General features: G+C 30.3%; 6 protein-coding genes, 1 non-coding gene and 1 pseudogene across 7 annotated transcripts; 5 read left to right on the top strand and 3 right to left on the bottom strand.

The window, feature by feature from the left end:
- Window positions 1-1593: 1593 nt before the first annotated feature.
- On the bottom strand, window positions 1594-6751 carry LOC147806219 (uncharacterized). Its single transcript, XM_087149600.1, has 2 exons — window positions 6513-6751; window positions 1594-4969 (listed from the first exon to the last, which is right to left on the bottom strand). The coding sequence occupies exons 1-2, from the start codon at window positions 6749-6751 to the stop codon at window positions 1594-1596; spliced, it is 3615 nt and encodes a 1204-aa protein (XP_087005726.1).
- A 33572-nt stretch (window positions 6752-40323) lies between these two features.
- LOC147806218 (protein CFDP2-like) lies at window positions 40324-40791 on the bottom strand. Its single transcript, XM_087149599.1, has one exon. It carries the CDS (start codon window positions 40789-40791, stop codon window positions 40324-40326), a length of 468 nt encoding a protein of 155 aa, XP_087005725.1.
- A 964-nt stretch (window positions 40792-41755) lies between these two features.
- LOC147806217 (uncharacterized) lies at window positions 41756-44628 on the top strand. The gene is made up of 3 exons (XM_087149598.1): window positions 41756-41876; window positions 42315-44130; window positions 44232-44628. Exons 1-3 carry the CDS (start codon window positions 41756-41758, stop codon window positions 44626-44628), a joined length of 2334 nt encoding a protein of 777 aa, XP_087005724.1.
- Window positions 44629-45578: 950 nt separating this feature from the next.
- Window positions 45579-49101, top strand: LOC147806216 (uncharacterized). Its single transcript, XM_087149438.1, has 2 exons — window positions 45579-45875; window positions 48360-49101. Exons 1-2 carry the CDS (start codon window positions 45837-45839, stop codon window positions 48834-48836), a joined length of 516 nt encoding a protein of 171 aa, XP_087005564.1. The 5' UTR covers window positions 45579-45836; the 3' UTR covers window positions 48837-49101.
- Window positions 49102-55019: 5918 nt separating this feature from the next.
- LOC147806215 (uncharacterized) lies at window positions 55020-57031 on the top strand. The gene is made up of 3 exons (XM_087149597.1): window positions 55020-55611; window positions 56356-56644; window positions 56710-57031. Exons 1-3 carry the CDS (start codon window positions 55020-55022, stop codon window positions 57029-57031), a joined length of 1203 nt encoding a protein of 400 aa, XP_087005723.1.
- Window positions 57032-60483: 3452 nt separating this feature from the next.
- On the bottom strand, window positions 60484-61896 carry LOC107450415 (rhomboid-related protein 4-like; annotated as a pseudogene).
- Window positions 61897-62017: 121 nt separating this feature from the next.
- LOC107447581 (Fanconi anemia group J protein homolog) lies at window positions 62018-65752 on the top strand. Its single transcript, XM_021146434.4, is given in 2 exon segments — window positions 62018-63664; window positions 63666-65752. Coding segments are annotated over 2 exon segments (2709 nt in total). The 5' UTR covers window positions 62018-62495; the 3' UTR covers window positions 65206-65752.
- A 4555-nt stretch (window positions 65753-70307) lies between these two features.
- On the top strand, window positions 70308-70469 carry LOC122270128 (U1 spliceosomal RNA). The gene has a single exon (XR_006225618.1). It is a non-coding gene; the product is annotated as a U1 spliceosomal RNA (small nuclear RNA).
- The last annotated feature ends 1399 nt before the right edge of the window (window positions 70470-71868 follow it).

The following is a 71868-nucleotide window of genomic DNA, read 5'->3' as shown; positions in this document are numbered from 1 at the left end:
CAGTTTGTTAATGAAATTTCATCGTAATTTAATTTCTCTAAAATTGTATTTTCAATCGAGGCTGCATCTTTAGCATGTATTTCAATGAAACTCAAAAAAGATTCTTTGATGGAAACTTTTTTATCGATAAAATCAGCATCTACATACCTAGCGACTTGGGACATTTGTTCTCGATGAGAGATATCAGGAGTTGAATCAAACAAAAGTCCATAATATTTATTTCTTTTGATATCGTTTATTAGTTGATTTCGAACTGTAAATGCCAGAAGATGAATGAATTGATTTTGAATCTGTGGTGACAAATATGAGAACAACAAATTTTTCTGTTAACAAATTTTTTCATACTTTATTCACTTAATAATAGAAGCGTCGAGTAGATGTAGTTAGTAATCTTATTTGATTTATTACTTACCAAGAATGCCTTGAACTTGAAAGGTAGTAACATAGTGAAATGTACAATATAATTTATGCTGACATTAAACTTATATATAATATTTAATAACATTTCATTTTTATTCTAAGCAGAGCGCGATGACAAGGACGTGAATTAAATATTGTATGAATATATTTAATATGAATATGAATTTAATATGAATATGAATTTAATATGAATATGAATTTAATATGAATATGAATTTAATATGAATATGAATTTAATATAATATTTAATATGAATTAGATATTAAATATTATGAATAATATTTATGAATTAACATTTATTATATTTCCCTGGCACTAATTTAAAATATATTTTCCAGAAATCAATTATAATAAAAAAAAATTATCCAGCAATTTTTTGTTTTGCGGACCATTTGGCGCCCCTTTGTGAGTAGCGCCCGGGGCATGATGCCCCCCCTTGCCCACCCCTCGCTACGCCACTGCCTTTACTTTCTACTTTAGCATTAGGAGCAGCTAGTGGTGCAGCTGGTTGGGGTACTAAAAAAGTGTTGGACAAAATTTCTGGATCAGGTAAAAAAAAAACCTTGTGGAAAGGGAGTCTATCAGCCATGGGAATATCCAACAAAATGATTGAAAACAATATGAAAAATGAAAAAGGATTTAGAGGTATATTTACTATAGATATGTTACCTAAAAAGATAAGAAAATTTGAAAACGGAATTATAAATTTAGATGTATCTACAGGTCCTGGAACTCATTGGGTTTGTTATTATAATTTTCAATTTTTAAGCAAAAACTGAAGAAAACTATTTCTATATTAATTAAGGTAAGTGCTACTTACCCCGTTCTCCAGGACTGCCACATTTTGGAGGGTAATAAATATCAATTTGCTCAGTCATAAAAGACTAACATGTTTTAGAGACAATCACTTTAATAACGAAATATAACAAACAAAAAAGGATTAACAATTAAACATCTAATTATCGTACGGAGCTAAACATGCTTGTTCACAGATTGAGATCAAAACATCAACTGGTGGCGCTGTGGGCGCACCAAAACAACATGCGCAGAAGTGGGAATTCTCGACAATCTCCCACCTTTGGATTCGAAGAAATATTTTCGAATCCAAACAGAATTCTTAGTCTATATGGTCCATCTGAAAAAACTAAACAAATAAAATTATTAGCAAAATGGTTACACTTCCAGCGGAAAAAGTCTTTGTATAGGTCTTAATAGTTTCCCAGATTGGGTCTTAAGTTCCACTAAACGGATTCTCCCATCCTTTCCTGGATAAGTCCTTTCAACTTTGGCCAATGGCCAGAGTATTCTTTTATGGTTGGAATCTCCGATTAGCACAAGATCTCCTTCTTTGATAGACGACTCCCTTTTAATTTTAGAATTATCTTTAAGCAAACCTAGATATTCAATTCTGAATCGGTTTCGCAGGTCTTGTCGCAATTTTAACCGATAAGAATATCTTTTGTTCAATTTTTTTGAATCAATTAGGTCAAGTTCAGGAACACCAATTTCTTTAATTTCCTGTAGAAACATGGATGGCGTGAGCGCTGACAGATCTTCGGGATCTTCTGAAAGATACGTTATAGGACGGGAATTAATTAAACTTTCCGCGTCGCATAATACTGTAGCTAACTCTTCTTCATTCAAACAAGCTCGTCCTAGAACCTTTCTCAGGATGCCTTTCAAAACTCCTATTAATCTTTCGAAGAAGCCTCCCCACCAAGGGGCAGAGGGAGGATTAAATTTCCATGAAATTCGTTTCCTTGAAGCAAAGTCTTCAATTTCGTTCCAATTAATGTTCTTCAAAAGATTTGCCGTTCCCACAAGATTTGTTCCATTGTCAGAGTATACAGTGGACGGGTGTCCTCTGCGAGCAATAAATCGGCGAAGGGCCAAGATGAAACAATCTGTTGACAGGGACGATACTACTTCGAGGTGCACCGCTCGGTAGATGGCACAAGTGAAGAGTACCACCCAGCATTTTCTATCTCCTTTTAAAAGCAGAGGTCCGCACAGGTCGACACCTATAATTTCAAAAATAGCTGCGTCTCTGACTCGATCTTCTGGGAGTGGAATGCTTACGGCTTCCAATGGCTTAACCGAGAATCTTTTGCACTTGACGCAATTTCTTACGACGCTTCGAATTGTCTTTCTGGTTTTAATGATCCAAAACGACTCTCTGAGGTGAGACATCAAAGTTTGAACACCGGCATGTTTCAGTTCAATATGTTTGTCCATTATTAATTTTTCCACCAAATCATGCTTGCTAGGCAATAATATAGGGAATCTAAAAGTTTCTAAGTCTTTTCTCGATGTTATTCTTGTCTCAACTCGTAAGAGACCATCGCTGTCTTTCACAGTTCGAAAATTTATCTTTCCATTAAAAGATTCTCTTTGAATTTCTTTCAAAACGAACTTCTCAGATGCTTCGATCTCTTCTACCTTCAATTTTCCCTTCTTTCTGTCACTATGATTTCTTAGAGTATTTTTATAAAATCGGATGACGTAAGCCATGATTCTCACAATTTTATTGAAGGAAGACACATTTTGGAAGATTTCAAAGGTATTAGTTGTTAAATTTGTGGCTGAGGATATAGTTCGTTTTCTTTCTGAAAGAACTACTTCAATATCCGGAGAAAGTTCACTAGCTGGCCAATTCTCGAATGGCAGTTTTAACCATTGGGGGCCCTCCCACCAATGGGATTTCAATAAATCTTTAGAATTACATCCCCGCGAGGGCAAATCTGCGGGATTATACTTTCCTTGAATATGTCGCCAAGCCTCCGGATCCGTAAGTTTTCGAATTTCATTGACTCTGTTAGCAACAAAAGTGGCCCAGTTATCTTGCTTTTTAATCCAGTATAAAGCGTTCATTGAGTCAGTGTAGAAAAAGGTTTGCACATTCTTCATATTCAAATCATCTCTTACAGTGTAAGCGAGCCTGGCTCCAATGGTACACGCGAGAATTTCTAATCTAGGAATTGTTATCGATTTTAGGGGTGCTACCTTGGATTTAGCCTGTAAGAGTTGACAGTTAACTATTCCCCCTTTAACATTTCTAATAAAAATTGAAGCCGCGTAAGCCGATTTGCTCGCGTCTACGAAGACATGCAGAGTAGAATTTTCATCTAGATCAGGTGTTTTTCTAGGGATTTCTATTTCTTTCAGATATTTTAATTCATTAGCCCACTTTAGAAATTTATTCCTCAGATTATCCGGAAGTCCTGTATCCCAATTAATTTTCTCCTTCCAACATTCCTGCAAGATTAATTTAGGAACTAGTGTGACAGGACTTGTAAACCCAATAGGGTCAAAAATTCGGCTTAACATAGATAATACATTTCGTTTACTCGGAATGGGTTGATTTTCCTCATTTATCTCACAAGATAAAGTATCCCTGTATAAATTCCATTTAAGGCCCAATACTGAAACGATTTCTTTATAGTTATCTCCAGACAAGTTCAAAATTGAGGTTTCCTCATCACTATCTGGCCGATTATGTTTCCAATCCCTTAGGTCAAATTGTGCTGAAGCCATTAATTCTTTAGACACCGTAATGAAAGAATTTAACTCGTCAATAGTGTTCACACTTGCAACACAATTGTCCACATACATGGAATCTTTAAGTTTTAAAGCTATGTCTCTCTTGGTTTCATCTACATTCTCTAAATGATAATTTATAGTCGCGGCGAGTAAAAATGGACTTGCATTTACGCCGAAAACTACACGACAATGTGAATAAACAATTAGTTTCCCTGGATCACCTCCCTCCCACCATAAGAACCGCAGATATTTCTTATCTGAGGGAGCAACGTTTATTTGTTGGAAAGCTCGACGAATGTCCGATATTACCCCAAATTTCCCCTGACGAAATCTGTTAATGAGTTTTGGGATCAGTTCTAAATTATTCGGCCCTTTCTCAACGCAATCGTTCAGCGATACAGAATTTCTTTCCTTAGCAGACGCATCAAAAACCGGTCGGATTTTAGTTGTGGAGTACTCTTTAAATACTGGTCTATGCGGTAAATAATGACCTTTATCTTTTGTCAGTTCCTCTGAATCAACGGGTTCAATAATTTTTTCGGCTACCCAATCTCTGAAGACGTTTTCATATTCATGTAAACAGTTTCGTTTTTGTAACGCCTTTACGCAAGACTTTAACCGTTTTTCGGCAAGGTTTCGATTGTCCGGTAATTCAGGATGAACCTCTAACCAGGGGAGAGACACTTCATATCTACCTTCTTCATCCCTTCTTAACGACCGAACAAAATGATCTTTCGCGGCTTCCTCAATTTCTGATCTCGTTTGAGAAATATTCGGTTCCGTAATTCCCAGAGAATCAAGTGACCATAAGTCACAAATATTTAAGTCAGTAACATGAAGTGATAAAAGCACTTCATTCGTTATAGGACTTTCTCCAGTTCTTCCCATTAAGGTCCAACCGAAATGCGTATTCATCGCGACAAGGCCATTCGTTATATTTTTAATTTCTCCAGTAAATAAATCTCCAGCATAATCCGCACCTATTAATCCGTGAATTTCATTAGCATTCCTATCAAATAAACATAAAGTTTCATTCACGGTTACGTCACTAGGATAAATTCCGTGCCCTTTTAATTCCTTCATAATTTCCCTATTGTCCAATTTTGGAATCGGGGTACAAATTGTCTTTTGTTCCAGTACATTTAATGTATAAGTAAAACTATTGTCCACATTACTTAAATTAATCGTGTAATTTTTATGTGATTCTTTTTTCTTTAACCCCCCGAACAATCCATGCACAACTGTTTCCTGCCCAAGACTCTTTAATTTTAACTTACGCGCTGCAAATTCCGATATATAACTACAAGAAGATCCAGTATCAATAATCACCCTAATCAAATGTTTTTGTTTACCTCCCGAAACACTTACAATGAGAGTTTGCAACATTATTTTTTCTCTACTAGAAGAGTTACTTAAAGCACAGGCAGTATCAGGTTTCATTTGGGAAAGATCAGAATTATTCCCCTTCCCCCCTGTTTCTATCGAATTTATTTTTCTTTTCCCCATACACATTATACTGACGTGTCTGCCGGAACATATCTCACATTTAACGATAGCCTTACAAGTAGAGGAAAGGTGTCTTTTTTTTATTTTATCATTTAAGCATCGGAAACAAGAGCCAGACCGCTTACAAATGTCTATTTTTTCTTCCAAACTCAAATTATTATTCGTGCAAGAAGCCGAGTAATGTTTATGAGATTTACAAAACAGACAAGTCTCTTTCTCATTCTTCCGATCTTCAAAACACTCATTAATTAATGCAGAAGCCGATGGCTGGCGCCTACACTCCTTCTCAGTAATGTGAGGATTCATTCTAACATGTGTTTTGATTTCCGAAACAGAAGTATTCATATTTAAGAAAGTCATTTCTCTGGCTTTTAATTGAGATGATAAAAAAATCGATTAGCTCATCAATTTCAGAAACAAGAGGATTTTTTGTTCTTTTGTTGAATTCTAGTAGTAGATCACGGGGCAACAATTTGGTTAAAATGGGAACTAGAATGTTCGAATAGCTATCTTTTTTAACAGATAAACTTTCTAAACTTCTAATGTTCTTTTGTATGTGATTAAAAATGTTCCTGAAGTTTTTTACGTCATTAGAGTTTTTTAATGGGCATGTATGGAGTAGGTTTTCAATGTGTACATTAATCAAAATATTTGTATCGCCAAATTGTTGCTTTAATAAATCAATAGCGTGATCATAATGTTCCGCGGTTAATTCTAAACCATCAATCACATTAAACGCAGGACCTCCTAAAAATGATCTCAAATAAATGAATTTATCAAGTTTACTGAGGTTCTTATTCTCATTAATTGAAGAATTGAAACAATTCCAAAAATTTAACCATTCAGAAATTTCTCCGTAGTACTTAGGAATAGTTAATTTAGGTAACTTTATGCGTTCCCTTTCAATGGTTTGAATGTCACTCTGATTGGGACTATTTAGAGAAATATTAGCTTCTTGAAAGGAATTATTTAAATCAAGTTCTTTGTTTAAATTCTTAATAAATCTTAATGTTCTAAATTTTGTTTTAGTTATTTTTTCTTTGTACTCTTCTATACAGTTAAATTCCTCTTCCATATCCTCGATTTTGATTAAGCCCTCAATCTGAGAATCAATAGTTTTTAATTCCTCGCTTTTTTCACCAAAAAGTTCGAGTGATTCTTCGAGATCATCCACACTTATGTCCGGTTTTAGAATGTCAGTTTCGATTTTAGTAATCATCTTTGTCACCGAAGCTCTTACAAAGCCGCGTTTCCGTTTCAATTTATTCAATTCTTCTTCAGACATTCTGTAAGTGTGAGTCAATTTATAGTTATTCTTAATTGCTAATCTTAATTTCTTTTAATTGGTGTTTAATGTCTTATTTCAAACATGCAACATTTCGTTATCAGGTAAAAGTCAATGAATGTCAATAATAGTTTATTACCGTTTAATGGCAGTCCCTGTTCGGGCGCCAAATTTCAATTTTTAAGCAAAAACTGAAGAAAACTATTTCTATATTAATTAAGGTAAGTGCTACTTACCCCGTTCTCCAGGACTGCCACATTTTGGAGGGTAATAAATATCAATTTGCTCAGTCATAAAAGACTAACATGTTTTAGAGACAATCACTTTAATAACGAAATATAACAAACAAAAAAGGATTAACAATTAAACATCTAATTATCGTACGGAGCTAAACATGCTTGTTCACAGATTGAGATCAAAACATCAACTGGTGGCGCTGTGGGCGCACCAAAACAACATGCGCAGAAGTGGGAATTCTCGACAATAATGATCCAAAATATAATTTTGTTGACTATTTTGATCCTTTTGGAGAATATGAATATAACAATAGAAAAATAAAAAATGATTTTCTTCCTCAAAACATACTAGATATAACGATAGTTTTTTACAAAGTCCGAGTTCTGTAAGATGTGGTTTCTATTGTATGAAATATATAACTGAAAGAAATAAAAATAAATCTCCTATTGAAGTTTTATATTCATTTACTCAAGAACCTAGAAATTTAAATGAAAAAATTGTTCTTTATAAATGAAGTATATTATATTAGATTCGAAAAACGTAGATAAATCTGAAGATTTCACCATTGAGTATTCGAGACCTTTTCATTTTACAGAGATAGCTCTTCAGTCTTTTTCAATGTATATTTCATGGAATAATATTACGGAGAAAAACAATAAATTTTCATACTTTGACGGAGCCAAATGGGAAGATTTTATTATTCCAAATGGTCATTATAGTATAAGAGGTTTGAATCGTTATATGGTAAAATATTTTGGAAATGATTCACCCATATTATTTGGAATAATTGAAGAAAGACAAAGGTTTAGTATTAAACTCGAGAAGAATTATAAAATTGATTTATCTAAAAGTGAATTGTACAAAATTTTAGGATTCGAACCCAAAATATATGAAGAGGAAGAGCAAGAAGGTAAATTTATTGCTGATATAGCTAATGGTAATGATAATATTTATATTCACTGTGATATAGTGGATGGTGCTTATATAAATCAGTTTCAATCTCAAGTTATTTATTCTTTTACATCATCAAATCCTCCTGGAAGTTTATATGCTAAAGAATTTGATAAACTAATATTTTTTCCGGTTAAATCTGATTCTATTAATCGAATTAGAATGAGAATTACAAATCATAGAGGTGAAATAATTGATTTAAATAAACAAGAAGTACAGTACAAATTTATTACTAAATAAATGAACAAACATAGATTATATAGAAAGAGTAAAAAAATACAAGGAAGAGGCTTCTTTTCAGACTTTATAAGTCCAGTTGTAGAAGATAAATCTAAAGAATTTGTAAGAGAAAAATTGAATGAAATATTTTCCAAAAATAAAAAACATGGTGCTGGATTGAAATTTTTTATTCCTAAATAAATGGATAAAATTTACGATTTGAAAGACACTAGTTATTATTATAATAACGACGTTGAAAGTTTTGAATATAGAGAATTAAAAAGTGAAAATAGAAATAATATTCATGAAAATGCTACATATAATTTCTTTATCAATGATACAAATGCTAATATTTTATATTCTGCAGGATATCTGCAACAAGAATTAAAAATTGTAAAAGGAGATGGGGGTGCAATAAGTAATGAAAATGTTACCCTAGTGAATGGAGGAGGTCTCATAAATTCAAACAGGTTGATCATTGGAAATACTGAAGTTGAATCCATTATAAATTATAAAGCCATTATGAATCAAGTATTAGGGATGATACACTTCACCCCTGATTATTCAACATCGGAAGCTACTAACATGTTCTTTTATGTAGATACAACTGATTCTGCAGATAGAAGCAATTTCAAATATAATGGAAATCTGATAGAAACTACCAAAATAACTGATTTTTTAAAAAACCTTAAACTAAATGAAAGTTTTAATGAAGGATTTTCAAAAAGATGTAAATTTACTAAAAATAGTCAAACAGTAAAAATATGGATTCCTTTAAAGTATATATTTGATTTCTTTAACGAATATAAAAAAGTAATGACAGGTTTCCAAGTTAAAATAGAAATTCAAAGAAATGATAGTAAAAATATGCTGTATACAGATATTCAAAATCCAGATTTTAAGGTTCTTGATGAAGATTTATCACTTTGGTTACCTTATGTTAGATTTAAAAATTCAGCATCTGTAAAATTCAATGAATTAAAATTATCAAATACTTCTATAGAAATAAATTGGGATCATTATAACATTATCAAATCAAATGTATTTTATAAAAATTCCAGTGGGTCTTATTCTATTCCCGCTACATCTGATGAAGTTTTGAGTTTATATGTCATTCCACAATATGAAGAAAGAAATGAAAATATGAATCAAAATAACATGATGTTTGATCACTTGGATATGATAGAATGTTGGTTAATGATTAATAACATTAAAGTTCCCACTGTAAGTTATATGACGGACTTTAATAAAAATGATTATAATCGATTATATTATGCTCTTTTAGAATCAGGAATGAATAATATAAATTCTGAAACAGGTTGTATGATAAACTATTCAAATTTCAGTAAGTATCCTATAAGTTGTTTCAACTTGGCAAACCATGAAAATTATACGAACTTAAGTAATTTAATGATTGAATTCAATTGGAGATTGAGAAATAATACTACTACAAATTATGTTTTTTACTTTATTTTGAAAGAAAGAAACAAATGCTCCTTGAATGTATGTCAACTCAAGATATAAAAATGATTAAATCTCTGAAAACATAAAGGATTTTTTTATTTTAATAAATGGCCACTTATTATCCACTTTACGACGATGAAATAAAAGAAGGACCTTTAGGACCACCAGGTATAGGATTTAAATTAACGAATGATGGTAATTATGATATGGAAAGTAAACTTTTAAAAAATGTTTTACATCCTCAGGAAGATAATGATTCTTCAACTAAAAAATATGTAGATGATTTAAAAAATAAGTGTTTGATTCGTAATAACGGTCATTATAATGCTAAAAATAAATGTATTAGAAATATAGTTACTCCTCTAGAGGAAAATGATGCTTCAACTAAAAAATATGTCGATGAATTAAAAGACAAAAGTTTAATACATGATGAAAATAATTTTGATGCTAAAAATAAAATCATATCAAATGTAAAAGAACCTGAAAAAGAAGGCGATGCTGTTACCAAAAAACATCTTGATTATTATTGTATACTGTGGGATAAAATTAATAGAAGTTATTATGCTCACAATCAAAGAATATCGAGTGTAAAATGGCCCATAAATGATACTGACGTTGCTAATAAATATTACATTGATAATAAAACTTTTTGTGCTACCACAGATAGACTTGTTCAGTTTACAGGTGTGGGTTACAAGAAGTTTGAATTCAACGAAACTACTTCAAAACTTTTAGATTCAAGCTTAAAATTATCACAAAACATGTATATGAAAATTACCATCTTTTTAGCCTGTGACAAAATGAATGAAAAGCCTAAAATACGTTTAGAAAAAGTGAAAGAAGTACTTCTTGATAAAGAGATAAATGTTAATGAAGATGCAATAACTATGTTTACGTATGGAAAGTTAAATGAAGTTTTAACATTATCAGGGCTAACAGGAGGAGGCTGTAAATTAAAGCCTTATTTACATATTGAAAAGATAAATTTTTCTTCTTAATAAATGGCCAATGAAATTAATTGGAACGACTTTTCTAGAAAGAAACTTTCAGAAGATGTAATTATAAGTTTAGCAGATTATTTAAAATGGGAATATGTGTTTCAATTTTCTGAATTATCTGAAGTTTTAATCGAACGATATGTACAGCCAGATGATTGGTTTATAATTTCTCAATATCAAAAACTCAATGAACCTTTTATTGAAAAACATGCCTCTGATGTAGATTGGGAAAAAATATGTAGATACCAAACCTTATCTATCCGTTTTATTGAGAGACATTTAGATAAAGTGACTTGGTATGAAATATTAAGATTCCAAAGATTGGATTTAAGATTTATAGAAAATTATTATGACCGTTTAAATATGAATGTTGTATCTAGATATCAAAAATTATCAATGGACCTTATAAGAAAATTTCAAGATTATGTAAATTGGGATTATATTATACAATATCAAGATATTGATAAAGACTTTGTAATAGAATTTGTTTCTAAAATAGATTTCTGTCTTTTAATAAAAAATAAAAGTAATATATTACCAGAAGAATTTTATAATTCAAACAAAGAAAATATAGTTTGTATACTTCTTGCGGAAATTTGTCATAATACACGAGTACCGCTATATGAACCATTAAAAGAATAAATTATTTAAAAAAAAATATTTTTATTTTAATAATAGTTTTTACTCGCAGTAGATTATTTTTTACTCGCAGTAGATTATTTTTTAATTAATAAATGTATTCTAAAATTGTAATTAAAGACTATAATGAACCGGATGAATTTAAAGATCCAAATCAACATCCTCTATTTCCTATACATCCCTTTAGATTAATTTTTCCCAGTCGTAAGATTGTAAGAGAGATAGGATGGGTTCATTTAAAATTACCAATCGGTGAATATATTGGCGTATTTACACCTAATTGTGAATTGAATAATCAAGAATTGAAGATTGTACGTAAATGCACTTCAGAAGTACACGGATTAAGATTTAATAGAAATAAGAATAGTTTATGGATAAATCATCAAGACGTAAAAAATTATATAAATAACCTATATCAACTATATGGTGATACATTTGCTTATAAAGGAGGTATTTTAGAAAAAGAGATATTAGATGAATTGAATATACCATCTATTGACATTGATGTACCTAAATGTACTAAAATTTTAGGACCTGGATGTTCGTTATACAAGTGTATGTATTACAGAAATTATATTACAAAAAATGTTCTTAAATAAATGGAAGAATTTAATGACCTCAAACGATTTCTTGAAACATACAAATTAAATGAACTCGAGATAGGTAAATATAATTTAATATCGTTGAGAAAAATAAATACAAAATACGGTGACTCTATTGTAGCTAGATTAGAAGTAGACAATGATGAGAAAGATTTTTATCTCTCGAAATGTCATGGTGAATTATCTGATAAAGCTATAAGAAAAATTAATAGTGGAAAATATATTTTTGATTTTAAAGGTAAAAATAAATATTACGATTATGAATTACATGTAAAATAAAAAACGATATTTTAAATAAGGTATAAAAATAAGAATTTTGATTACTAAAGTCATATAAAATACAGGATTATTAATAAAATAGAAATTATTAATATAAAATATAAGAATTTTTAAATATGCTGATTTTGTTTAATATTTCATATAAAAATGTAAAATAGAGGTCTATTTTAAATTTTTTTAATATAAAAATAAGAAATTAATAGTAGTATATAAGGAAAGGACAAAGTGTCCTGTAGCCCCCCCCCCCCATATACTACTTCGGTCGCTGTTCCAGCAATTCTGTACATGTTGGAGGAGCGTGAGGAGGGGGGGAGATCGTGAAAAGAATTCCGTGTATAAACCGGGCAGTAGCACTTGACCTTAAAAAAACATCAGTGCAGGGTATACCGGGCAAATGTATACCGGGCAGTGGCACTTAACTAGACCTTGTATATATTTCAGACATTTACCAAAAGTCTAGTCAACTAAGTGCCACTACCCGGTATACCCTGCACTGATGTTTTTTTTAAGGTCAAGTGCCATTGCCCGGTATATATTTGCCCGGCATACCCTACACTGATGTTTTTTTAAGGTCAAGTGCCATTGCCCGGTATACGCTACACTAATGTTTTTTTAAGGTCAAGTGCCATTGCCCGGTATATATTTGCCCGGTATACGCTACACTGATGTTTTTTTTAAGGTCAAGTGCCACTGCCTGGTATATATTTGCCCGGTATACCCTACACTGATGTTTTTTTAAGGTTCAGTGCCATTGCCCGGTATGCGAATTGACAAAACATACCGTAGATTATAAACTTGGCGATTGCACGTGGAATTGGCGATGGATTACGCGTAAATGTGGTGGGAGAACGAAATTACATTAACCTAAACAGTGAAATTTGATTTTTTTTCTCCTCCTCGACTAGCCATGATGAATAAAAATAACTCATTAATTCATTTTAGTAGAGAATTAAAAAAGAAAATAACCTTTTTATTCTTAGACACACGTTACAAATAAACTGTATTTATATTTTATTAAGCGCAATAATTTATATTTTATAAAACGATCTAGTTTTTTAATACAACAGATTTAATTTTTTTTTTACAAGAATTGTGTTTGTGAAGAAATAAAAATAATTTATTAATGAACCAATCACAAAAAATAACGTAACATTTAATACCATGTTTTATTGGAACGCTATTTTGAAGAATTAATTCTATTTAACTTTTATTGTGAGAAAACATAACCTGTTTTAATTTAGTGATTTTCTCTGTTAAATCAATCTTGATAAAAGAATAATGTAAACTTTTTTATGAACATTTTTTTTAGAAATTAACAAAGACATATTATTTATTAGAAAAAAAATTGGAGTATTCAAAAATGTTATCACGCTTTAAAGTAAAAATTTCTTGCAAATGAAAAAATCGATATTTTTAAAATTTTGAAGTAATCGGAAATTCGCGTGAAAAAAGAAATTTGTGAAATAATTTCAAGAAGGGAAAAATGTACAAATGAAGGGATTTTTCTTCAATGACCTATATCGCGTTTGTTTTATTACTAGAAGCATTTATTATAAAAAAATATTTATTAAATAACTTTTTTTCAATGGGATGAGATCTTAAACTTCGTGAAAAATTGATTCAATTCCTTAATATATATAAAAGTCCGTAAATACTTCATTTATTATGGAGGTCATAGATACCTTGATACTCTTTCAGTATAAGAATAATGAATGCACAATTAAACAATAGAAAATGCACAATTTTAAAAATATATTTTATTTACATATATTGTGTACAGGTTATTCTGCAACGATCATACGTAGCATAAATTTATAGATTCCTAAATACTGTTATATGAATTAGGCAATTAAAAACATAATTAAAAAAATAACAGAATTAAAAAATAACATAATTAAAAAAATTTTCAATCTTTATTAAAAACTTTCTGTTGTCAAGTATTAATAATAATTATAATTTTTAACAACTTTTTTAAACAGAAATTTTTAATTCTCAAACTTAATACTGTCCTTCATATGAAAATATCCGAAAATTTGTAAAAGAAAAACTATATTTTAAAATTGAGCCATTGGCAACAACAGAGGTCAGATGTATATACTGAATTTAAATAAATTATATATTATAGAACTCACATTTAGGACTTAGATCAATTTATTATCAGTTCATAAGAGTGTTTTTTAATAAATAAATGTAGTGATTGTTTGATTTATAATTGTAAGTCCTGAGTGTTTAATGTTAAGTTATGTTTCCTTTGAAATAATTTTTGAACTAATCAAAGCAGGGCGACATTCATTTCAACTTAAAATATATCAACTTAACTTTCAATAACTATAGATAAATAAGAAACAAAAATTAGATAAAAACTTTAAATGAAATACTTTTAGAAAAATACCTACTAAATAAGGTTTAAATAAAACGCAATCACTTCGCCTGAGTGATTTTGTAAGGAATTCTAAACTTTTTAATTTTACAAGTTAGGTGAAAAGTAAATATCTTACAATAGTGGTAAGGAATTAAGGAAATTCTAAATTAAATGAACATTAAAACATTGAGTGCAAAAAATTTTCAATTAACTTAAAAGTTCACTGGAAAGTTCCCAACATATGGTGAAATGCGCAAAAAGTAAAGTTAACACTAAGGGGTCCTAACATTGCATTGCTTTCCTGACCAAACTATTGGGATAATATTTCCAGATTGCGGCAACCCCTATATACTGGGGATCAAAAATCCGAATACGCAGCAAAAAAAAACAAAAAAAAAAAAAAATTTCTCAAAGTAGGCTCGTTTTAGTGTCTGATTTCCGAACTTAAAATATATTGTCTGCTATAATTAAGCGGCATATTTGAATTCAGCCTCTCGATCCATTAAGATTGAGTCCTAGAACGTAAACATCTGATCATTAGATCAAAAGTTTGTTTTAGATTTTTGTTTACTGCTCACTGTACACTAAAACGTGATTTTTTTTCTTTTGAAATTTCGATTTCAATGCCATTACTTCGATCTCCTTCGGGTTGTGCTTACTTTATAAATTTAATCTCAACTATATTTTTCTCTTCACTTTTAAACTGTAAAGACTTTTTCTCCATTTGTAAATTATGAAAAAAATTATTGGTCTGATTGCGTAAACAGTTAATTCATTAAAATTGGGCATTCTCAATTAATTCCTTTCAATAGTCATTTATATTATTAATAATTATTATTTACACAAAATTATAATGAGGGAAAGTTTGATTAGAAATTTAAAACTTTTTTACTGCTATAATTAGGGAATTTCTATCGACAAAATTCAAGTAATTTTTTTTTTCCGGAGCAAAATGCATTTTTATTTAAAAGGGAACAATACTGACTTAATATTTATGCCATAAAAGACTCTCTAATCGCTAACACCGATGACAGGAGAAATTTTCAATTTTTTCTTTTCCACAAAAAGTTTAAAACTTAAATTGTTGTTCTTTAATTATAAAGCAATCGTATAATATTCTCGTATCATGTAAAACTTTATAACGAAGTTACTTATCTACCGTTTCGCAGTTATAAAATGAAATAATTATTAAATTATACTTGCATTTTAAAATGTAATACTTAATTGTTCAATGAATTTTACGATTATTATTATAAAACTGCGTATACTGAACATTTCAATTAAAATAATTAGCACAAAATAGCTGCTAAAAATTCTCTTAAACATTTATAAATATTATACATTTATAAATTTCAGCTTTTCGCATTATTGCTAAATAATCTCTACGTCGAAAAATATTTAAAGAATTTCATATTAACAGAAAATTAAATAAAATTTTAAAAAAAATTGTAAATGGTTATCGAACAGAACCATTAAGTTTAATTAATGAGTATAAAATTGGAAACTAAGTCTTTGATAAACAATAAAAAAAAATTTAATCTTTTAGGTAAACAAACTTTATTATAATAATCATTTCATTATTAAGGATTAAAGGTTATTGTGAAATTATTAGTTCTAATTAGTGGATAAGTAGGAAAAGAATTTCACTACTCGAAATACATTAAATGAAAGTTATGAAATTATAGAATATGTAATAATGTGTAATTTTTCTATCTTAGTTCTATTACGACCTTTTAAAAGACGCTAATAAACACAATTTAGTCAACAGATACAAACGATTATGTCAGCGCTGTAACAAAAAAATACGCTTTATATTTTAATTGATGCAGAAGAATCAAATGAAGACCCGCTTAATTGAAATGTCGCACCCATATTTAATTTGTTGAATGTTATGCGATACCGAAAACAAAACAAAAACATGAGCACACAGCTGTTTGGCGATTTGCAAGAACGCTCCTTTAACGCCAATAGAAATTTTCGCCAACCCTTTGCAATCTACGGTATGTTTTGCCAATTCGCGCCGGTATATATTTGCCCGGTATACCCTACACTGATGTTTTTTTAAGGTCAAGTGCCATTGCCCAGTATACGCTACCCTGACGTTTTTTAAGGTCAAGTGTCACTGCCCGGTATACACTACACTGATGTTTTTTTAAGGTCAAGAGCCATTGCCCGGTGTACGCTACACTGATGTTTTTTTAAGGTCAAGTGCCACTGCCCGGTATATATTTGCCCGGTATACCCTACACTGATGTTTTTTTAAGGTTCAGTGCCATTGCCCGGTATGTATTTGCCCGGTATACCCTACGCTGATGTTTTTTTCAGGTCAAGTGCCATTGCCCGGTATATATTTGCCCGGTATATGCTACACTGATGTTTTTTTATGGTTCAGTGCCATTGCCCGGTATAATTCTCACATTTCATACTTTGCCTAAAGACATCCAGCATTCTATACAATGCCGGCGTTTCATACTTTGCCGGTCACATACATATATTAAGATCTAACTAACTTTAAAGAAAAAATAAATTTAAAAACAAAAGCAAAACAGATAACAATAGTAAAAACAAAGACATAACGAAAAAATTCAACAAATTACATATTTTATGCGAATTCGAAAATGACAGCAAACTTCGCAAAAAATAAACATAAAAAACAAATGCGAACGGTGACGGTAAACCTTTGAAATTTAGCCAATACGCCAAGGAAGCGAACAAAAAAATCCCCAATATTCTCAGTGTAATTACCCTCTTTCCCTATTTTTACTCCTCCGACGAAACTCTAAGTTTTTAATATTATGGAATTGTTCTTCCCCTAGTCGCTAATCGTATGTGAATTTGAATATTCACTGGCGACGGAGGAATCCGATTGGTAATACGCTCTACAACTAAAAATTCAAGGTCGCGAATAAATGTTCCCTCCTTGTTCGCAATAGTTGCTGTTACAGATCTCTGCAATGGTAAGGTGACATTTCCTAAACAAGATACTCTTAAATTAGTTTCATTGTTGGTAAGGCCGCACGCTTCTACGCATTTTTGGCTCACAAAATGGCTCATGGAACCATTGTCCAATAGCACTCTAACTGCCACAAAATTACTTGATTTATTTTTAATTAATGCTTGTGCAGTACTCAAAAGAACAGTCGTCGAACGATTTTCAATTTTAGCTGCGCAATTAACCACCTCTAAATTATTCTTTGTTTGAGCTACGCGTTCAGAAGAAAAAACTCTGGCATGTACAACTAAACCTCTACTGTCTGCGCCATTGCAATTGTTGTTCTGACCCTCAGCGAACCTCCTCGAACTGCTATTGTCAATTTCCCCCTCAAAACTCACAAAATCTCTCTGAAAATGGATCGAGTTATGATGTCTTTTTTGACATTCCTCAGACAAAAACAATTTTTTACGCTATGTTTTCCAAAGCAGTTAAAACAAAGTTTATTTTGTTTAACTATCTGCAGTCTTTCTGGAACTGACTTTTTCTCATAAATCGGACATTGGTTCAAATTATGTGATTCATTTTTGCATTCATTTTTGACTACATTTAAAATCCTTATTCCCAGTTGTTCTAATTCCCGAAAAAAATGACCTAACGTTCGTCCCTCTTAGATTAGAATGAGAGCACTTAAAGTTATTTGACACTACACCTACAGGCTTGTTTTTTGGCTGGTAGAACACGTCACACAATTTTGGGCCATTTCTGTTGGCAACATCCAGCCTTCCCCTATTTTTATGCTAATATGCATAGCAGTTTCACGGTCTAATGTTGAAAAAAGCTTATCCGAAATAATTAACTGTTTTAATTCCTTGAAAGTCTTAACATTTCTCATTTTTAAGTAATATTCCCAAGCTGTTGTAAGCCTTGGAGTAAATTGCGTATGGGACTCACTTGCTTGTCTAACTGCTTTCCGAAAATTTTCTAAGCACTCACTTGAGCAGTAGGCTCATATTGCTTCACAATCGATTTTAATTTTTCGTAATCCGAAATATCATTATCCTGAACATATGTCAATATGTTATTTGCGCTTTCGCCCAACAAGATTAACAAAATTTCCGCTCGATACAATTTTGGTACGCTTTTTATTTCAAACGCCAATGATTCTATTTTTTATAGTTTCGTCCACATTTTTTAACGATTCTTTTCTTAATTCCGCTAATTTTAATTCAGCTTGAATTCGTTCTAATTTCAATGTTTCGATTTGAACATTAGAAGCCTCTTCACTTTTTCTTTCTTCAATAATTAAATTAGTGATATCCGAAACTAAGGTAGCGTCACTTTTATATTTATCACTATTTTTAATGACATCCATTAAATCAGAGATTGTAGCATTTTCGTCAAATTCCTCGCCTATCTCCGAACATATCAATTTTAAATCACTTTTGCGCGCACCCTTAAACATTTTTACTTGTTTAAAAAACACTCAATTAACACAAACCCTACTTAAACTGAGGGCAAAAAACAATAACCGCAATGCATCAAATGGAAAGAGAATGCAAAACGAATGTACCTCTTTTAAGTTTTTAAAACGAAACTTATAACTTCGATCGAAGAGCACCTGCTTTCACTAGTTCGCCATATTACACGTACACATCAATTACTTCTCCGTCTCGATAGCGACCAGATGTAGAATCTTTGAGCTGGTTCGAATGGTAATATATTAAAACTCGTTAAAGTTCAGACACAACTCTAGGACTGTAACTTCTCTTTTATTTTGCATTATCAAGAATTCTCAAGAGATATACAACAACAAACAGAGCACAAACTCAAAGAAGAACACAAAACAATTGGTGAGAGGCCTGACAATTGGCGAGATATCTTCAAAACATCGCCACACGCATACAGTAATAATAATTTAAAAAAAACATGAATATTAATAATAGAAAGAAATTATTGCAGAAATATCCTTTCTTCCTTCCTCAATGGCACGACAGCCCCGGGTGGGCCCTGGCCTTCTCAATCAACTTCCTCCAGGCCTGCCTCCGCCTGGCAGTTGTCTTCCAGTTTGAGACTTTTAAGACTGAAAAGTCTCTTTCCACGCAGTCGGCCCATCTCAGCTTTGGTCGACCTCTGGGCCTTGATCCGATGGGCTGAGCCGAAAAGATTATGTTTGTCGAACGCTCTCTGTTCATTCGAATGATGTGACCAGCCCATTTAATTATTTGGATTTTTACATACTTGACAACAACAGGCTCTCTAAGGGCCCGATAGAGTTCTGAGTTTGAACGTCTGTACCAAGTACCATCAACTTGTTTGCCCCCAAAAATGGATCTTAGGATCCGACGTTCGAAGATTCCCAAGGAATTCTCATCTTTCTGTGTTGTTGTCCAAGTTTCTGAGGCATATGTTAGGATAGGTCTGATTAAGCATTTATAAATTAACAGTTTAGTATCTCTTTTTAGTAGGTTTGATTTTAAATATTTTTTTAATCCATAAAAACATTTACTTGCACTATTGATTCTTCTTTGTATTTCGGGTGCGATATTGCCATTAACGTTGACTTCAGAACTAAGATAAACAAAACTGTTTACTTTTTCAAACTTGTATTCACCAATTTGCAAGTGAGTTGTAGAATCAGTTATTTTGGTGCATTGCATATACTTGGTTTTCTCCTGGTTAATAGTGAGATGCATTTTTTCTGCCTCTTTTTCCATGGATAGAAAAGCTTGCTTTAAATCAGATTGTGTTCGCGCTATGCCCTTATGAAAAAATCGAGGTATAAATGAGGTATAAACGAGGTATATTTTAAAGGTATAAAGGAGGTTGTTGTTTAAATACGTCGTAAAGGTTGAAAAGGGTGCAAATGAATACCTCAAAATCAACCTCAAATATACCTTAAATATACCTCCAGAGGTATATATGTTTCAGCCTGAAGTATATTTTTTTACACTTGTGGAAGTATTTATTCAACAACCTAAGGTGTGTCATTTTACACTTCAGGTTATTATAAATCAACCTCAGGTGTATTTTGTTCGACTTCAGGTAATTATTTTTCAACCTCAGGTATATAATTTTATGCTTGTAGAGGTATATATTTATCAACCAGTGGTGTGTCGTTTTACACTTCTGGTTGTTATAAATCAACCTCAAATGTATTTTGTTCTACCTCAGGTAATTATTCTTCAACCTCAGGTATATAACTTTATGCTTGTAGAGGTATATATTTTTCAACCTAAGGTGGGCCATTTTACACTTCTGGTTGTTATAAATCAACCTGAAGTGTATTTTCAACAATTGGAAAGGTTATTTTTAATTAGCGCCATGTGTTCCATGTTCTACCTTAAGTTATTATTTCGTAACCTCAAGTATATATTTTTGTATTTTTAGAAGTATTAATTTATCAACCAAAGACGTTTTTTTTAGCTCTTACGAAGGTGAGGTGTTATACGGACCACCTAGTTTATTAATTTTTAGACTCACTATATAAAAAATATAATATATATATAAAGATATTATATATATTATATGAAGAATAATGTACATTACATTTTTTTCACTAGTAGAGATCATTTATCAACCTGAAATTTTTAATATTAAACCTTCGGCAGTAATTGCTTCTTTTGTTAAGCTATAAAAGAAAGTTTCAAATGCATAATTCTTCTATAATTTTAATAGATTGATTTAAATCATCTTAAAATAACACTTATCCAAATTCTACAGTTAGTAAAAATTATTTATGGGAACTCATACTCGTATTATTTGAAGATAGTTGTCTAAGGTGCTTGAATTTTTAAAGCTATAAAACTATAAATTTAAATAATTAGTCAGCTGAAATTCAAAGGACTTTTATTTAAAACTAAAATTTCACTTTTTTTGCAAACCAACAAAATTATTTTAAATACTGTTTCCGTCTACATGTTGAAACTTGTAATTATTGGAACCTAAAAGGAAAAAAAATATAAATTAGTAAGAAAGTCATATTTACAATAATAGTGGCAGGTCTTAAAATATTAGAAAGTATTTTTTTTATCATTTAAATTAACTGGATAAAATTAATTTTCCTTTTCAGATAAATATCTTCTGCCATTTCTATTCAATCCTCGTAGCTAAAAAGCATGACATGTATCACAGCCGCAAAATAAAATACACTGAAGACAGTTTTACCATTAACAACATTTACAGAAATTCAAATATACAGGGTGTTTATAAAGTCTCGGACCCATTTTGATGTTTAATAACTCATAAAATAATAAAGATAGATTAAAATTAATAACATAAATGGTTAGATAGACTCAAAAACTTTCATGAACCTTGTCAATGAACTTCCACGTGTGGTCCCCTTCGTCGCACGGAGAATATCAAGTCGATAGTCAATTTCACGCCAGGTAGCGGCAAGCATGTCGGCATCCACAGAGGCTATTGCTGTTGTAATTTTGGTTTTTAGGCCATCAATGTTCGACACGATCTTCCTGTAAACATTGTCCTTTATAAATCCCCAAAGAAAAAAGTCCAGCGGCGTTATATCAGGTGATCTGGGTGGCCAAGGAATTGGACCTCCTCGCCCAATCCATCTTCCTGTAAAATGGTCATTCAAAAAACTACGAACGATGATACCCCAATGAGGTGGTGCACCATCTTGTTGCAAAAAGACACGTGACTGAAGCTCTTCTAGTTGTGGAAATACGAAGTTTTCCAACATGTCTAAGTATACGACTGATGAGATTGTCTTTTCTGTAAAAAAGAAAGCTACCTCTCGTGAAATTGACTATCGACTTGATATTCTCCGTGCGACGAAGAGGGCACACGTGGAAGTTCATTGACAAGGGTCATGAAACTTTTTGAGTCTATCTAACCATTAATGTTATTAATTTTAATCTATCTTTATTATTTTATGAGTTATTAAACATCAAAATGGGTCCAGGACTTTATAAACACCCTGTATAATTCCAATCTTATTATGCAATTTTAACACTTTTTATTTTTCTATACATCTGTAACATTATGGTACTTGTAAGTTTAATAATTAGATTTCCTTCCCTTTCTTTTTTAAAAATCTTTAAACTCAATAAACCTAGTCTATATTTTTCAACTTTTTGTCAGACTTCATGAAACTAGCAGCTTTTTTTAAAATTTTTGACGCTGATTCTGAGAAAGACTTATGTTATTGTCAATCACATCAGAGTTTCTTAAAAAATAGTTATTTTAATAATTTTTAATCAATGTAATCAAGAATCTACAATCGTTTAATAAATTAAAATTTTAAAGTTATGTACCAATTTTTATTCTTTTTTTACACTCAATCGAATAGAACAAATTACAAGCTGATAAGGAGCATTTATTTTAAAGTTGTGAGTAATTTTATGTGAGGAAAATGTCTAAGAGAGAATGATTTGAAATAATACTTTTAAAATAAGTTGAGTATAATATCTCCTATATAACTTATAATACCGAGCAGAATAAAACTAATAGTTAGTTGTTACAAGCACTTGTTTAAATATAAATACACATCCCATAGGATGAAACTCTAAATAATGCATATTATGCAACAATAAATGTTTTTATTTGCAATTGATTTTATTCAATTCAGGATTAAAATTGCATACTATACTGACTTATTTCTAAAATATTTAAGATTTCCGAAATTCGCACATTTTTGAAGTAGTGAACCATAAACAGCTACATGAAAAAGCTCATAACCTTGAAACAAATTGTCATATAAACTTGAAATCGGATTTAATTTCATTCTGCCCAATATTCTAATAAGTAATAACAATCTGCTTAGTAAATAATTAACGTGGGTAAAATGCGAGAAAATAACATGTAGTGAAAATAGCAGTTTTGTGATCAAACATGAAGAAGTGAGCTAGTACAGTTACTAGTTTTCAATTATCAAATATCTAGCAAACTATTGTTATCAACAATTACATAAATTCTATAGTTTATTAGGAGAGATTACTTTTTCTTTTAGGTATAAATTCAGAACTATATCATTGGGAAAGGCTGAGCAGTAGCTTGCTTGTCTCTTCTTCTGCGCCGCCGTGCATGTGCTATTTACAGCCTAGGCCATCTCAGTAATATCAGGGAACTGTGGATAAGCTCCGTAAATATATATATATATATATATAAACAATAATATAAACTTTGCAACAAATATCCAAACGATAAGCATACAGCTATAGTAAAATTTCAAAGCAAAATTGCTATTTTAAAAATCTTTCAATTTTCAATGATTTATTTATAAGAGAAATTGTGAACATTTTTCTCAATTAATCAGCGTGCATCCTGCTACGTTAGCCTCTAAGAATATCCTCCAACTTAAATTATTTAAGATCAGGACGCGTCGTTAAAACAAAAATAATAAAATTTAAGTTTCAAAATTGAAGCATATTTGATTAAAAGTGATAAAACTAAATTAATAAATGTCAAGCACACTTACCGAATTTCGAATAGACTTTCGATTGTCAACACACACGCCATTTGCCGGCTCGCATGGAACTCTGGGTAGTGAGTTAGTTAATATGAAGTGTACTTTAAGCAACCTTAAAACAAGCTTAGGTATAAATAAAATGACTTCAACACCTCAATAAATACCTCACTCTCTTTAGTTGAAATAAGGTATATTTTTTTATACCTCATAAATACCTCAATATCGTTAGTAGAAAAAAGGTATATTTTTTATACCTCGTAATTACCTCACTCTCGTTAGTTGAAATAAGGTTGATTTTTTATACCTCATAAATACCTCTTTTGTTAGTAGTGTATGAGAAACAACCTCGTATACCTTAAAAATCATCTTATCAGTCTGGATGATTTGAAGTGAATTTAAAACAACCTCAAAATAAGCTTAGGTATAAATAAAATGACTTCATATACCTCAATAAATACCTTTTCATCGTTAGTTGAAATAAGGTGAAAATTTTTATACCTCAAAAATACCTCTTTTGTTACAAGTGTAAGAAAATAAACCTGGTATACCTTAAAAATCTCCTTATCAGTCTGGTTGATTTGAAGTGAATTTTAAACAACCTCAAAACAAGCTGAAGTATATATAAATCAACCTCGTACACCTTAATTACAACCTTTACGAGGTATAATTTTTATTGCTGTTTTCTCTGCAACCTTAAATATACCTCAAATATACCTCAAAAATACCTTAATACCTCAAAAATACCTTAATACCTCAAAAATACCTCAAATCAACCTTAAATATACCTTAAATTTTCATAAGGGTGATGTCAATGTCATCGGCAAGTGCGAACATTTGGACAGACTTATGAAAGATATGTCCTCTGGTATTGATTCCTGAATCTCTGATAATTTTTTCCAATGTCAAATTGAAGAGTAGGCATGCCAAAGCATCGCCTTGCCTTACACCATTTATTACCTCCATTGGTTCCGAGAAGTCATTTTGGATTTTAACTTTCTGCATGGTCTTACACAGTGTAAGTGTGGTGAGTTGTACAAGCTTGTCCGGGATATTGAATTCTCGCATAGCTTCAATGAGTCGCTTCCTGTTTACACTGTCGTAAGCAGTTTTGAAATCCACAAATAGGTGGTGGGTACCAATTCCAAATTCCCTGGTCTTTTCCAGAATCTGTCTTATGCAAAATATTTGGTCAGTTGTAGACCTGCCCTTCCTAAAACCGCACTGGTATTCACCAATGATGTTTTCTACATGGGGGCTAAGTCTGTTAAATAGAATTTTTGAAAAGACTTTATATGCAATGCAGAGCATGCTGATACCCGGGTAGTTTGAACATGCAAGAATGTCTCCTTTTTTGTGTATAAGACAAACAGTGCTGTGTTTCCATTCTTCCGGGAGTATCTCTTTTTCCCATACTGATGTTAGAATATTATGTATGGCCTTTAACCCATCTGGTCCTGAGTTTTTGATGAATTCTAGTGATATCAAATCTGGGCCAGGAGCCTTGTTGTTCTTAAGTTTTTGAACTGCTTCTTCAACCTCAATCATTGAAAGAGGTGCAATACACTCTTGGTTAACGTTTGGTGAACAGGACTCTGTCTGAACGCACTCTACATTAAGTAGGTTGTCGAAGTGTTCATTCCACCTATTGAGAATGTCGGTTTTATCGCTTAAAATATCTCCATCTTTATTTCTGCAAAGGTTAGTTCTAGGTTTGAACTCCTGACGACCAAAGTTAATGCCACGAAAGAAAGCTCTGCTCTCATTAGACCCTCGGAGATGTTCGACATCCTTAAAGAGGTCTTCGTGAAAAAACTTTTTCTTCAAACTATGAACTTTCTTTCCTTCTCTTCTTGCAGTTTTGTATTTCTCTACTGATGTTCTCGAGTGTTTTTTACTGAGCATCATTTTATATGCATCGTTTTTTCTTTGGGTCGCGTTGCGACATTCTGTATCAAACCAATCCTTTTTCTCAGCTCTTTTTTTTTTGCTTATAACATTATCACATGTGTCCAATAGGGCTTCTTTGAAAGAAGTCCACTTTCTATCTATGTAATCAATATTTTCGATTGCTTTTTCATCAAGCTTCATAGTTAGTTGTGACTGAAAGTCATCCCTGACTCTAGGGGGTCTTTAATTGTTCGCAGTCAAATTTCTCAAGACGTTTTCCATGACATTTGCGTGCATTAGATAGTTTGGCCTTGATCCTGCTCATTACTATGTAATTGTCTAAGTCAAAGTTGGCCCCACGATAGGTTCTAATATCTTGTATGTCCGTCATATGTCTAGAGTCTATCAATATATGGTCAATCTGGTTGGAGGTATCTCCATCTGGTGATCTCCAGGTCGTTTGGTGAATTCTCTTGTGTTGGAAAAAGGTGCTGGATATGACCATGCTATGTTCTGCAGCGAAGTGAATGAGCCTCTGTCCATTGTCATTTGTTGTTTCGTGCAGGCTGTATTTTCCAATAGTGGGCCTGTGCTCAGAGGCGTATCTATAGAAAGAAGCGCCTATGGCAAATCTCTTACTGGCGCCCTTCCTAAATATTAATATTCTTTTTTTTCTTTCTTATCCAATACAAAATAAAAGCATTGTTTGAAGTATTTAACTCTTTTGACAATATCACAAAAAGATTGAATTGAATTTTAAAAAAAAACAAATTGATAAATGAAAAAATATTACAATAAAATTATCTCTTTTTAATTGTTATGCATTCACGTGTATTCGAAATCCTCATCGGTAAGAAATTAAAATACCTTTTTTATCATATTTATAGAAGATTCTATTACGTTTTTTCAATTGTCAATAAAAATTCTAAGAAGTTGTTTAATGAAACACAATTATATTTTAAAGTTTTACAAATATAATTTGTTAACAAAATTACGTACACGCAACAAATGTAGCTCTGAGTTAAAGAAGAACTATAACATAACCGGATGATTACCCAACATTTTCAAAATTAAAACTGAAGAAAAGTGATTTTTTTTAAATAATCACGCTTTGCTAACATCAAAACAATAAAATCATCGCGATATAATAAATTCATTAAAGATTACAGTGTAAATAATTACGATTTGTTATGATAATTACGAATAAAATAGCTACAATCAAAAGATATTTTGATTAGTTTATTTACTGTTCAATAAAATAAAAAACCGATGCTCTTAATATAACTACATTTTACAATCATTATATAATAACAGATAATAAGAAAAAATATACTCACAATTACATACAAAACAAGACTTAATAGCGACAATAATACATTCTTTATTGAGAAATAAATTTGGGGAAGTTGACGATTAGTTTTAAGAATGTCTAGAAATAATTCTTTTGCTAACAGTAAAAAAAAGGCAAATAGAAAAAAAATAGACCAGAATACATTCTAGCATATTTAATTAAAAAGAAACAAATTATGAAAAATTCTCTTCGCATCACAATGGAACAAATTAAAAATAACTCAAAATATTAAACAAATTTGAATTATAAGTTTTTAGACGTTCAGTGCGCAAAAAAACAAATAAACGGACCATCCTGATAACTTTTGATCTAATGATCAGATCTTCACTTTCTTCTCATCTCAATGGTTCAAGGAGTGACTTAAAATATGATAATTAATAGGTGCAGGTATGATATTTTAAGTTACGAAATCAGATACTAAAAGGTACTCTCTCTGAAGTTTTTGTTTATACATGCCATTTTTTCGACGGATTTGGATTTATGAATCCCAAAATTTAGGGGGTAATCGCAATCTGAGAAGTACAAGTACCTAGAGAGATTTCAAGCAAAGTGAAAAAAAATTTCTGCGCAATTATAAAGGTCGTTTATAATTGTGTAAATTAAGTTGATTTTATGGAAAAAGAAAAATATGAATCATTGAAATATTCGAGAAGATGACTTTTTGCATCTTTATGAAAATACATTATAAGAATGCTTAGCCTTCATAACTAAACAGGCTCTAGTTTTTCAATACATTAGATGCTTATTGTTTTTTTCTTTTTAAATATACTCTTAAAATAAAGATAATTATTTAATGAAAAAATATTATTGTGATTATCACTTTATTGATAACTTTTTCTTTCAAGTTACTAAACTCTTGTAATGATTGGGTTATAAACTACACATTATAACATTAATATTATTTTGCAACCAGAAATAAATATAATATATAAATGGAGGACACTTTATAAACCCATTTAAAAATAGTATACCAATTTTTTTCAAGCAATGTGATATGGGGTGATATAAATGTAATTTAAGTAATATATATTGTAAAACACTAAAAAATTAAAAGAATAGTATTTATATAAAATTAAAAAAGTAGTATTTGTTTAATCTATTTTTTTTTAAAAAAAAAGGAAGAAAATGGCAATCTGAAAAAAAAGAAAAAATATAGGAGAAAGATTTGCAAAATTTTGTGGCCGAGAAATAACGAAGAAGTTGATTCAATTTCGAAGTCAAAGACAGTTTGATAAATATTAACTGAATATAATTTGAAAATTAAAAACAAACATGTCTTTAAAAATTAGAAGAAAGAATTTCAATTTGTAAGTAGAAGGAATATTGCAATTCACATTTAAAGCATTAAAATATAATTAAAATTGTGAGTGAATATACTTCTTTAACTTAGAGTACCAAAAAAAAATGCCAACAACTAACGATATGCTTCCTAACCATTCAAAGGAAAAAAAAGATCAAACTTTTACAAGTGGTTAAATTCAAAATTTATCTATTAATAAATAAAAAGAAAAGCATGTTACTTTATGAATGTTACTTACTTAATATATACAAAATTATTTACCTATCGCGATAAATTTTCAGGAAATTTAAAAAATTATGTCCCCAATAACATTTAAAATTTTAACATTTATCTTTTTTTAATTACATATTAATTTTAATAATAAAGCATTAATGAATATTTAATTATACAATATATAATTATTAATACAAAAAAAATCCTTATGCATGTTAAATGTTTTTTCACATAAAACAGCAATAATAAAAACTGAAAAATATTATAAATTCTAATTTATAACATTAAAAGGGGGGAGAGCCAAATGTCCCTCTATATAGAGAGATGCCAACTTGCTCTGTTTAATGGGAAACTTTTTTCTAGTGGTAGCAAAATTTATGTTTTGTTTCTTGGTTTATGCAGATATACAATTATTTAATTTGATATAAAATTATTTTTTATGCCACTACGTATGTATAATTCGAAATTTCGTGTTAAACACAATTTCATTCCAGTTATCTAGTGGTAAGCATTTTAAATTTAACCAAAATTATCCAAACGTTTGCAAGTTTTGGTCTTTAACTTTCCACCACTTAATAAAATATTTCTGAGAAATCTTAGCAGTTGGCATCCCTTCACATAGACATCATTTCTAAAAAATATAACGAACGCCTATAGCGCTAATTAATAATTTATGCGTAATGCATTTATTTAAATATTTAGGAAATGAATACTTACAATCAAGGAAAAAAATCTTACCACTTAAATAGTTGAATGAATTAAAACCTATCTGAAAAAACTGTAACCTATCAAATTAGATTATAAAATTCCAAAATAGACTATAAATATTTATTTTATTGAATCAAATTTTGAAATAACAACAAGAACGAGCAGAATTTTAGTAGGAGCGTGAACACCTAACAACTTACAATTACGTCTGTCTTTATTTTTCAAAACAGAGGGGTGTATTCATTGTTAAATCCCTTCATTGGTTCAAATTAGTTGATGAGCCAGACAGAAACACCTCCCACTTTTAGTATTTCACACTTTTGTGGAGGTGATTCCCACCATGGATGAAAAATATTTCCTGTTTTGGAAGGATTTACGCTAATTTACAGCAGGGGTCCTTTTTGAAATCTATTCAACAGATCCGGAAAACGTTTTTCAAAGAGATTTTAACCCCTGATGAAACTGAAGATTTACAAGCATGAGACACCCTATGGATTTTACATTTCTCTGTCCTCTGGTCATCACCAAAGATCTATCTCTGTCTGAAGGGGTTCCCTGGTTAATTGCCTTTTTAGAAGGACTACAATCTTGTAATGTGATACGAAGAGGAGGAACAAATTCTTTTCTCTTTGCTTGTGGTAGTGGAAAAATAAATAAAGTAAAAATTTATTCAGGGATTATGGATTCTCTGCATTCTGGTCTTTCTTTTAATCTTTTCTTGTTTAAGAATAGGGGACTTCTTCAAAAGAAAGAGTAAAGTTACAGTGGGATGCACTATGGGAGGTCTCACTTTCCTTTAGATAAGGAGAAAAAGTTTCTTTACATTTCTCACCCACTTTTGAACATCCTAAAATTCGTTCACTCGCCTTTCATTTTCTTTTAGTCTCTTATATTTTTACTCAATTTTTTCATATAGATAAACATTTTAAATTTAAGGATTCAGCTTCTTTATTATAGTTTAGTTTTAACGTATGGTATTTTCAAATATACATAAATAATATCAAATAATCTAAGTCGAAAAGCATTTTTTTAAGTAAATTATTTTAAAATGAAATGAATATCAAAGTAAACTATTCTAAATTAAAATCAATAAATATTTTTAGGATTTGTTTTCTGTTCTTATTATTGAAAAGTACATGATTTTAAATAAATATGTTATGCATTGCCGAGGAAGATGAAATTTGATATATCGATATATTTACAACTCAAAAGCTATAACATCATACATAGCACAGGCTATATAAACCTTTGAAATATGGCATAACTTGCATTAATACATAATAATAACATACATTCTTAATGCTAGTACATATTCTGTACTCTTGTAATAGAAAATATTTTATTCAGTTAATTATTTTATTTTTATGTATAGCCATGATTTTTTGTGGCTATTTCAGTGTTTTTTTTCTTATGTAATATTACACTTTGACTCTGAGTTAGATTCTTCTCGTTAAGCTGTTTCTTAGACTATTTGCGAATTTACTTTAAAATTAGTGTTCAATACAATTCAATATGATAGCATATTGTGCGTTCTAAAATAATCACACTATCACTTATATACAAAACTCACTTTTTGTTGTTAATTTTCACAAACATGAAATTAAAGTGAAGCAGTATGTAACAGTTTAATTATATATTAAGTTTATTATTAATTCAGAACTTTAAATTGTTTTACATTAAACACATTAAATGTATAGAATATTTTAGAATGATTATTATGAATAAAATAATAATGCAAAATAAAATAAACACTACGTTTTTCAAAGGAGTGGAAACAAACCGATTTTGACGCAAAAAGCGAAATAGTTGGATTAATAATAATAATAAATGCATTAGATAATCAGAAATCTTTTATTAATTCATGGAGAACTGTCTCAGGTTTCTCAACATTCTAGGAGATAGAAAAAAGAGTTATTTGTTATTTTTATTAATTACTAATTTCGTTTATATACTGAATTAACCTTTTGTATTCTCCATAAAAATTGGTTAACGTTCGATTTTTTTTTATTTTACGTGAATATTAACTTTACACCCACAGTGAAAATATTCTTAGTAAAAATTTAAAAAGCATATTCGAAAACATTACATAACATCCGGAAAGTTTGAAAATAAAATTAGGTTATATTTTATAGATTTGAAAGGGGGGGAAATAGCTTGTGGGTCAGGAAATTTTTAAAATGAGTTTTTAAAAATGAAATACCAGGAATGTCGACCAGGTTTAATTTTCCTCTAAAATCGAAGAATACGTGATTAGTCTTAAAAAACATTCACAGAGTTAATTGAAAAATTTTGATTTCCGCCAGATTCTCTGCAAAAAGTGTTAAATTTGGCAGTTATATGTATATTTATTTATATTTGAGCCGGCCAGGTGGCCGAGCGGTTAGCGTGCCTGACTGTGAAGCCATAGGCTGCGGGTTTGAATCCCGCTCTGGGCATGGATGTTTCTCTCTCTCTCTTTGTGCTGTCTTCTGTTGTGTGTGTGTATGATGTGTGAATGTGGCCCACCCTATAAAACGGGTTTGTGGCAGTGTGGCGTGGGCAATGTTGCTCGCCTCCGTGACTTTGGTTCACAGGTGCCCACTGGGTAACGCGAAATGAGCAACAACTCTGGCATAGTATAGGCTAAAGAATAATGTTCAGTGCCTGCCATTGGAAAAAAAAAATTTATATTTGTAAACTTTACTTTAGTTTTCTTTAAGAAAAATAATTTTTTTATTTATAGTGATCTTCTTAATTATATTTAAGGAGCATCCAAAAATATAAGTACTTAGGGCCTCTGAGGCTCTTAATCCGGCCCTGGCGATAACTTAAATTCTTTCGATTACAGCTTTGACTTGTTGTGAAGCAATGATAAGCTACATTTTCGAAAAGTTTAAATGCATTTGAAATTATATATGTGGTTAAAAGACTTTTAGTAAAAGGATTTTGATGAAAATTAAATGGGAATTATTTAGGCAATTTTCTAAAATTAAAAATATTTCAATTGGAATGTATCAAAAAGTTAGCAAAGAGAGTAATAATTATTAAAAATTAAGCATTATTCTTTAAATTATGATTTTATAATTAAAATTTTGTTTTTGCCGAAATCGTCGTGAGTATAACAGCAGAAAGGGCAAAGATATTTTTTTCAATTATTTATTTTAGTATTTATCGTGAATGTATTCATGAACATTAACAAATTATATTTAACATTTAACCTGAATTGTTTGACGCTCGTCACCTACTTTGTTTTACGATTAGCGGTTCCATTTCATACTTCACTCCCCCAGTGACAAATAGAGGCCCTCAAAAGACGATGTCTTCTTTTCGAGCCCTCATGAAATGGTTAAATGTTGTATGCTTTATTTTAATTCCCCCTCTAACTAACTCTCTCTCTCTCTCTCTCTCTCTCTATATATATATATATATATATATATATATATATATATATATATATATATATATATATATATATATGTAACATAAAAAGCTTCAATTAATCTTTTTATGTTAGTTTCTTCGTTATAAAACAACTCCTGATTTATTACTACTTAATTCTTCGAATCGAAGCATTTTATGATACTTTTAAAGAAACCACATCCTGTTTCTAAATCTATTTTTAGCCAACTATACATAAATTTAAATGAAGATATTTTTCCTTTTAAGCCTTGTGAGAATCGCGTGATCTATTTAATTAACCAATAGTAATTTCTGAGATTTCCCTCTTTTCCCTAAATAAAGGCATTTTTGGATTTTTTGCAAGATTTTCCCTACCAGAAAGACTGTTTGCTGATGGAGTAAACATCACTTTTTCGCTCCCACTCAACTAAAGAATGATCAAATAAAAGTTACTCTGATTTAATTAAAATCCTGTGTCTGTTTTCCTGCTCGGTCCAACTGCATCATTTTACAAGCCGAGCAGGATTGTAAGAACTGATGAAACGGGCGCAGGATAATATTAAATGCTTCTTCAAAACATAAAAAATAACTAAAAGAACACACTTCTACTATGTTAGAAGATTTGAGCCTATTAACGAACGGATCGAAGACTTCACAGCGAAATCTCTAACTTCAATCTTCCTTTAGAATGCTTAGCAGTTTATTGCCAATGCTTCGAAATTAATTGGATTTGGATGAACCCTGGCTGGCGACACTTTCCCCTTCTACCCAGAAATCGAAAGCATAGTCTGCAAATTTATCAATTTCGGCGTTAGTCAGTGACTATTCTTAACGAAGAAGATGGTGTATTCCCCTTTTCAAATAACTGTCGTTTTTACTCTTGGAATGGTGCGACTATGGAGAAAACATTAAGAAAGAAAAAAAAAAAAAAAGATGTTTCGTTTGCTTCACCTTTTCGAGAATTCCATGCCTCTAAAGACCTGTTCCATATTTTTGAGTTCCTGCCTAGTTCAAAGTGACAGCGATTCTACATTTCCAGAAGTTTATCTTAGTGGCTACGATTCTGTTCGCGTGTGCAGTTTAGTGATAGTGCAGTGATTCGCGCAGTGATTCCCAGCGTTTAGTGATCATCCACATTAATAAATTCTTCAATGGTATTCATATAATGAAAATTTACTTCGATCCGTGCTTTTGTTTTGATAATAATTTACAAATATTTTTTGATTATCAAAATATTTGGTGTTTGAACAGCGAAAATAATAATAGATTTTGGTTATATTCGGAAATTTTTTTCTTCTCATTCTTGATATTTCATTGTGATGATTATTAATTTTTATGATTATGAATTTTTCATGATTATTAATTTTTATTCATTGTTCTTATTTTGATTGTTTATTTTTGCATTTTCAAAAACTTATTGTTATTGAAATTTACTTATTCTTTGAGGAATTTTATTTTATTAAATTGATTTAATATTATTAGCATAAAAATGTTATAGGATATTTAGTTTCGTTTTAGTTCGTTTATTATGTGTTGTAATATATGATCAATTGAATATTTTTGTAAAATTTAAATTCTGTGTTACTGTTTGTCGTAAGGTAACGATAAATAAGCAACTATGAGATTTAATTTACTTCTAAATGCTATATTTAATTGTTAAAATTTATTTTGGTTATTTGAATGCCCTTGCGGAGTGGCAAAAATTACAAATTTAAAATGGATGAAAATGCCAAAAGCAATACAGATAATTCTGAAAAAGAATTGAGTGATTATTTACTAAAATTAAGTATGGATCAAAGTGTACAGGATAAACCAGACATACTAGTCTTTGAGCCTGACATTGGTGTTCAATTCACATCCTGGCTCAAACATTTCGAAAAACAAACTCTAGATGCTAAATGTAATGACGAATGGAAAGTTAGAAATTTTCAAAAATTCATTAAAGGTTCAGCTTTGAAACTGTATATTAATAACTGTCTTAATTGTAATTCATATCAAGAAATAGTTGAAATTTTTAGAGAGCATTATTTTTCACCTCCCTTTGGCTTTAATGATTTTCAAAATTTAAAATTTTCTGGCCAAGCTAAAGACCTAAATTCATATTTTACCGAAAAGGTAGAGTTAGGTCGAAAAATAAATTTAAGTAATGAACATATAATTGAGGGTCTATCAATAGGTTTGCCTCCCCAAATTAAAGCACTTTTGGTTTTAAAAGAACCTAAAACCCCAATTGAATGGCTCACTATTGTTTCGAAAATAATTCATGATGTACCTACGGTCTTACCCCAAACTGAAAAATTACCAGAGTCTAAATTTAATGGTTATAGATCACAATATCAAGGCTGGGTACCAAAGCGGCCATTCTTTAACAACTCAAGTAATCCAAATTATAATCCTCGACAAAACAAAATTTTTCTCGGCCTAGTCAGAGTTATAACCAACAATCCCAATTTAGACCTAGAATTCAAAATGAAAAGTTTCAAAGAAATAAACAACAAACTAGTCATTTCGCCCAGGCTTCCCAGGAGTTGCCTCCTAAGCCATGTAAATACTGTGATAAGCTCGGTATAACCAATGCTTATCATTGGGGCCAAAATTGTGTAAACAAACCTAATTCTTTTATGACTGAGAATCAAACTCAGTCTAAACAAGAAAGTGACCAACCACGAAATTGACAATTAATAGTATCCGGATACATACAAAATAAAAATGAAAACTATGAAAGTGACAAATACCCGATTTTGACAAATAAAACTATCCTGTTAAATATTGATACAGGTAGTACTTTAAATATCATCCCAACTAAACTTTTTGAAAAACTTAATGTCCAAAAAGAAAGAAAGAACTTTGTTAATGTAAAACAAACAAAAGGTATTTTGCAACTTGACCAAACCTGTACTTTAAATTTAAAAATTGGAAATATAGCTAGGTCAGTGGAATTTTATATTTTAAATACTGATCTACCTTATGCCATATTGGGTTTAAAGGAATGTAATGGGTTTAAATTTGTGATTGATTGTGATAAACAAGTTGTAATGCAAAATCAGAGAAAACTGATCACTTTTTCGGATTATAAAAGCAACTTGTCTTTACACATTTCTCCTGAAATCCAGGTTAATGATTGCAATAAAAATACCAATAAAGAAAATAAAGCTAATAATAAAAATAAGGAAAGTAGAAATAAAAGAAAAAATGTTAAATCAACTAAAAATAAACAAAAGGAAGAATTTGTTATGGAAAATAAGATTTTGGACGTGAAAATAAACAAAAATAAAAATGTAAACAAAGAGAATTCTAAGAAAAATAAAACAAAAAGTAGACTTAAAAATAAAGATTTAAATAGCAAAACTGAAAATAATCTTGAATTTTCAAATGTTCTTGAGACTAAATGTGATAATGGTGCGCAACATTGTCAAAATCATGTTGACGGGATTATGCAAATTCAAGATGATGAAAAAAATTCCCAACTTCAGGAAATTTTAGAAGATTTTTCAGATATTTTTGCTAAAGATAAATATGATGTAGGGACAATAAGAATTGAACCTCAAAGGGTAAGATTAACATCAGACTTACCAGTATCCTTACGAGCATACAAAACTTCCCCAAAACAACAAGAGGAAATAGATAAACAAATTGAAGAATTGTTAAAGTATAATATAATTAAAGAAAGCTCTTCTCCCTATTCTGCTCCAGTAACTTTAGCTTATAAAAAGGATGAAAATAAAAAAAGTAGATTGTGTATAGACTTCAGAAAATTAAATCAAATTACTAAATCGGATGCAGAACCATTACCTCTTATAGAAACTCTTATAGATAAATTAGGGAACAGTGTTTATTTTAGTAGACTAGATATGGTAAGTGGTTATTGGCAAATTCCAATCAACCCTGAGGACACTGAAAAACTTGCTTTTGTCACCAATAGTGGGTTATACGAATGGTTAAGATTGCCATTTGGGTGGAAGAACGCCCCTAGTATTTTTCAAAGAACAATACGTAGAATACTCACTAAACATAAAGTTTCATTTGCAGCTAATTATTTTGATGATATCATAATTTATTCTAATAATTTTGAAGAACATTTAAATCATCTAAAGGAAATTTTTGAAATATGTAGATTTGAAAACTTAAAATTAAAAGCTTCTAAATGTTCTTTTTTGCAAACTAAAATTCAATTTTTAGGATACGAAATATCTAATGGTGTAGTAACTCCTGATAACAATAACATTGAAGCAATTAAAAACTTGAAACCTCCAACTAATGTTAAATCTCTTCAACGATTTTTAGGTTCAATAAATGTGTATAATAAATTTATAAATAATTATGCTAAAATTAGAGCACCTTTAAATAATCTCTTAAAGAAAAATACACCCTGGTGTTGGACTCCCAAATGTCAAGAAGCATTCGAATTTTTAAAAAATGCTTTAGTTTGTAAACCAATTTTGAAAATATTTAACCCTAAGTTACCATGTCATATTTTTGTTGATGCAAGTCAAAGTGGTGTTGGAGCAATTTTGAAACAGCCAGATGTTTCAGGTGTCTTACATCCAATAGCATTCCATTCTCGTTCTCTTAGAGACTATGAGAAAAATTATGCTATCACAGAACTGGAATGTCTTGCTATTGTTGATGCATTAAACAAATTTTATCATTATTTATTTGGAAATAAATTTACCATACATACAGATCATGCGGCTTTAGTTTGGTTAAAAAATGTTAAAAATCTGAAAGGTAGATTGTTCCGATGGTCTTTACTATTAAGTATGTATGATTATGATATAAAATACACAAAAGGCACCTTAAACTTTGAAGCTGACATGTTATCCCGTGATATTCCTGACAGTATTGAAAACAATAGTAATGTTGATTTAAATAATGTAAGCCATTTTTCACATCTTTTGCAATTAGACGAAATTCGCGAAGCCCAACAAAATGATAATTTAACTGGAAATTTTATTAAAATAGATAATGTTTTGTGTATACGTAAAAAGGGTTTTACCAAAATTGTTGTTCCATTTTCTTTAAGGCATAAATTACTTGAAATTACTCATAAAAAATTTGGCCATCCCGGAATTCAAAAAACTATTAATTTACTTACTCCTGTTTACTATTGGGAAAATATTACTTTGGACATAACAAATTTTAACAAACATTGTCATACTTGTCAAATTAATAAAAAACCTAGACAGAAAAGATTTGGGTTACTTCAGGAAATGCCCCCAGTTGACAAACCTTTTGAAATAATTGCAATCGATAGCGTAGGTGGTTTTAATTATTACAATTCTACAAAAAAATATTTAACTTTAGTAATTGATCATCACACTCGATATATGTGGTCTTTTGCATCGAAATCAATAACTACGGAAACGTATGTAAATTTTTTGTACCAAATTTTTCAAATTCAAACCCCTAAAAGTATTTTGAGTGATAGAAATGCCGCGTTTACTTCTTCCCACTTTAAAAAATTTCTTAAACATAGCAAAATCAAACAATTGTTAACTACAGCCCATAGACCCGAAACTAATGGAAAAGTTGAACGTTTAGGACAAACCATTGTAACACGTTTAAAATGTAAAATTAATGATTCTTCTAAAAAAATTCCTTGGCCTAAATTATTAAAAGAAGTAACCGAAGAATATAATTTAACTCCACATTCGGTAACTAAATTCCCACCAGCTTATTTAATGTTTGGCACTCTCCCATTTAATCATCCTTTATCTGAAGAAATTTTTCCACCAATAGAAGAAGCAAGGAAAATTGCAGTTGAAAGAACTAAACAATATCATGAAAAAAATAAAATTTATTATGATGCAAGATTCACTCATATTGAATTTTCCCCAAATGATACTGTAATGTATGAAGATTTTAAATACCCCAATACTAGAAAACTTACCCCCACTTTTTCCGGTCCATATATAATTCTTGAAAAAATTTCTGATGTTAATTATAAAATAAATAAAAAGAATATTCATAATAAAGAAAATTCAGAAATAGTTCATATATCAAAATTGCGAAGGTACCACCCACCTGACAAACTGAAATTAAGTCACGAATAAAAAACATGTAATTATTTAAATGGAATTGACTATATTTTATATTAAATTTAATGATTTTTCATTGTTAAAATAAATTAAAAACACCGAATATGACAACATTACACATGGTTCAATGAACATGTGGTCCCCTTTTTTCTGGAAGATCCGACCTTTCAAATTTTCTTCTTCAAGTTCAATGTTTACCCAATCTAAAAGGATATGGGGCGATGGTAGTTTCTCTCTGTGGTGAAAACCAAAAAAATTTAAACTTAGGCATCTATTGAAACTAGGATCTTCCAGCACATCATTGTTGAGACTAGGGACTGTTTTCCTCCATTTGGGGAATACAGCCCCTAATCCAGCAAAAATTTTCCCCTAACAACACTGAAATCCTAAATTTCAGATTAAAGACCATTGTGTCAAATTTTTTTATACATTTTATTTTCAAGATGTGCAAATCCTGAAGAAAATTTTTTTTTGGAAAAAGTGTCAATTTGTATTTGTATATCTCATATCACTTGTATTTTCATGTTTTTTAATATTTGCATTTTTAGAAAATTTTTATAAATTTTCTTATAGTGAAAGTTTATTTTAATTGTGTTAGTATGAGTAATAAATTTATTTACTGTGATTTCAAAAAGGACTGAGAAAACTTAAATCACAAAAAACTATTGAAAATGAAGATCTAACACTTCATTTTGATGGTAGCGCTACATCAATTTTTTTTTTTCTCGAGACTTTCATGAAATTTTTTTTATATTGTGTACTTATATGTATTTTTTATAATTCATATTACTTTGAAATCTTGTTAAAAGTGCAATTTGATTTTTTTTTATTTTAATTGTGTCATCATAGGGAAAGTTTTGCAAAAAGATAATTGAAAAATTTTTGATAGTAGTTAAAAAAATTTCGGCGAGGGGGGATGTAACATAAAAAGCTTCCATTAATCTTTTTATGTTAGTTTCTTCGTTATAAAACAACTCCTGATTTATTACTACTTAATTCTTCGAATCGAAGCATTTTATGATACTTTTAAAGAAACCACATCCTGTTTCTAAATCTATTTTTAGCCAACTATACATAAATTTAAATGAAGATATTTTTCCTTTTAAGCCTTGTGAGAATCGCGTGATCTATTTAATTAACCAATAGTAATTTCTGAGATTTCCCTCTTTTCCCTAAATAAAGGCATTTTTGGATTTTTTGCAAGATTTTCCCTACCAGAAAGACTGTTTGCTGATGGAGTAAACATCACTTTTTCGCTCCCACTCAACTAAAGAATGATCAAATAAAAGTTACTCTGATTTAATTAAAATCCTGTGTTTGTTTTCCTGCTCGGTCCGACTGCATCATTTTACATATATATATATATATATATATATATATATATATATATATATATATATATATATATATATATATATATATATATATATATATATATATATATATATATATATATATATATATATATATATAAATTTAAAAAAACACTTAATAAAATTTTTAAGTAAAAAAATCGTTGATGTAGATCGATTTTGCGCCTTTTTGAAATAATGCGCCCATGGCATTCGCCATACTTGCCATACCCTAGATACGCCACTGCCTGTGCTCAGCTTCCTTTCCAATTTTAGCATTTAAGTCACCCAAAATAATTTTGATGTCGTTTTGTGGACAGGAGTAATATAGAGAATGCAGGTTCTCATAGAAAAGTTCTTTCTCGTCTTCAGTAGGTGCGTGGGCATTTATAAGAGTGTAATTAAAGAATTTTCCTCTTAGCCTAATTTTACATAACCTTGAAGACTTTGGCACGAAATCCATGACAAGATGCCGAATGTGTTTGCCCACAACAAAGCCCGTTCCAAAAATATGCCTCTTCTTATCACAGCTATAGAAGACTGTGTGATTTCTCTTCTCGATTATTCCATCGTTAAGCCACCTCATCTCTTGCAGAGGCATTACATCAGCCCTGTAATTATCCAGCTGTTCCGTTAAGAGTTGCAGCCCTTTGCTTTTATACAAAGAGCGAATGTTCCATGTTCCGATTCTCAGTTCCATGTAAGATTTGCCAGGCCGTCTTCTAAATTTCGGTCCGGATTCATTGACTTGAGACTTCGCAACAGAATTTTTTTACAGGGTAGGGTTGTTAGCCCTACGCCCAACCCCAAACCTGGAGGACCAGGGTGTTCCTCTTTGTCTGGTGTCTCTCCTCCGACCTGTCCGGCTTGGGTGACCCTGCCAGTAGCTAAGCTACCGCCGGCATAGCTCTCGGGATCGACAACACACACAAACCACACCACCACGATAAGGTGGGAACACCGACAGGTGGATTGCAGAAATATAGGAAACCTATTAATTGCATATTTTTAAGTTTATCATAAAATAGGGATGCGTAACTTTTTTTAATGTGAAGGGCCACTTGCACAGTACGTAGATTAATGAAGGGCTGAGCACATATTTAGTCATGTTAGCGGCAAATCTGATAATTTTTATCTAAACATTATTGTTCTAAGTATACCAAGTATTTTTATCAGTAAATTTATAGATATATATATAGTAGGATATAGATTTTAACAAAAAAGCTTACAAAATAAAAACGAAAAAAACCAAAAAAAAAAACCGCATTTTATCAAGTAAAATAAATTTGAATTAAAAGAAATTGTGCCAAATTAAAAGAAATTGTGCACTCCTATCATAAATACTAAGATATACTTAACAAATAAATCAAACTAAAAAAATGCTAAATTAATTTAATCAAAATTTGGAAACATACAGATTATTGAATTTGTAGATGAAGGTATAAGAAAAATATTTGTGACAAACATGTAAAAATCTGCAACAGAAAATTTTTAAGTATATAAAAACAAGTAGCAGTTTTCTTTTTTAAATTTTAGCAAATAAATATTAATAATTGTTCAATATCTCCGAAATATAGCGCCAACTTGGCATCTTTGTCTCAGCATCCTCGCCACCGTTTGTTGTAACCCTAATCAGTTGAAAAATTAGTTGTTGATCTTATAGCATGAGCGTGCATAGAAATCAATACCAGCATAGAAATCAATCAATTGGTATCGAACATCAATGGTCCGTCGAGCCGGAGATGGAAAAAGAAAAACTAAATAGATCGAAGCGTGCCGTCAAAGGTACCATAACAAAGTTAGAAACATACATTGACCAGACGAAGAAACATAATTCAACTCAATAAGAAGTGAAGTCTAAGCGTGTGGAACAATTATATAAAAAAGTTGATGAATTGAAGGATGGTCTAAAAGATATAAGTGACCCAGAGATAACTGAAATAGAAACTGATTTAGAAGGAACAGTAGACAGACTCGAAGCTTTGGAGGTAAGAATTAAAGATATTCTTAACTCTTTGATAATTAAACCTTCAATAAATAATTGTGAAAATGAAATATCTCAGGCTGATTCGAAAACAAAACTAGAAATTAAACTACCTGAGATACCACTACCGGTATTTCACGGTAAATTTGATGAATGGCCCAATTTTAAATTGCAATTTGATAACATTATAACTAAAAACAATGATTTAAATGACTCTCAAAAACTGCATTATTTGAAAGCGTCATTGCTGGGCGACGCTAAACGTCTCGAAACTGTTGACGATTCTTTTGAGTCACTTTTAAAAGCATTAGAAAATAGATTTGAGAATAAACGTCTCCTAACTGAGACTTACATAAATCAAATTTCGGAAATTGAAAAACTTACAAATGAATCAGCTGGAGATATTAGAAACATGGTAGATATTTTAAAGAAAAATATCAGAGCTTTGAAGCTTCTAAATTTTGATCGTAATAATTTATCTGACATACTTTTGCTTAACATCATTTTGAAAAAGGTAGACCGAGAAACTAGAAAACAATATGAACAAACGATCGCATCAAATGAAATACCAGAACTGGATAACTTTTTAGAATTTTTAGAAAAAAGAAGCCAAATTCTTGATAGTATTAGTCGAACAGCTTCTTCTTCAATTTATAAACATAAGCAAGCTGTTAATAAGAGTAAATCTTTCCTGAATTCGAATAATAATCCTAACTCTTGTGTAATCTGTAAATTACCGCACATGACTTATAAGTGCAATACCTTTCAAAATATGAAGGTTTCGGATAGATTTAATGAAATAAAACGTTTAGATTTGTGTATTAATTGCTTAAAGAATAATCACAAAGTTAAAGACTGTAAATCGAAAAATTCTTGCTTCGTTTGTAAAAAACGCCATAACACTTTACTGCATATTTATGAGATTTCTTCCCCGCCTCCCACCTCCTCAGTTTCTACGATGCCAGGCGCCGATCAAGCATCTGTTTCGCAAGTGCATGATTCATTCCCACAAGAACATTCGAACACTTTTTCAAATTATTTAGTATCAAAAAAGAAACAAAATATTCTCTTGCCTACTGCAGTTGTTTATATTAGAAATGAATTGGGAGACTATTATCCATGCAGAGCGATTCTGGATTCCGCTTCTCATCTTTCTTTCTGTAAACAAAAATTAGCTAATAACTTAATGTTGAAAAAGGAAAAAATAAATGCTTCTGTTTCGGGATTGAGCGATATTTCGGTAAATATCAAACAAAAGATAACCACTGTAATTAAAAACAATAGTGGGAGTTTCTCAACATCTTTAGAATTTTTAATTGTTCCTTCGATCACAAATTTAACGATAATTAATCCGGTTGAAGTATCTAATATTAAGATTCCATCGGACATTAATTTGGCTGATCCAGAGTTTAACACACAAAAGGAAGTAGAATTAATTATTGGTTGCGAACTCTTTTTTGAAATTTTAAAGCCAAATCAGTTTCGATCGGCATGTAGTAATTGGTTGTTTCAAGAAACTGTTTTTGGTTACATAGTCGTAGGGAGCTCCGATAATAGTACAAATAGAGCATATTGTGGATTAACGCTTAGTTCAGATATAAATTCGGAAAGCCTTGATAAACAGCTACAAGCATTTTGGAATATAGAAACTGTTGAGGAGCCCTCTGTTGAACATAGTGTCGAATTTGAGTTATGCGAAACTCAATATAAAAATACTCATTATCGAAATCATGAAGGGCATTACATAGTACAGTTGCCTTTGAAAGAGGATCCCGCTTCGCTCTGTGATTCTAAAGCCGTTGCCGAAATGCGTTTAAATCAGTTATGGAAAAAACTCTCGAAAGATGAGGAGTTGCAATCACTTTATAAATCATTCTTAATGGAATATGCTGACTTGGAGCATATGCAATTAGTTGTAGAACCACCTGATAAAACCGCTTCATATTTTTTACCGCATCATGGTGTACTTCGCCCAGATAGTAAAACCACTAAGTTGAGAGTAGTATTTAACGCTTCCTCCAAAACGACATCGGGTCTTTCTTTAAATGATATTTTGTACAAGGGCGGTACTATACAACAAGATTTATTTTCAATACTTTTGCGATTCAGGCAACATGTATATATGTGTTCACTACTGACATTTCTAAAATGTTTAGGCAAATTTTGATTCACCCTGATTATCGGAATTTACAGTTGATATTATGGAAGAACAGCGTGAATGACCCAGTGCAAACCTTCAAACTGAACACTGTTACATACGGAACTTCTTGTGCACCCTACTTAGCAACCAGAACTATTATACAATTAGCCATTGATGAGGGGAATAGCTTTCCCTTAGCCGCTGCTGTAATAATTAGAGACACTTATATGGATGACATTTTGTCAGGTAGTTCAGACTTTCAAGAATTTCAATTACTACAAGAACAGTTAGTAGACCTGTTTAAAAAGGCGGGTATGAGCTTACACAAGTGGTGCACTAACACTTCAAATATTTCTAATTCCATACCATTAGAAGACCAAGCCTATGATTTCTCTTGTGAGCCACCTAAGTAGTAATAGCCGGGGTATAGGGGACGGAAGTGACGTCATCACCCTAAGTCAACCGGAGCTTATTTCTGCATCAACCGGAATTTGCTTATTTCTGCCCGCCTATAACCGGAAATTGCTTATTTCTGTCCGCCTACAAACCGGAAGTTGCTTATTTCTGCCCGTTTGCTTATTTCTGCCCGCCTGAAAATCGAAACTTCGTCTGCAGCGTCATGGGGAGCTTATTTCTTTTTTTCTTAAGCCTAATATATTTTTAGTTTCGGTTTCTGTTTTTAATTTAGTTTCGTTTTTTAAATATTATTTAATTTATTAGTTTTTTTGAGGGTGGCAACACTTATTATTTTTATTAGTTTTTAAGGATGGCAACACTTGTAAACTTTGTTATTTGGGGTGAGATATTGTATATTATGATGTTATGACGTCATCTTTTATTACGCAACACATAAATGATACCATGCTTTTGATCTAGTGGCACCATCTATGTGGGAATAAAATAACTTTAAATCTATTTTATTATTTAAATCTGTTTTTAATATTATTTAAATCTGTTTTTAATATTATTTAAATCTGTTTTTAATATTATTTAAATCTGTTTTTAATATTATTTATTAAATATAATTAAGGCTGAGGATCGAACTCACGCCATCAAAAAGCCTTCGTGGGTCAGTAGTTGGATATCATAACCACTGACCCATGAATGCTTGGTTAGATATGTGTTAATAAGTTAAACTTTTGTATTCTGAACACGTGTATAAATGAAAATGATTTGATAACGATATCATCCTACAGTTTCATCGATATATTTTTCACTTAACCTTTTGACAGTTATTAAATAATTATTTCTGCCCCACTTAATGTTATTATAACTTTCTCTGGGTGGCAACGGTACTGACCATACACGTGTTAAGATTTGACGTGTATTGTGTGATAGCACAACTACTGATTACAGAGCGAGTCATTCTGATAACATATAACAAGCTAGATCTTGGTCTATGACGTATGTGTTGAATTCAGTTCCTTTCACTTGCGCTGGTAAGTAGTTAAGCATGTGACAGTTTAACATTTTTCTGATTGGTTGTTAGAGTTATACTTTCATGATTTGGCAACTAGAAGGATAGAGTGAATTAATTTCCCCTACTTATATTAGTATTTCACTTGTTCTTCTGTTGTGTCTCGATTAAGTTTTTGAAAGTTTTTCAATTCACCAGGTTGTTATGGACGGATATTTAAAGAGAAAACATGCTGAAACTGAAGTAAGTACTATTGATTTCTTAGTAATTTACTATGCTTTTAAATTTATTGTTAATAGAATTGTTTTATTTTAACTTCTAGCACTAATTCGTTTTTACGCAGAGCATGTGACAAAACTTAGTTAACTTTAAAAATTTTATAACTATGTTATTTTTATTATATTGATGATAAATAGTATATTGATAATGTTAAATAGTATTATTTATAAAACTACTGAGATGCGCTAATCTGTATCTTTAATTAACCAAGAGAAAGTAAATTGCTTTGTACATTTTAATTAATTATTTTTATTTTGTTAGTAATAAAAATTACTCATCTTCTTAGTTACAAATTAGGAATAGTTTTTATTTTTTTTTCATTACGTAATCTAAATGAAGTTAATATTTGTTAAATTAACTTTCCATTTGTTAAAATTTATTAAGTATGACTACTGCGAATATTAAAAGTATTAGAATCAAAGGTATATTAATTTTAAATTAATAAATATTAGTTTATACGATTAGATACTTTTATCCCTATCGTTTGGATTTACGGCTATCAATGTTGTCATTTTTGAACCCAGAAGACAATGGAACTCCTAGATCTTGAGACAATACATGTCTTCGAAGAGAACTTTGTGAGTACCCATGTTATATGAGGAGGAAGACTACGAAAACCTCCTACCCTTAGTCCGACGACAAATAGTGGGATTGGTTTCGTTAACCAGTATCCTGTGAATGTACAGAGATCAGAGGAAAACTTAAGGTTTCAATAAAATAAATTTGAATAATTTAAGAAATACTATATGAATTCTAATGGTGTCATCTATACTTAAAATGTTAGAAAGAGACTATATTAATAACTCTTAATTTTAGTTATTTTTTAACATAAATACAGTTGATATAAATGACTATAATTATTATTTACCTATTTAATATTACCTATTATTAACCTATTCAATAAAAAATATACCCTTTAATAATTAATACCAAAAAGTTTCATAAAAACTAGAAACTCATTACAAAAATATAAAAATTATTTTTGAAAAACTAGAAATTTTTCACAAAAAATAAAATTATTTTCTGAAATATTAGAAAATCTCCCTCAGTAATAAAAATATTTTCTAAAAACTAGAGCATTTTGTTAAAAAGAATAAATAACGACATATTTATATTATCAATTATATATTAAATTTCCTTAAAATTTCAAATGAATTATTTTAAATCTAAGAAACATGTAATGGGAATTTTTGCCGCTTTAAATTCATTTATATTAAAAACATGTAATGGGAATTTATCGTTTTATTACGTCGTTTTATTCAGTTATTACAATATACGATTCATTTATTACAATATTATTACAATTACGTCGCTTTATTCATTTATTTCATCGTTTTATTACAATTTAATATTATAATAATGCAAATAACTTACTTTATTTTCAAATTAGGAGTTAATATTTAAATGATACTGATTACAGAACTTGAACATGTTATCTATTTCTCACAAAATTTTACAAAGATAATGTCTATCCGGGACGTTTGGGGCTTATCCACGTTTTATCAATTAGTCATAATATCATAGTGCTTCATACTTGTTATAGAACGTGGGAATAAAATTATTTCTTAGAAAATTGTTAAGAAACATATGATGTATGCTCGCAGAAGTGATTGGGTGAAACTTTGAATAAAATGTTATTTATTTTATTAAAATATATTTTGTCTTTATTGATCATTTTCACATGTGAAAAAGTTTATATTATCAAGAAAAAATTACACTCTTTAATAACTAATACAAAAAGTTTCAGAAAAATATATAGAATTTTCTGAAAAACTAGGAGATTTTAGCAAAAACTTAAATATTTTTATAAAACTAACAAATTTTTAACAAAAAAAAGTAAAAATATTTTCTTGAAAGAGAATTTTTTTTTTGTAAAAGCATAAATATTTTCTTAAAAGATAGAAAATTTTTAACAAAAAGTTAAAATTTTAAACAAAAAGTTAAAATTTTTAACAAAAAGTTAAATTTTTTTCTTAAAAGATCGAAAATTTTTCTAAGAACATAAATATTTTCCTAAAAGATAGAAAATTTTTTGCAAAAACGTAAATATTTTCTAAAAAGATAGAAAATTTTGGGAAAAAGTTTGAAATATTTTTATAAAATTAGCAAATTTTTAACAAAATGTTTAAAAGATAGAAGATTTTTTGTAAAAACATAAATATTTTCTCAAAAGATAGAAAATTCTGTTAAAAAGTTTGAAATATTTTTATAAAACAAGTAAATTTTTTTGCAAAAAGTAAAAATATTTTCTTAAAAGTGAACGTTTCATATTCGTTTTTGTAAAAAGGTTTATTTTAGACAGAACTCAGGAGGTAAAGACTTTTACTTTGCAAATAAATTCTTAATCGTAGTAATCGAAAGGAGTTATGAACATTATCATAAACATTTTAACTGTGTGTTGTTAATTATTTTTCTTGGTGACTCAAAATTTTCTTTTTTTTATTGTAGGAAGGAAACAGAAAAGGATTCTCAGCTTTAGTCATTGATTTTGAAGGTTTTCAACTTTCATCAGGGGCATACATTGTCAAAGAACTTGCTTTTCATGCTGTAAAAGGTAATTCCATTACCGGAGTGTGTACATTCCAACCACCGTTTCCGTTTGAAGAACTTCCAACACAACAGAAAATGCAATATTCTTGGACAGTCCGAAATATTCATCAAATAGATTGGAACCAAGGAGAATTACCCTACGTTAAATTTCATACTATGTTGACTTTTTTGTGTGATATGTATTCACATATCTATGTGAAAGGACTCGGAAAACGGAAATTTTTAGAAATTCTAACTAGCAGAGTGTTTTACAGTTTGGAAGATTTTGGCTGTCCTAAAGTAGATGAACTGATACCAACTTTTTCATCGTGCACTATACATTCACCAGATTTTAAGCAAAAGCATTTGGGCGATTTCTACAAGACCTATAAATAAGACAAGCACTCGGAATTCAGCATAAAGTTGTTCCTGGAAGTAATATAGTAAATCTTATAAATGACTTTTTTGCGAAATAGAAAATCAGCTCCAGTGGGGGGAAATGTATTTTTAAAAACATTAAACGATGTTCTATTACCAGCAAATTTATATGTAAATAGAAAAATTGTATAGTAAAAATAAAATTTTTAAGAAAGCCGTGATGTATGCTCGCAGAAGTGGCGAGGTGAAACTTTGAATAAAAATGTTATTTATTTTATTGAAATATATTTTGTCTTTCTTTATTGAGCATTTTCACAGGTGAAAAAAGTTTATATTATCAAGAAAAATGTCACCCATTAATAAATAATAAAAAAAGTTTCAGAAAAATATCTAGAACTTTTAGAAAAACTAGGAAATTATTACAAAAACATAAATATTTTCTTAAAAGATAGGAAAATTTTGTTAAAAAGTTTGAAATATTTTTATAAAACTAGCAAATTTTTAACAAAAAGTAAAAATATTTTTTTAAAGGGGAAATTGTTTTTATAAAAACATAATTACTTTCTTAAAAGATAGAAAATTTTTAACAGAAAGTTAAAATATTTTATTAAAAGAGAAAATTTTTAGTAAAAACATAAATATTTTTCTTAAGAGATAGAAAATTTTGTTAAAAAGTTTGAAATATTTTTATAAAACTAGCAAATTTTTAACAAAAAGTTAAAATATTTTGTTAAGAGAGAAAAATTTTTGTAAAAACATAAATATTTTCTGAAAAACTAGAAAATGTTGTTAAAAAGAAATAAAAATGTTACATTATTTCCTAGTTCGTTAAGATTTTAAGATGATTACTTTAAGTTAGATCAATAAATATTTTCTATAAAATCATTTTAACATTAATTTTGAATCATGAAGGCAGGAGAATCCGTTGGTTCTATGAAGCATTCATAGAGATGGGAGTGTGGGACAAGGACCCATATTTAAATACTACTTTCTACAAAGTTCATCCTCAATCCAGACTCCCATCTCTATGAATGCTTCATAGAACCAACGGATTCTACCAAAGCATTCATAGAGATGGGAGTCTGGATTGAGGATGAACTTTGTAGAAAGTAGTATTTAAATATGGGTCTTTAATGACAAACGACGAGCATGTTGGGAAATGGGAATTTCATCCTTTAAAATAATATTCATTTTAATATCCGAGGATTTAATCTGAGACGGTTTATAATTGTTAATCAAAATAAATAACTGATATATTTATTACGTATGTGAGATAAATCTATTTCATTGAGGTCAATAGCATTAAATATCTGAGTTAAGAAAGAAAAAGTTTCATTAATGGGCGAAGCCTCATTAATATTCGAATTTTCCGAAGTCAAAACAGAATCAGAAAAGTGAGCCTTTCTTTGATCATAAATTAACATAGAATCGCATCTGGGCATTACACTAGCCTTGAAGGGAGACGCTCTGACTGAGTTTTTAAAAGTTTCGGTTTCACTTCCGAAGGGTGAATTTTTCACGCGAGAAATGATTTTATTAACGTTAACTGTTTTTGGGGTAGAGGTATATTTAACAAATAATTTACCATTAGCAAAATTGATATCCAAACAATTAAGCACATCCATTCCGATTATAAAATCGAATTGCATTTTATCAATAACATAAATATTAGCATTAATCGTAAAATTATCTATACCTATGTTTGTATTAAACCAACCTAATGGGGAAATAGGCTCTTTACTTATTCCCGATAAAATAATATTAGACAATTGGAGGGGAATAGGAGGAAATTTTTGATATAATACATCACTACACATGGTTATTTCACTGCCTGTATCAATAATTGCATTAATTTCACTGTTAAATATTACAATTTTTTTATCAATACGAGTTGGTAGAATTATATGTACGTTTCTTTCGGTACATTCATGACTGGAATGACCTGATTTATTACAGTTTCTACACTTTTTGATTACTTGATCACATTTTGCACTTATATGCCCATAATTGTGGCAGTTATAGCATTTGATATGAGACATATCTTTAATTTGATTCGGATTATTCAAACCAGGAGAAAAGGAAGAGATGGGTGTGTTTCGTTTTTGTTGCATTGGAAATGTTTTGGTTTTAAAGATTGAATTCTTATTAGAGGTGTCTACTTTTTTTGTTATTATTCGCGCGTTTTCGTATGTTTCAAGCTTATCAATCAATACACTTAATTCAGTTATTTGGTGTAAATCATCCAATAAATGTTCGCGGATATCTGACGGTAATTTTCTTCTTACTTGGTCAACGACCATATATTCTTTTAGCTTGTCAAAGTCTGTTATTTTCAAACCGCTAATCCACTCGTCAAAATATTGGTTTAATTGATATGCGAAATATCGCCAAGAAACATTTACTTTTTTTTTATGGAAAGAAAATTTCTGACGGAATTGTTCCGGGGAAAGTTTAAAGCGTTTCAGAAGCAAAGTTTTAACAAAATTATAGTCTGCAGTTAATTGTTCAGGCTCTTGAGCAATTATTTGAACAATGCTCAGTGGGAGAAGTCCCATTAAATACGTGACGAATTCAGTTTTATTTATATTTATTCTGTTTGCTTGACGCTCAAACAATTGTAAATAGGTACTGATATCGGTTTCGTTGGCATCAAAACTTTTAATTAGTTTATATAAGTCACTTGTTTTTTATGTTTCTGTTGCTGGAATCGGAGTTCCGTTTTGCCGATTTAAATTTTCCGCTTTAAGCTTTTCAAGCTGAATTTCCTGTGCTAATTTTTCTTTTTCGGCCGTCGCTTTTTCCAAGCGTTCCGAAACAATATTTTCTAACACATTTTTCGTAAATATTTCATCATATTTAGCATCGGAAGTAATTAGCTGTGTTATATTGATAATTTTAGGATTAGGGGGAAGTGTAATCTCTAATTCTTCTGCTAGTTTTAACAGATCTTCCTTTCTAGATCTGGACAAGAAGCTCATTATTTTATTTTACTCTATAATTCACACAGAATAATAGTAAAAAAAATATAGTACTCACAGGTTCGTGATTTTCCTTTATCCAATTACAACTCACACTTCTGACACCATTATGTCAGGTTTATATGCCGAGTTACTTCAAACTACACCATAATGCGATGATGTTGGTTATCATCAACTAATTCAATTAACCATATGATCAATAACAATAACAATAATATTTATTCCTCAATAACAATATGAGTCACATAGACTCTAACCACTAAGGTTCGAACCACACAGGTTTCAGGTTTTACCTAAAAACAACCAGTTTCACTTAGAAACTACATCAACTGACTAACTCTTCATTTACATCGAGAAAGTTCGTTGCTTTTTGTTAAAGAGAGCGACATCTGGCGTATTGACAGAGAGGCTGTAGTCTCGCATGTTACATATATATATATATATATATATATATATATATATATATATATATATATATATATATATATATATATATATATATATATATATATATATATATACTATAATCAGATTTTAAAAAAAATCAGATTTAAAATGCAGTGTTATTATACATATTTTGACTCATAAACAACAATATAAACTTAGCAACAGATATCCGAGCAAACGATAAGCATAGAATTGTAGTAGAATTTCAAAGCAAAATTGCTATTTTAAAGATATTTCAATTTTCAATGATTTATTTATAAGAGAAATTATGAACATTTTACTCAACTAATCAGCTTGCATACTGCAACATTGAAACATATACATTTAAGCAAAATAAAAGAATAGTTATATTTTAATAAATTACAAACAATAAAATATACTATGCATAACCTGCTGTAACGATTCACAAGTAAAGTTACCCTAAACAGCGACGAGAAATATTTCGATTGTTCTCTCTTATTGCTAAGCCTACACTAATAGCTTCTAAGAATATCCTCCAACCTCCAACTTAAACTATTTAAGATCAGGAGGTATCTTTAAAACAAAAATAATAAAATTTAAGTTTGAAAATCGAAGCATATTTGATTAAAAGTGATAAAACCAAATTAATAAATGTCAAGCACACTTACCGAATTTCGAATACACTTTCGATTGTCAACACACACGCCATTTGCCGGCTCGCACGGAACTCTGGGAATTGAGCTAGTTAATATGAAGTGTATTTTAAACAACCTTAAAACAAGCTTAGGTATAAATAAAATGACTTCATACACCTCAATAAATACCTCACTCTCGTTGGTTGAAATAAGGTTGATTTTTTTATACCTCATAAATACCTCTTTTGTTACAAGTGTAAGAAAAACAACCTGGTATACCTTGGAAACTACCTCATCAGTCTGGTTGATATGAAGTGATTTTAAAATAACCTCAAAATAAGCTTAGGTATAAATAAAATGACTTCATATACCTCAATAAATACCTCACTCTCTTTAGTTGAAATAAGGTATATTTTTTATACCTCGTAAATACCTCATTTTCGCTAGTTGAAATAAGGTTGATTTTTTTATACCTCATAAATACCTCTTTTGTTACAAATGTAAGAAAAACAACCTCGTATACCTTAAAAATAACCTTATCAGTCTGGTTGATATGAAGTGATTTTAAAACAACCTCAAAATAAGCTTAGGTGCAAAAAAATGACTCCATATACCTCAATAAATACCTCACTCTCTTTAGTTGAAACAAGGTAAAAATTTTTATACCTCAAAAATACCTCTTTTGTTACAAGTGTAAGAAAATAAACTTGGTATACCTCAAAAATCCCCTTATCAGTTTGGTTGATTTGAAGTGAATTTTAAACAACCTCAAAACAAGCTGAAGTGCATAAAAAACAACCTCGTACACCTTAATTACAACCTTTACGAGGTATAATTTTTATTGCTGTTTTCTGTGCAACCTTAAATATACCTCAAATCAACCTTAATACCTCAAAAATACCTCAAATCAACCTTAAATATACCTTAAATTTTCGTAAGGGTAACTACTTACCAGCGCAAGTGAAAGGAACTGAATTCAACACATACGTCATAGACCAAGATCTAGCTTGTTATATGTTATCAGAATGACTCGCTCTGTAATCAGTAGTTGTGCTATCACACAAAACACGTCAAATCTTAACACGTGTATGGTCAGTACCGTTGCCACCCAGAGAAAGTTATAATAACATTAAGTGGGGCAGAAATAATTATTTAATAACTGTCAAAAGGTTAAGTGAAAAATATATCGATGAAACTGTAGGATGATATCGTTATCAAATCATTTTCATTTATACACGTGTTCAGAATACAAAAGTTTAACTTATTAACACATATCTAACCAAGCATTCGTGGGTCAGTGGTTATGATATCCAACTACTGACCCACGAAGGCTTTTTGATGGCGTGAGTTCGATCCTCAGCCTTAATTATATTTAATAAATAATATTAAAAACAGATTTAAATAATATTAAAAACAGATTTAAATAATATTAAAAACAGATTTAAATAATAAAATAGATTTAAAGTTATTTTATTCCCACATAGATGGTGCCACTAGATCAAAAGCATGGTATCATTTATGTGTTGCGTAATAAAAGATGACGTCATAACATCATAATATACAATATCTCACCCCAAATAACAAAGTTTACAAGTGTTGCCATCCTTAAAAACTAATAATAAAAATAATAAGTGTTGCCACCCTCAAAAAAAACTAATAAATTAAATAATATTTAAAAAACGAAACTAAATTAGAAACAGAAACCGAAACTAATAATATATTAGGCTTAAGAAAAAAAGAAATAAGCTCCCCATGACGCTGCAGACGAAGTTTCGATTTTCAGGCGGGCAGAAATAAGCAACTTCCGGTTTGTAGATGGACAGAAATAAGCAACTTCCGGTTATAGGCGGGCAGAAATAAGCAACTTCCGGTTGAGGCAGAAATAAGCTCCGGTTGACTTTGGGTGATGACGTCACTTCCGTCCCCTATACCCCGGCTATTACTACTCACCTAATGCCATTAAATCCCTTGGGGTTATCTGGAACCCAAATTTAGATTATTTTACTTTCAAGGTTGATGTAAATATACATGACTCATACACCAAACGAAAGGTCTTATCCACCATCTCACGCTTGTTCGACCCCCTTGGATTTCTTGGTCCCATTCTAACCAAGGCTAAATTTTTTCTCCAGAAACTCTGGATACTCAGATTGGAATGGGATGAACCGCTTCCAGATTCAATGGCTAAGGACTGGCAGTGTTTTGTTTCTACTTTACCTGCCATTGAAAACATGCAAATTCCTCGTCATGTGGGGGAGAAGAGTGGAATCGTGATTTGCGGCTTCTCCGATGCATCAGCCGTTGCGTATGGAGCAGTTCTGTACATGCAATCAAGTTCGGGAGAAACATCATATACGAGACTTTTGTGCAGCAAGTCCCGCGTTTCACCAGTAAAGCCTATCACGATCCCTCGCTTAGAATTGTGTGCCAGTGTTTTATTGGCACAGCTTTTGAACAAGATTCTGAAGTCTCTAACCTTGCCCATTCAACAAATAATGTTGTGGACAGATTCTACAATTGTGTTGGCATGGCTTCAACGGTCACCTGATCAACTCAAGACTTTTATCAGCAATCGAGTTAAAGTAATACAAGAACTAACTAAGAACTGTCATTGGAATCACGTTGCATCTGATAAAAATCCTGCAGATGTCCTCTCTCGTGGTCTGAATGCTTCGGAAATTTCCTCCCATGAACTCTGGTGGTTCGGACCAGATTTTTTGAAACAAGATCTGAATATTGTTCCAATAGATTTTGAAAAACTCTCTTCGGACAGTGAATTTTTACAGGAACTCAAACCCCCTGCCAAAATACTTCTAACTTCTTATAAACTTGACCTAATTGACAATATTTTAAATCGTAGCAATAATTATACTAAAATTTTGAATGTTTTAAGTTATGCTTTCAGATTCATATTCAACTGTAGAAATCCAGGTAACAAAAGATATGGTAAGTTGTCCTCTAATGAATTGAAAGAGACGGAGTCCTTTTTAGTTAGAACTGTACAAGCATCTGCTTTTAAGGAAGAAATAGAGGCCATTTCCAAGGGCAGGGCTTTTTCAGGTAAAAGTCAACTTAACTCTTTAAATCCTTTCCTTGATGGTCATCAAATTGTCAGAGTCGGTGGTCGTTTGCATAATGCTGCTCTGGATTATTCTCAAAAGCATCCAGCTATACTTCCTGCAGACCATCCTTTCACTAAATTGTTAATGACTCATTTGCATATCAAAAATCTCCATTTAGGACCTCAAGCGTTATTATAATGCACTAGAGAAAGGTTTTGGCCACTTCGTGGTCGATCGATAGCTAGGAAAATTGTTCATAAATGCATAGTTTGTTTTAAACATAAACCCCTTGTTACAAATCAACTTATGGGAACCTTGCCTCGAGAAAGAGTAAACCCTAATTATCCTTTTTTGCATTCTGGTGTTGATTATTGCGGCCCTTTCCAAATTAAATATAAACACCAGAGAAAAGGGAATTTCCAACGGATTTATGTTGCAATATTTGTGTGTTTAGCCTCGAAGGCGATTCACTTAGAAGTGGTTTCCGATTTAACAGCCGATGCTTTTCTTGCTACTTTAAAGCGTTTTGTGGCTAGGCGTGGCAAATGTGCTACGATATCATCTGATAATGCAAAAAACTTTGTTGGGGCTAGTAGGGAATTGCAGCGATTGCAGGATTTAACAAGATTTCCTGACGAAAAACTAGCATCCTATTTGGCATCTGAAGGGATAGTTTGGAATTTTATTCCTCCCAGAGCTCCAAATTTCGGGGGCTTCTGGGAGGCAGGGGTCAAATCCTTTAAGTTTTACTTAAAACGAGCTACAGGAAATCTAAAATTAACATTTGAGGAATTCCTTACAATAACAGCACAAGTCGAAGGAATCCTAATTCTCGGCCATTAACACCTTTGTCAGATGATATTGATGACCTGGATGTTCTGACACCAGGGCATTTTTTGGTTGGAAGATCTATAACTGCCATAGCTGAACCATGTTTGTTGGATAAATCGGAAACCCGACTTTCTCGATGGCAAAGGTTGACAAAAATTGTTCAATACATTTGGTCTAAATGGTCTCGCGACTATTTGAACAATTTGCAACAAAGAACAAAATGGAAAGTAGAGAAAACCAACATAAATTTAAATGCGATGGTTTTAATAAAGGAGGATAATCTTCCTGTAAATCAGTAAAGCTTGGGACGAATTTTAAAGCTATTTCCTGGAACGGATGGAAAGGTTAGAGTAGCGGAGATTAAAACAAGCAAGGGGATTGTTAAACGTAGCATTAGTAAATTGTGTATTTTGCCATTGGACAATTAAAAAAGATGTGTGTTAATTTTCTCATTATGTGTACCTACAGCATTTATTCAATCTTTGTAAATTTTATATTGGAATATGTTTATGTACCATTGTTATGCTAATTTGTTTGTTTATTGAATATAATTCAACGGCGGGTGGATGTTCAATATCTCCGAAATATAGCGCCAACTTGGCATCTTTGTCTCAGCATCCTCGCCACCGTTTGTTGTAACCCTAATCAGTTGAAAAATTAGTTGATCTTATAGCATGAGCGTGCTCGTAGCACCAATCATAATAAAATCTTTAATACAGTCCATATCATTTGTTAACAAACGAACCAGCATAGAAATCAATCAATTGGTATCGAACAATAATCAAATGAGCTAGGCACAGCTGAAAACCAAAAATTAAGAAAATATTTTCCATTTAAGTAAAATACAACAATAAAAATTCTCACAATTATGCAAATCATTTCATGAACAATTAACACCTTCTTTGCAGCTGAGTGTAGGTGGTTATACTATATATTTATCGTTGAAGTGTGGTAATTTGTAAAGATAAAAATTTTGTATTTTAGTTTTTAAATTTTAAAATAAGATTTTAATAAACGATACGTTATTGTCATGAAAAACATAATATTTTCTACAATGAAAATAATGTACTGATTATATACATTTTGCTACCACTTGAACTGTTTCACCGATACAAACTGCAAACACAATTTTGCAACACAATATCGTGCGTTTCACTATGAACACGTTAAATCAACAATAAATAAGTAGCAACACTCCAGGCGGGCAAACTTTCACAAAATAAGGAACTATGATGAACAATTAAAAACAAGAAAAATTTGAGATACTTTATTCTCAGTAAAATAAAAAGTAAATAATAACAGTCCTCAATACAATATTTAAACACTTGTGTAAGTAGATATTTAGATTCAAAATTTTCTAAATCAGTTAATTAAAAAATTTTTTTTAATAAGTTCAAAAAAAAGCAAATGAAAGAGAAAAATTTTAAATTTTCAAATTACAAAGTTGCAAGTTCATCCTACAAAATTTAATATTGAATTTGCACAACTATAACTGTTATAAAAATTCACTTTAATAAACTGATCTTACTTTAATTTAATAAGATAACTGATGAAACAGGATCAACAATGGAATTATTTCCATCATGGTCATAGAAAGGGATTAAAAAATAAATTTCAAAAAACGAAGTTACTTTTCAGATTTATTGAATTTGATACCAACTGTTATAACAATATTAAAATGTGTTGAAAAAGATGGCAATTCTCTTGAAGATCAAAAAAAGATCTGACTATAAAAGTTCTATAAGCTTCCATGATGAAGAATTTGAAGACTGTTCCTTAAAAAAGATATTGCAGTAGATTAGATGTTATAATCTTATTAATTAGAAAAGTTTACTTCAATAAACTTAATGACAAAAAGAAATTATAAAATCAAACTTTGAACTCAATTTTATTTTAACAGTTATTGTATGACTAAATATTAGCATATTTAGCTAATATAATTCAAATTATTGATCTATGTAATGAAGAATAATAAAAAGTGTAAAAATAAATTTTGTTTTGTGACTAAACTTTCCTACCTGATTTAGATTGCAAAGTACTTGTTTAACAATTTTCTCTTAAATTGTTAAAATTAAGAATTTTAAGTTCTTTTTCTTCAAGTTATCAAATCTGTTATAAAGACATTCTTGATATGATTTATTATTAATAAAAAAATACTAACTAAATTTTTAGATAGAGTTTTAAAGAGTAAGATTTTTTAATCAAAGATAATTTTTTTTAAAAAAAAGGTTATGATGTTTGTAAACTGAATTTGAAATTACGTAATATATGTATACCATTTTAAAAGCACTGATAGATTAAGATATCACAACAATCTTTAAATAAATATTGCCAATTTCAGTTAAATATATATATGTATTTAAATTTCAATAAGAAAAACCAATAATATTAACCAAGAAAAAAGAATCAGTAATGTGTAACCAACAATAACAAGAAAATAGTAACATAGAATGTAATAATATTGGTATTAGTACTAATAGGTTAAGATGTTACAATAGTCCTCAAATAAACATTGCTAATTTCAATTAGGGTACCTATTAAAAAAGTACAATTCTTTTTAAAGTTTCAATAAGAAAAAGCTATAATATTAATCAAGAAAAAAATAATTAAATTAGAAGACAATGTGTAAACAAGATTAACAAGAAAATAATAATATTATGGAATGGGATAATTTTGGTATCAGTACCCATTCCAAAATTTTGTGACAACCAGACAAGGTAAAGCAATTTAACAACAAAAAAAGTCAGTGTAGGCAAATTTTAAGAGGGAAATATATTACCACTTTTGAAATTCGAATTACTCCATGGTGACTACAGTAGATATATTCAAGTACTGTTATAATAGGAATATCCTTCACTTACATAAAATTAAATGTTTACATTTTACGCAAAACAAGAAGTAATACAATGATTACAACAAAACTATTGAACATGAAAAATTGACATTATTCTTAAAAATTATAAGATAAAAAGGGAAAAAACATATTGAATTTATGCAACAGCTTTTTAATTCAGCTACTTATTAAAAAATTATTAATGCTTAAAACGAGCTTCTCTTTTCGAACGTAATTCATCAATGTCAGGATAAAATCCTGCAGGTGGTGAAGTATTAATATTATCACTAAGGCCCGGATTTGCATTTTTTATCCTTTAGAGCATTTTTTTAGATTTATAGGGCATTTTTCATTAAATTTTTTGGCTTATTTTGCATTTTAAGACATTTTTCCAATTTTTTGTTAATTTTTTCCAATTTTTATTATTTTTTTATCATTACACTGGCTTCCAAACAGTGAAGAAAATCTCTAGGATATTAACAGGTGAAGCAGCATCTTTTCAAATTGAAGAAGAATTGTCAGTAAGTGAGACCGTCTTTTTCAAAGTACGCACCAATAACATCAGTAGACGTTGAAAAAGCTTCTCCAGGAATAAAAATTTACTTTCAGACAAGAGACGCTCGTTTACATTTCAAAATATCAACAGAAAAAATTACATAATCCAATGTAATTCTGATATTTAGTAATATTATGAGATGGAAGTTGTTATATTCATTAAAGTTTCTATACAAAATGAAAATGTTTTGGAGTCAATATATTTTCCTTTTTTTGTTATTTTAGGATATAAAACATATTTTTCAAACTTTAATGAACGTAGAACAAGTATTGCATTGCTTTATATTTTTTGAAATGACTCATAATAATTTTAAAAAGTAAAACATTGTTTTAGTTAAATATTTTTACTTTATTTAAATCATGTCATAAGGCATTTTTAGCGCAATTTTCGCACTTTTTAAGGACATTTTTTGCATTTTAAGGGCATTTTTTGCACTTTTTTAGGGCATTTTTTGCACTTTTTAAGGGCATTAATTGGGATTTTTTAGGTCATCAAAATCCGGGCTCTAATTATCACCAAATATAAATCCTGGAGGGGGAGGAGGAGAAGAATTGTTAGGAGGTGAGGTAGCAGAAGACGAACCTCGACTGCTAGATCTAGGACTGCCATGCATGCTTTCTTCCATAGCTCGCCGAATTTGTTCTTCTTCACTCATACCACGTGGTATATATTGGTTATATCTTTCACTGGTAGAGTCAGATGACTCAGCATATTGATTATATCTTCCACCAGAATATCCCGATGATTCCGCATACTGGTTATAACTTCCACTGGAATATCCAGATGGTTCAGCACGAGGTGTAAAACGTGGACCAGATGGAAACAGTATAGGTACCTTTCGCAACTGAATAAATTAAATCCATCACTAATCTTAATGGTCCCATCACATAAGCTGTTCCAACAAGAATTCCAGCTAAGTATCCGTAAAAGGACACATTTGGTACAAGTAACTGTATCAGTACCAGCTCAAACCATACGGCATACCTGGTGGGCACAGTTATGGGTATGCCCATTATTTGAGTAAAACCCCGATCATAATAAGTAGTCAATACTTTTAATGCAAATATAACACCAGAAAATCCAACGGCACACTGCTCTTCGTAATCTAGATATTTGTTTGAAAATATATTTAATGCCACCAGTACTGAGTTTGTAAGTACAGTAAATACTGATAAAATATAAAGGAATTTTACACTCCCAAATCTTCTTTCTAACGATTGTCCCTTTAGGGCGAAGGATACCATGTTGTAATAAAGATGCCAGTCATCCCCATGTTCTAAGGCAGCAAAAACAAGACGAGAATATTCTTTCTTTGTCCAAACTCGATAGGCACTAACACAAATATCTGTTGGTTTGTACCATGGTAATTTGAAGAGTCTTAAAAATATAGCAACTTGGAGTCCAATAGCACTTAGAGTGACTGGAGGTATCCGATCTATGCCAATGACAGCGAAAAGCTGATACATTACGAGCATAACTCCCATGCCAGGTTGTCTTCTCCTGTTTTGAAACATTTTTTTTTAAATGTTGAATCAAGAATAGATATTTAGTCTAATAATATATTTACAAAATTCTAATTCCAAACTAAAAAAGGGAAAACTCTGAAACGACATTTTAAAAGCAAACAACTCCATGCACATATATAGAAAGACTGAATACAATACTGAGACTGTCAGAAACAAGTAAATTTTAAAGTACGAGAATTTACGTCATTAGTTACGTGATATTCAACAAATACGAAATTACTTCGTAGAACGATTTTTTACTTCTTGTGTTAAGTTCTGATTGGTCAGAATGTTTTGGAAAATTCTTCATTTCAGTTCTAGCATTTGCAAAAAGCTTAAAATACTATTTCTAAAGATTTCATAATTAACGCTTGAATTTTAACCCAATAGACATGACAATTTTCACATGAAGTTAAACCAATGTGAATCGAAGCGAAATGATTATATTTGTTTCAAAACACTGCCGCCGGGAAAAAAGAGAATTTGAGAATAAAAACAATAGTTTTCACGTGATCGTCACATTATTTGACTGAATTATAACTTAAATTTTTTATAGCTGAATTATAAAAAAAGGACAAACTGTGAATTAAATATGCGAAATTATGTTGCATTAAAAAATAGCATTTTAAAATATCAAGAGCATTCCAGCAATTAATTGTAGTTGTGATGGTCTGGTTGTTAGAATCAAACTGTTTTTCTTTTTATTCTCGAATGTAATAGACTAGCATGTGTTACCTTATATTAAATATATTATTTCCTAAAGTTTCAGAATTTGTCTGTAACTTAAGTGATTAGTTACTAAAGAATTACTGTACTGTTTAATTAACTAAATAGTTTCTTGTGATTTTGAGCAGGGTGCCTTTTTAAAAATGGCAGCTGTTGATGAAAGTTCCAACAAAACGCCTATTACTTCAGATGTTGTTTCCAAAGCTTATGTCATTAGCGGGGTTCCAATTGTATTTCCTTATAAAGCTTATCCATCTCAAATAACAATGATGGATAGAATTGTTAAATGCTTAAATAAAAGAAACAATTGTCTCTTGGAATCCCCTACTGGTTCAGGCAAAAGTCTTGCTTTATTATGTGCCAGTTTAAGTTGGCTTAACCAAACTAAAAAGAAAATCATGATTCATAACGAAAAATTGGAAGAACATCTCAACTCCCTTGGAGTTACAGTAGAAGATAATGAAAAGTGCCCCGTTCATTACTGCAAAAATCGTAATAACAAATATGATAAGGACAGTGGGTTATCTGAACAAGCTAAAAACAGTTCATTATCAGATTCATCTAGTGGGAGACCTTTTGTCACAACAATAAGACCTATTGAAAAAGAATGTGAAACTTTAGATGAGCAGAGGAAATCAGTGCAAGCTTCATCTAGCAGTAAAAGAAGTTCCATAAGCTTCCATGATGAAGAATTTGAAGACTTTGCTCCTTCAAAAAGATATCGCAGTAGCTTAGATGCCTCAACCTACTATAAGTCTGCACAGTTGAGTTCTAACAACTCATTTCCTAATGAACTATTGAATAATATGCCTACTACTGCTGACTCTGACAATAGGGCAAGCAGCAAATCTTCTATTAATACTGATTCTGCACTTTGCACATGTGATCTTAAAAAAGAAAAGATGAAAATGAATGTTGCTAGTGACACCAATCTACCAGCTTAACTTCCTACTATATATTTTGGTACAAGAACACACAAACAGGTAGAGCAAATTATTCATGAGCTTAAGAAGACGGCCTATAAAGATTGCAAAATGTGTATCTTGTCTTCTCGGGAAAGAGCTTGTATTCATCCGGAAGCGTCACGCACTGATAATAAAAATGAGGCTTGTGAAGAGCTTCTCAAGGCTGAAGGTGGTCCAGCTTGCAAATATTATCGAAATGCTAAATTTGTAACTCACAACCGTCCAAGCAGCCTTTCAACTGCTTTTGATTTAGAAGATTTTGTATCAATCTGTAAGAAACAAAAATGTTGTCCTTATTACAGTTCACGAGAGCTAATATCTGCATCAGACATTATTTTGTCCTTATAATTACCTCGTTGATCCTCTTTTACGTTCTGCGGTGTCAATTAGCCTAAAAGGAAGCATAATAATTATGGACGAGGCACATAATATTGAAGATAACGCTCGTTCGGCTGCAAGTAGTAGTTTTGATGTTGTGAGTTTAGAAGAGAGTGGTGCTAATTTAGAAAAGGTTGGGCGATACTCAAAATTGGATGGACAGTCATATTTATATTTTAGTGACATTTTTAAAAGTATGACTAATTGGTTAAAAAGCCATTCAAATAATTTGACAGATTATCAGACATTTGAATCTTCCGCTAAAGTATATGAAGGCGATGATATGCTTGCTGTATTATCCCATGTGAGAATTGGGCCTGACACATTCAAAGAATTTGATCAAAAATTTGAAAGTGTTCTCTTTCTTGAAAAAGATAAAGAAGCAGTAGAAATTATAGATTTAGACCAGCCCAAGTTGTCTTCAACTGCATTAGCTGTTATGAAAAAATTAAGAGAAATTCTTAACTTTCTGTATAAAGCCAATATGGTGTACGTCCCAGATTATCGTCTTGTTGTTTTGAAAACCAGGCGTGTTGGTCAAAGGCTTAGAGGTAATAGACACTTAGTTGTTCCAGCAAATGACTTAGAACTGACCTTAAACTTTTGGTGCCTAAATCCAGGTGTTGCATTTTCAGACATTAAGGATTGTATCCACTCTTTAATTGTTGCTTCTGGCACTTTATCACCCATGGCGTCCTTTGAGTCGGAACTTGGCACAACTTTCCATACTACTTTAGAAGCTAATCATGCTGTTAAAAAATCTCAACTTTGGATTGGCACTATTGGTAAAGGACCAAACAATGTGTCCCTAAATGCTACATTTCAGAATACTGGAACATTTACATTTCAAGATGATGTTGGGTCTTTAATACTGCAAATATGTTCCATTATACCTCATGGTGTTTTATGTTTTTTGCCATCTTATAACCTGATGGACAAATTAATTGACAGATGGGAACAAACTGGCCTATTGGAAAAATTATCAGGAAAGAAAGAAGTATTATGCGAACCTCGTAAAATTCAATATTTTCAGACCGTTATGGACGAATTCTATGGTGCTATAAGTTCTAGCAAAAATGGCACGGGTAATGGGGCTTTATTTTTTGCTGTTTGTCGAGGAAAAGTTAGTGAAGGATTTGACTTTGCGGATGAAAATGCTAGAGCTGTCATAACTGTTGGAATCCCATTTCCCAGTTTTAAAGATTCTCAAGTTGATCTAAAGAAAAAATATAATGATAAATATTCATCTCAGAGGAATATTTTATCTGGTCAAGAATGGTACGAAATTCAGGCCTTTAGAGCTATAAATCAAGCCCTCGGACGGCGCATTCGCCATCGAGACGATTTTGGTGCTCTCATATTAATTGACGAGCGCTTTCAAAAATGCATTCGCTATCAGAACAGTTTATCCAAGTGGATCAGAAAAGATTTATTACATTTTACTTATAAAGATGCACTGGAATCTTTAAACATGTTTGCTATTGATACTGGTTTAAAAGCTTTGGAATAAATAAACAGCTAAATTTCTTAAACAAATAATATCCACACAAAAAAAAGTCATGATTTTTGAGAGAAGTTTTCAATATCGGTAATTTTCAGTAAGTTTTTATTTAATGACAAATTAATGTTTGCAAAGTAATTTATATTTTCTAATAATATTCAATGACAATATTCAATATAAGCATTGATGATTTTACACAGGAAACTAATAACAAAATTAATTATTTTTTTCTTGTGAATTATTTTAAAATAATTTATTGGCAATTTGTTTTATATTTTTTAATGCAAAATTTGTATTAGTAAAGTTAATAAAATAATGTTAGGGCAATTAATGCAATCTTTGCCTATCATATTTTAATCCACTTTTATGGAGATGAGATATCTTTTATTTGATTTCAAGCAAATGTATTTGAAATAACATATTTTAGTATAAATTTTAATTCAAAATTTATTTAAATGCTATGTTAATGACTTGTCATCATGTTTTGCAATTTGTATATGCTTACACTTTCTAAATCTTGCGGCTACAAAAAAATAAATAAAAAAATCACAGAAAATTGTCAAATTTAGTTATTTTTTTCTCAACCTTTTGTTCCAAAGTGATTCTTAAAGACATAATAGAATGATTTTTAAATTTGTATATTAGCTGTCGAATGATGTTGGTATTTGTTCTATTTCACAAATTAATGTTGTTATTTCTTTCAGAAAATTGAAGGCAACCTTCATATTTTGCATTTTCATATTGATATCCTCTTATATTGGCAACAAATTTAATGTTGATAATATAATGTTTTTTTTTTGTTTAAAAATATGTAGTGTAGCGATACAAAACAAAAGACAATATAACAAAAAGAAATAAACATTTAATAGCATCTCTCTATTAATGAATTTCTTAGATTTTATTTACTATCTTTTAGATTTTCTTTTTAGATATGAAACCAAAAATGTTAGCTTTTAAGTAATTTGTAATAATAATAATATATCTGTCCTTTCTTTAATAGCAAATCTAAATGTTGACTGTCTTACAAAATATAATTTCAGTGTAAACGTGTGCAATTTCATAATTTAGAAACAAAGGCATAAAAAGATTTTTTCACGAAATTAATATCAAATGAGTTCATGTAAAATTTAACTAGATTATTATACAGTCTATGCTCTTTAAAACGATCCCTCCCCAATTAGAGCAACATTTCTGTTATAACAACCACTACATGGAATCCCATTTGTGATTCCATAGGGGCAATGTTATTTTAATGCCTATTGAAACAAAATTTATCTGAACTGAACATTTTGTTCCAATATAGCGATTGAAACTTTTTTCATATACACAGATGCTAAACAATTTTGTACTTTCAAAGCTAACATTTTCCCCATTGATAACGAGTCTATCAATAACAAAAGTCTTGAGAAAACTATTTAAATTACTATTTCTTTTGATGTTATCTTTCAATAAACATTGATTACTGCAGCACCATAATATAGAAATCAGAGTTGCCTCTACGATCATAACCTTGCAAAATTTCTTTTCAAAATGTGCAATATTCATCAATCATATTTTTCTTGTTTGAAAATTTTATTCATTCTTGTTGTGAAGAAATGGTTTATTTTGGAGTATTTATTGTCATAAAACATATTTTTATTGTGTGCACTTATATAGAGTTGTGTGTAATAGACATGAGAAGATTTTGTTACTAAATAAATACATAATTTAGTAAGTACTAAAATTGATTTTTATAAATTTACTGGTATGGTTTTATACAATTTTGTATTTGATTACTAGATATTTTGATCTCTATGTTTTTGAAACATTATAATATGACAAGTGAAAATTATTGCAAATTTGAAACAACCTGAAATTTAACTTAATTTGATCTTTTATTACTCAAGTTCAAAATAGAAATAGTGAACTTAAATTATTTTAATGTTTGTATTGTTAGATTAGATTTGTCAGTGTCTAATTGCGAAAAACCAATTGGTTATCTCGAAAACTAGAAAATACTTTAAAAATTTATAAGAACTATGTAATTGACTATTACTATTTTAATACATTTTAATAACGAGCGTATGTTTGGAAAATATGTCAAATGAAAATTATTGTAAATAGATGCATTGAATGATTTAAAGTCAAACAATGTGGAACTTGACTGTATCAATTTGCTTTCTTTTCCCCTTTCATTCTATGTTTCAGCACTGAAGATGATGATGCAGAAACGGTCACCCATTTTTTAAACTTATTTTTCCTCTGTGCACATTTTGTTATTTCTAAGTTAAAACTAAATTTGTAACCACTATTACGAGCTAGAATTAATGAAAATATCTATTGTAATGGATAACTTTTAAAATAAAAAATTCTATCATGTATTTTTATATGTATTCATGTATATCAGCTGATAGCAAGAATTTTTGGAATATTATAATATGTTAAGTTAAAATTATTGTAAATATTTTCTATTTTTTTAAAATATAAATATATGTTTAAATTAAACAATTTTTAGAAAATATATTCGGTTGTTGTTGTACTGTTTCAGTAAATAAAAAATATTTGTTTAAATTGAACAATTATGAGAAAAATCTTTTCAGTTGTCAATGTTTTATTGAAATTAATCACTTTTTGTTAAAATTACCTTTTAATATATTCTCGTATAACCTAGAATATTTACTTTCTTTCTTTAAGCCTATATTACATCAGGTGACGCCAATTATTTTGAAAAGAGTGCTGCTGTCTAAAAGGAAAAAGTTGTGCTTTCATCGTTCAACTTTTCCACCTTACTAAAAATTCATTTGTAGACTGATTATTGAATTCATACTTAAATAACATGCTTTTTTTTTTTAAAAAAAAAAACCCTTAAAGTTGCTTTTTTCATTGGGTGTTTTTAAAAAGTGCTTAATTTTCTTTTTTTTTCTTCTTTCAAAATGAGATTTTTCCTTTACCATGTTGATTTTCGCTGCGAATTATGCAAAAAGACACATGCAAAAAGACACAGACATTGTTCTATTCAACGTTTTCGCAATTAATTCAAACCCAATCAATATATTTTGGCGTATTGTCAGTCCGTAGCGTATCAAAACGACATTCGTTTTACATGATTCAAAATTTCATGATTTTTGACAATTGTCAAAAACAATGCCAAAAGTTTTTTTTAAATTTTTTTTCGACATGATGGTTTAAACAAGATAAAAGCGGCAAATGTCATACTTTCCAACCTTACCTAATTATAATATTTTTTTTAAAGTGCTTAAAAATATTTTTTGAGTGCTTGAAAAGTGCTTATTTTTTGTTGAATAATTTGGCTATGCACCCTGTATATACATTCGAAAGTTCAATCACTTAACTTATGTATAAAATAAAAATATAAACCTAGAATAATTAATTTGAAATAATTAAGCATTTCATGCGGCTTTTGATTATGTAGTTTTTTCTCTTTTTTTAACAAGTTAATTGCAGTAGGATTAGTTCTTGAAGATGCTTATAAAATGGTTTATTTTACGTGCATATCAGTTGAATGTAAAGGATAGCGATATTTTTATTTTATTTTTAACTATGGTAGAAATGAGCCTATGGTATTGTTGTCAAGTAATGTCGCTTTCTTGCTCTATTGTTTTCAGAAATGTACACATAAGATTTTTTTTGCGAATTCTGGCAATGTTGCTGGGTACAATATCATTATTCTTTCTTCCTGTGGCTCTGATAAAGCTCCACTATTGTCAGGGACTGATCAAGGCAAATTCAGGCCCACCAAATTTTCCGGGCCCCTTACGGAGTATTTTGAAATTAAGTTTCTGAAGAGTAGTCCTAACAATAAAAAAAAATCTATTGAAGAGAAACATTCTAAAAAATTTGAAAGCAAACAATTGAAGATCATTTGTCTAAGATTAAGTTCTCGCATCTATATATTAAAGCAAAATATAAAATAACAAAACAATGCTTTGTCAAAATAAAAATAGTTTGGTGACTGCAAACAATTGAAAGTCAGTGATTTTTGCTAATAGTCACTGATTAGTAGAATTATTTTTCACTGTAAGCTGTAATTATTTTTTTATTTAGTACTTAAACCAACACAAAGCTAGCCGACTTTTCATTAGATTTAACGATAAATTCAGCATGTATGCTGAGATATTAAGATTATTAATTATAATTTTTATTAAAAAAATACACACAAAAAACATACAAAAGGAGCCAAAATTATAGCTGCTCATAGAAAATTAAAAACACATTTAAATAATAATTTATTTAAAGATATCACTTTTAGAAAATTAAAATTCATATTCAGAGCATTCACTTAAGCCGTTGACGTAAAAACTGCACCAATTCAAATTCAGCTGTACTTTCGAATTTGATTTGTGCAATGTTTACACGAGTTTGGTTTATCACGATATAAAGAAAATTTGAAGAAGAAAAAAAAAAGTGAATTGTTTGAGAAAAACTGTTTCTTTCATTATTTAAAAAAAATAGAAGTATTGTGGACTTTTTACTAATTCCTGAGCCCCCCCGCCCCCAGAAAGTGTGGGCCTTACGCCCGTGTCTATTGGGCCTAGGCGATAATCAGGCCCTGACTATCGTACGGGTTCCTCTGAGCCATCACAGCTCATGCACGTGCATTATCAAATGTCTGTAATATTACTAGACATGTCATGTTAATATTCCGTTAATCACAAATGTATCTTAATTGTTACTTATAATTCCATTGCCGATGTTTGCAGGGCTTCCTTTTTCCTCTCAGTGTGTTTTTCACTCCTCTGTCTCAACTTCAATGATACGGCAACTTCAAGATAAATAAATTTTAGATTACTTCCCAGCCTCAGACATCAGACCAGTTAGTATGAATTCTGTAATCCTGGTTCTTTTCAACTTAGAAAAACATTACTGAAACTGTTGTTATTTTCTCATGAGTAAAGAGTAGTTATATTAGTTAAACAGGTTATATTTTTAACCCCTTATATTTCATTCCCTTTGTCTAAAATATTACAACACTTTTAATGAATTTAAAGTAGTTTTACCAAGCAATAAACGTTACAGTGACCAAAATTTTTAATAAAATATTTAAATTTGTTTAGCTACCAGTCATATATTCAGTTAATTGTTATATAGCTTTTATGAATTTCGAAACTATCATACTTACCTGGCACTGGGGATGCCTTGATCATCAAGGAGGCTCCCCCGAGCAGAGACCTCTCATTGCACTGCGAGGGGTTGACGTTCGCCACATTCACAAATTGTGATTGCTTGGGGTGCATAATTTTTGGTAGTTGGGACTGCGTTCGCGCTGTCCCTATTAATATAAAGAGGAGGATAAGAATAATTTCGGTACTAGTGGGTTCCAACTGATAACCCACAAAATAAACTACTATATTAGTTGTCATTTTTTTTGCAAACAATTTTCGTAAAAAATCTATAAGGGTTTAAAATACTTTTCTCGTTAATAAAAGTCTCATTTCTTCGTTTCTGTGAAATTTATCATACCAATGGTGCAAAAAAGATTATTTCTCAGGTTTTGCATTCCCGAAAAATATTTATTCAAATACAAAAATAATCATGTATGTTGCTCTTTTTTATTTAATTTTTTTGTATTTTGTGAATATAATTTAGCATGAGTGTATCAGAAATTCTCCGATTTAACTTTTTGAAACCACTCATTTTGGACGAAAATATTTACACCGAGTTAATTGCCCGAATTTTTTAATATGCAATTAAATATTTTTACAAATCTACTTTTAATTTTCATTTGTAATTCAATACTTTTGTTTTGTACAGCTTGGCAAAAATCTGACAGTAATATTTAATGTTCCTGCAAACATAAAAGAGTCCTACATAAAATTTTGATAAAGTTGCGGCCCGCCATTTGATTTGTGTTTTTAATTGTGGCCCCCGGCCTCCTGTAAGTTGGAAACCCCTGCTATAAGGAAGGAATATAGAGGGGAGCTCCCCTCTATATTCTCTGCCTATACTAGTATTAAAATTATTTTAATTTCAGCAACATAACTTAAGATTTATGAAATTTTCGAAGATTGGATATAGTAATGAAAGGTAACGCCTACTTTCTGTCCAGAGCTTGAACATAGCCACCGAGAGTGAAGGCCTCTCAGTAGATTTGTGACGTCATCCTCCGACGGGTTAGCGAAGCATAAGATAACGCGGTATTCAGGTTTGTATTAAGAGAAAACTATAATAAATAATTCAAACTTTTGACCCACGTAATATATTTTTGCCTCAGCTAATTTAATAGCACTTAAAAATTTTTTTCAAGTGGTGAATTTTTAGCCTTTTCAATTATTTTTAAAGTTATAACTCACTAAAATGAACCTGTAGGACTTCTTGATGCTTTTCAATAGAAATGAAGAAAGCAAATTTAATAAGAAATTTTTCACTTTTAATTTTTAAATCGTGATTCCTTATAACTATTTTTAATATCAAAAGAATAAACCTCATTTAAGTGTATAATTTATTATTTTCTAATATGTAATTAAACATTAGATTTAATCATATATTTGAAAATAAGAAATAATACATTTTAATAATGAAACGGATACGAGACAAATAAAAATATGTTATATCATGGCAAAACAAAAAAGAGACAAATATAGAAATAATAGTTTTATTGGCACATTTATGAAGTTTTTATTTTACATATACTCTTCCAGACTTATAAAATAAGCATTAAATTTGGGATAAAAT

This window comes from Parasteatoda tepidariorum, chromosome 8 (genome assembly GCF_982258835.1).
Source record: "Parasteatoda tepidariorum strain Cologne lab strain chromosome 8, Ptep-v5.0, whole genome shotgun sequence".
In the NCBI taxonomy this organism is placed as follows: Eukaryota; Metazoa; Arthropoda; class Arachnida; order Araneae; family Theridiidae; genus Parasteatoda; species Parasteatoda tepidariorum.
This window is presented reverse-complemented; position numbering and strand designations above follow the sequence as displayed.

Bases quoted from the DNA above. Each gene is read 5' to 3' on its own strand.
- LOC147806219 (XM_087149600.1), bottom strand. From the start codon at position 6,751: ATGTCTGAAGAAGAATTGAATAAATTGAAACGGAAACGCGGCTTTGTA. The intron at 4,970-6,512 runs GTACAAAGAAAA...TTTATTTGATAG, and splicing joins GAATTTAACTGTATAGAAGA to GAATGCTAATGAAATTCACG.
- LOC147806216 (XM_087149438.1), top strand. From the start codon at position 45,837: ATGGACGGATATTTAAAGAGAAAACATGCTGAAACTGAA. The intron at 45,876-48,359 runs GTAAGTACTATT...TTTTTATTGTAG, and splicing joins GAAAACATGCTGAAACTGAA to GAAGGAAACAGAAAAGGATT.
- LOC147806215 (XM_087149597.1), top strand. From the start codon at position 55,020: ATGGCTAAGGACTGGCAGTGTTTTGTTTCTACTTTACCTGCCATTGAA. The intron at 55,612-56,355 runs GTGAATTTTTAC...TTGTGTGTTTAG, and splicing joins TGAAAAACTCTCTTCGGACA to CCTCGAAGGCGATTCACTTA. The intron at 56,645-56,709 runs GTTTTACTTAAA...TTACAATAACAG, and splicing joins GCAGGGGTCAAATCCTTTAA to CACAAGTCGAAGGAATCCTA.
- LOC147806218 (XM_087149599.1), bottom strand. From the start codon at position 40,791: ATGGAACTGAGAATCGGAACATGGAACATTCGCTCTTTGTATAAAAGC.
- LOC147806217 (XM_087149598.1), top strand. From the start codon at position 41,756: ATGAGCGTGCATAGAAATCAATACCAGCATAGAAATCAATCAATTGGT. The intron at 41,877-42,314 runs GTACCATAACAA...ATTATTTGAAAG, and splicing joins ATCGAAGCGTGCCGTCAAAG to CGTCATTGCTGGGCGACGCT. The intron at 44,131-44,231 runs GTACAAGGGCGG...TAAAATGTTTAG, and splicing joins CTTTCTTTAAATGATATTTT to GCAAATTTTGATTCACCCTG.